Here is a 72,089-nt window from a genome sequence, read left to right on the forward strand (position 1 = left end):
TGCAAATTTATTTATTTATTTATTTACTTTTTCCTTCAGTGGGAGGTTGAAAAGTGTTGCTTGCTTTACTGGATTATAGCATTCTCCCCATACTCCCATCATCTCCTCTCCACTCTATTTGCCCCAGTCTTAAGGGCTGTCATCAAGGACTGCCTTATATGTTACTGGAGTTCACTGTTGTCTCACACTAATCTTAGATATCAACTAAGGCCATCAAATCAACCATGTGCAGCTGTGCAGTAAGTCTGGGAGGACTCCACTCCATTCTAAGTTTTTCATCCTTTTTAATTTTTATCTTTTGGTCTTGTTTTGTTCATGACATATTTATGATCAGCAGGGTTGTGATGAAGTCTTTATGTACACACATGCAAAAATCGAGGCTATACTTTTTTTTTTTTTTAATGATATTTCATTCCAACAAGCTCTTTCTATCTAGCCTTGGCTCTGCTTAATTAGATATTTAAATGATTGGAGCAATGCTGTTTCTTTAACTTCTAACTGCGACAAACACATACGAAACATACTGTTGGCGGCATTTAATCAACAGCAGTCAATTTATCATTTTCACAGTTTTAGTGAGTGGTTATGAATCACTAAAATCACAGGTATTGTAGATGCAGCGTTGTGGCACTATCATTAACAAATATACAGTGCACAGAGGGATGACTTGGTAATTGAGTGGGACTAATAAGAATACATCATTTAGCTGTGTGTGACAAACTGTGCCTCAAAACACAAGCATGGAAAATTCACGTTTTGCTTAATAAATAAATTACACAGCCAATGTATTATACATAATTTGTGTCCTCATGGATTTGAATGATATATAATGCATGGTCCAAGTCATTTATTTATTAAGACTAACTATATATGTTGTAGGTGGGGAATTTCAAACTCTAGAGTAAGACCTGCATAGGTAACTGTTAGAACTACTGAGTTTGAGCAGCAAATGAGGCTGTGCATATGGGGAACTGCAAGAGTTTCTAATGTTATGAGCTCTAGTGTGTTTACAAACTTCACCTTCCACCATTAATTTGAGGGATAAGAGGAGTAAAGCTGAAGTCTTGCTGGAGAGGTTGGTTGCGTGTTGCTTATTCAGTGAAGGAAAACAAAACATTGCCCTAATAAAAAGAAAATACTGATTGAGGCAAGGAGCATTGCTGCAGTGGGGTAATAATCAACAATTCTCTGTAATGTTTTGGAAGAAGCAGTTTTATACTTGTGGACTTCTAAGCCTGTTGGCCAATACAAAAATGTTAGCAAATAAAACATTTTGCTTTTCTTGAGCATCTTGGAGCAACAATAAAGGAATATTTGACCTACAAATGCTTTCAGAATCATTTTCAATAGGTGCACTAATGTTTTTTGGCTAAAATGCTCTGTTGCTGATCTATAGGATTTTGTTTCAAGACTTCCAGATTTCTCTTTTTTTTTTTTTTTTTTTTTTTTTTTTTCTGGTGCCTGTCAACTCTAAAGTATCTGCTTTCTTCTACCTGTCTGACTGAAACATAGTATCTTGTAGGACCTTTTTTTCTAAGTTTAAACATATTCTAAAAGGTAATCTGTTAAAGAATGTTTTTATTTTTAAAATTAATGTTGTGAATTTCCAATTAAAGGAAAAAATAAGCAGTAAATAAATAGCTCTGACTCACTTGTATTGAATGACTATTATTTCAGGTTCATGTTGTAATGTATACAGAGAGTCAACAATTTCCACCTTGAGTTTCCTCTGAAACATTATATATAGACTGATTAAATCTGCATGTAAACAGGTTTCTACATGGAGACTAGAACCTTTTTTATTTTTATTTATTTATTTATTTATTTTTTCCTGACATTGGTGGAAAAGGTTGCCATGCTAAAAAGAGTATGCTGTATGAAACCATTGAAAGTAACCTAGGCTAATCTGTCAGAGGGGAAGTACAAGACCTGGGAATACCGTCAAGACTGACTTCTCAGTGGTTAATTAAAAATAAATAAATAAAAAAATATTTATTCTCCTAACCTACACCAAATCTGTGATTTTGTTGCATTTTTTAATATTTGTAACCAATTTGAAACCTTGCCATGACTTAAAGCTGCAGAAGCTTGATCCAGATCAGAATTTCCTTGGCACTGCAGAGTTGTCTGAGTTTCCTGTTTGCCCTTTAGAAAACAAACAAACAAGCAAAAACAACCAAGCAGATGTAATTATTTCTTTGCATCCAGTTTTGGCATAAAATTTAGCTTCCCAAGAGGATATCATCTTTGAATTTGCTTTGTGTGTCAAGACTGAGATTCACTCAATAGACAACCTTGAGCTATTGCAGATTTGCAGGCAGCTAATAGGTAATAGTTGGTTGTTTCAGGTAAATTTTCTTTTTCTGGGATTTTTTTTTTTTTTTATGCCTTAAATTTAAAGTGAACTGAAAAAAAGGAAAAAGTTGGATAGAGAAGAAACAAAACCTTACAGAACCAACTTGCCTCACTGGGCACAGTTTCCCTTCAAAACAATGTATGCCAACTTTTGATTTATTCCTGGTAGGAAAACTTCCACAGAGTGTTTAACATTGCCTTGGATGGTTCTTAGTCAGCTGTTACTGAAAGACAAAACTGGTGGCATAATGCTTCACAAAATTAGCACTGGTAGCTGTCAGCTCTCTGTTAAATGTCATCCTTAAATATCCTAGGTTCAGTGCAGGTATTTTCTCGTTTTTTAAAAACAATATTCTTGGTCAATAACTGTGATTACTTTAGCTGAAGCTTTTCACAGCTGAGGGGATCACAGAGACATGATAGCTTCCTACCATATGGTTGTGCACATGAGGGGAAGTACCCTAATATCTACCACTATTTTCCCTTCATTTCAGAAGTGAAACCAATGAGAAGTTTAAGCATGTTGATCTATTGTTGAATATGAGTAAATGGATAATATGAATTTCCCAACTTCCTAGAGAATAAGAGCACGTGGCCTTTGGGAATTTCACAGCCTGGTTGTGTCTTGTATCAGCCCACAGGTGTCATTGACTTGGTTTCTTAAAGAAGGTTGTGCTTTATTTTAAAGTGAGCTTTTAATCTTTCCTATCTGTGGGGTCAAGATGAGTTGGTTGTGTAAGTGATTTAATTTAAATTCAAATTGAAGCATGAGTATATTTGTCAATAATTCATTACAGACTTTAGCCACTAACTATTCCCTGATTTGTTTTGTCAGTGCTTTTGCATCTTACATTTGGCCCTACTGCACTCTCTTCTTTCTTCCTCTACTTGAAAGCCACTATAGCTGAAACTTCTAGAGAAATGTTACCAAATAGCAATTATTTTACAATATTTCATTAGAGGTGCAAGAGCCAAAGTTTTAAATTTTTATAGCTCCAAAACATATCAGTGGGAATATCAGACACACTGACACTTTAGTGAAATCAGACTAGTGTTCACATGCAGTGGGGCTGGATGGTAGGTTATGAAAACCTTGCATGCCTTGGCACTGAATATGTTCCATGGGCAAATGACTGCAATGGTCTGTGGAAGTAGTGAGAGACAATGTACCGTGGTTATAAACTTACTTCATCTTCCTTCTTGGTAATTTTTGGACAGCTTTCAGCAGCAGAGTAGGCTGCATCTGTCTGCTTCCTCCCAACTCTACTCAAAGAAATCAGTGAGACTCAGAGTAAGACATGGAATTAATTGCAATGCATCGTCCCCTCTTTTAATGCTTGTAACAAGCCAATGAGCACTGAAAGGACCCTTGGTATAACAATGTGTAAAAAAAAAAAAAACTGATTAAGGCTGCTGGGTAATAAAATGTCCTTGGTATAATTTGAGTCATTTCTCTTTGTGGTTCTATTATTAACCCTACAAGAGCCAGTGCCTGCATTTTGGTGCACTGTCTTGTTAGTCTAGCTTTTCTGATCCCTTAGAATTAAACCTATTCTAACAGGACTGCAAGATAAAAATGCAGGCACAGGGATGGCTAGGCCCCTGCGGTCACTGAGATAAATTAAATAATTTAAATTGACCTAGGGGCCTGTGTGTAGAATAATCCTCCACTTAGATGACCCAGTGATTCTTAACTCATTTCTAAGTCTGTATCCAGTCAATGTGAAAGTGTTAATGTTCCTGTATTACAGTACACTGATTACACTTATCTTTTTCATACCCAATAACCAGAGACAATGATTATATTATTCATAAGATATTTTTACCTGGAGTAATAAAGCATGCAGCTTTAGTTATTATTTCCTAATCCTTTTTTTTTTTTTTTTTAACTGTACCTTTTTCTCCAGCCCCAGGGATAACCCTACAATTTATATTAAAAAACATTCTTCCCTTGCACACCTTTTTTTTTTTTTTTTTTTTTTTTTTTTTTTTTAATCTCTGTCTATGCTAAACTGGTATAATTGTATCAGCAATGGCATGTTTATGTGAACATTCTTGTACCTTTTGGGGAATACTATCCCTGCAGGGCTGGCTAAAATGTCTTCTCTTTTTAAATTGAAAAATAAAATTGGAGAGGGTTAATGTGGGAGAAAGAGCTTAAATCAGCACATCTTCTCTTACCTTAATCAGGTAATACACAAGATAAAAATAGTCTGACATGTCCACAAACAGTTACTGTGCTGCCCCACCATATGCTGCCCTAGTGTTCCAGATGGACTGAGAATCTGTGAAAGTCATGTTTCATGAGCATTCCCTTCAGGCTCCTGGGAACCTCCAGGACACAGCTGGAGATGTGTATGCACACACCAGTGCGGCAGTGTGGGGGTGCCTGTGTGTATGTCTGTGTGAGAGAAAGAGCATAGATGCTTGGTACACAACCAGACCAGTTTTAAATAACTCTTGATAGAACTAAAGGAAGGAGAGAAGGGGGGAGGAATAAATCCTGTGTTTGACTTCATGTGGCAGACCACAAAAATGTCCATGTGGGATTTCTAGAACTGACTTGCCCTCAGATTCCTGAAGTTGGGAGATTGTCTTCTTTACTTCATTTGTAGGGATGACTCTACATAGTATACTATGGAAATACAGAACAAATGTGCGGGCAAGTGATGCATAGGGCTAATTACTTCCCCAAATAATCAGACAGGAAAATTATTGTTTTCCTGCATCTTTGCTCTCTAGAGCTACTTACAGTAAAAGTACTTCTGGTCCAAAAGCCGAAGGCAAACAGAAAACTCTATATGATCATCAGCAAAACTGGGGGTTACATTTAAACAAGAACATCCTAGGGTTTCTCTCTCCTGGGACTTTCTGTTGTGCTCTACAGTGCTAATTAGAAGATTTTTCTCTGGCCCCAGATATTGGAATACAAGTTCTATTTAACATATTTACTAAGAGTTGTTTGCTCTGCTAAAATCTGCACGTGACTTTGTGTTTGCTATAACACAGCTGACCGCTGATCTGTGCATTCCTGGGTGTACGTGGAAAAGAGCTTGTGCCAGTTCTTTGTGCACCCCTACTTCTTTAGATGCTGTAGCAGCTCCCTGTGCTCATTCTGCAGGTGGCCCAAGGAGGTCTGCTCTTTACACAATAGGACCTTTTTTTTTTTTTTTTTTTTTTTTTTTTTCCCCACACGTGAGTGCTTGGACCCTGTTTTTGCCTTGCAGCAGGAGGGCAGAAAGTTGGGGGAAGGTGTGCTTCTCCATCCACATTCCTCTCGCAGATATGCTGCATGGTGAGGCAAGTGAAACCCCAGTCTTATCCTAGATGGTTGCACGCATAGACATGCCAGTGAGGAATACTCAGTTGCTACAGTACTTAAGGGTGTTTTAAAGTATAGGGCTACCTCCTCCTTTCATCATAGGTTTGAAGTTATAGGCAGAGAGCTGTCTGTAGAAGTCCATAGGCATGGTAAGAAGATGTCCACCTCTTTCACTGTAGTTAAGAGTATAGTTGTTTCCTATGATATGCTCTTGTGCTGTGTCATTTTCAGGAAACTAGTGAACCCCTTTGATGGCCGTGACATTAAATTAAGCTTGAGCTAATTGAAATTTCATGGGCAAGAATAAGCCTTTTGTTGAAAATTTCCCAGCTAACTATATTCTTAACCAGTACCATAATATAGAAAAACATGCAGTTGTTGAGTGACTTGGTGCCAGCCCTTACCACTCTATGTATAGTCTGGCCTTTTCAAATGACAGTGTTTTTACAGCTGATGTTAACCCAAAGGCAAAATACAACATAAGTTCTCTGTATTATGCAGATAATCAGTGATGTTTGCAAGGTTATGTTCAACATGGGTGGCCTAATTGACCATCACAATTTTCTGTAAAAACTGCAGAACAAAACTGTGAAAAACAGCCCTGGAAGATATTCTTCTGAAAGAAATGCATTGCATCTCCAAATTACAAAACAGAACAAGTTTATTAAAACACATCTTTTGTAACAACCACCTGCAGCTTCTATTGTGCAGAGGTGCTCACAAGGCTCTTATTTGTGAATGGAAGGTGACTCCCTGGCTTTTGTAGGTAAAAATGCTTCTGTGCGCAAAGAATTTATATATTATTACTTGGCAGTGAACCCACACCTCCAAATTTGCACTAGAGGTAACTGAGTTTAATTGGGTTACAAGTGGTGGTGACAGAGCTGTGCGTGTCTTGTGGCCTCTCCTCCTCTGTGAGGATGGTGCTGGCACCAGTGGTGGCCACTGGATGGTTTCTCACCCTCCTCAGGGGAAAAACAGCCCAAAGAGAGAAGAAGAAAGCATCCTAAATGAGCTCTTGTTCAGAGCTAGGAGAGGGAAAAGAGAAAAAACTCAGTGAAGGACACAGAGGCCGATGAGACAAGTGCTGCATGTTGATATTTATTTTGGCTACCATGGCCCTGAGGCACTGCCAGCTCTGCCTGTCCCTGTCTGGTCCCTGGGTCTCCCACATGGCCCAGGCTGCCATGTCAGTCCTGGGGCCCCAGCAAGGCCCCAGCAGGGCTGGCCTCCAGCTACCCACAGCCCTGCCCTGTCTGATGGGCGCTGCCCAGCCAGGCCTAGCTGCGGGTCCACCTCTGGGCTTGGCCTTGGCCTCTCTTCTTCCCCAGGGAGGTGCCCAGTCCCCGGGACTGAGGCTGCTCTGGTGTCCCCAGCTGTTCTAATCCTGGTGGGGTAGTGGGACGGGGACAGGCTGACAGGCACTTCTCTGGTGGACCCTCTGGGGAGCTCCTGCTGCCCCGACACACCTGAGATAATTTATCTTTAATTCTGTACAAAATCAACACATGCTCTCATGCGGACATTAGGAGTTGACATAGGAGCTGAAAGGTGATATCCTGGCCATTTGTTTTCTGTAACCTGATCATATAAACAGGGATCTTGTTTTAAAATTAAAAACAAACACACAAACAAACAAACAAAAAAAGCAAAAAGGAACAAACAAAAAAAAAATCAATGCAACTTTCCATTTGTTCTCATCAGAGAAGAAAAGGCCTTGGCCTCATCTACAGCAAGCTTCACCCCCCTGTAAGGCACTGTAGCCTTCGCCTTCCTCCCCTGCTTCCAGGGGTATAAATTAATATCTCATCATTGACCATAATATGCCCTGTAACTGTGTTTATTATTACTGCATATTTTAGACAGGTGGTAAATATTGGCACTTTTTATTATGCTGATAAACAATGTCGGACTGCCAGGTAAAATGTGTTGTCAGGAGTGATTTCTCACCTCCCTGTAGCCGCCTGTGGATTTCTCCCTGGGCTCACATAGTCAAAACCTGGCACACAGAGGCCTCTTGCCAGGCTCCTCCTGCACATCCTTCCTCACACCAGGCTCCATGGCAGGAGGGGGGGAGAAGGAGGCTTCCCCCAATCCTTTTGCATGGACATTTTCGACCAAGCTAAAGCAGCAGTAATGCATTACACCAAGAGTGATGAATACAAATACACTCCTCTTTCCTGCCTCCAGTCCTTGCTACCCTCATGAACTCCCCTTCTCCATAGTATCCTTTTCATTTACTCTACAACTAAGAAACGCTTTTAGCTTTTCTAAGAGTTAGAAAGCAGTGACTCTTAAAGACTGTTGTGTTAAGAGGGGAAGGTTTTCTTGTTATTTAATCCTGTTCCTCCCCTGTAAATGTGGTATTTTAATAAATGGGGGTGCATCTGTTTCTGAATCTGTGCCTTCAGGAGACCTAGAGTGGAAGCCTGGGGAGGAGTGGCAAGGATACATTGATATATTTGGCTATTTAGCGAAAATTCTTAGGCATACACACTCCTTACATGATGCTGCCTGACATGTATCAAGTTCACACGTAGTATTCACACATACGTGATATTGCCTCATGTGTATACAATCCTTCCTCGAGTGTATTTTAATCCCTCTTCTTACAGAGTTGCATATATTTACTGTCTTTGCTGCTCAGACACCTTGTAGCATGCCACAGAAGGTGTGTGCAGCTGTGCAGTATGTCTGTGGTGAGTACTGCAGGGAGGTACCTGAGTGAAGTTCAGGCAAAGGGGAACAAATTCACCTTGATTGTGCTGGTGACACTAACATGGTTATATTGCTTCCAGTTCAGAAATTAGCTTGCATATGTTTCCAAAGCATGCATCGTATATAAAAGTGTACAGTGTCCTATCTGGCAAGAACAGCAGCCATTTTTCCTGTGCAACCTACATGTTCAACTAAGAGACAAATGTAAAGAATTTTATGCAGCTTATTTATAGGCCCAGTTTTATCACACCTGCAAATCGTAGGCACTAAGTGAAAAACTGATATTAAAAGAATATTGGTTTACAACTTTACAGGAACACTTAGAAGTTAGTAAATACCAGAGCTTGTGCTCATGAATCTTCTTTCATTCGATCACTTTGTGCATATGCAGTAATTCATTACTGAAGCATGACATTTTTTTCCTTCCTTTACAGGTTGAATATGACCTCTTTAATGAAACAGGCTGGGATGTCATGAATGAGTTTAAAGGTCACAGGAAAGAAATGTTGATATGTGATAACTGACTTCTGTTTGGACTTAACAAGACTGATTTTGGTTTTCATCGGGGGAAAACAGTATTTTATTTCTTCTGGAAGGGCAAATAAAACTTTTCTTCACGTTCATTAGGAAATGGTTGACCAACTTGGAATTAATTAATAAAATGTTATAGATGGAGTCCAATGTTAATTTTATCTGCTGCAAGTATTTGCATTACATTTTAGATTTCATTAATCATATATATACCATCTATAGTCACTGTTCAGGTGGCTAAAGCAGGAAATTTGTGAAAGACAGCAAGAAACAAAATCTAAGGTCTCAGAGTTCCTTTCCTTTCCTTATAGGCTTCTGCTGTGAAGTTTGAAGGGTGTCATGTAACCAGTCTCTCTTTCATTATCATATGGAACACTTAATTCCAAGGTTGCTTTATGTTGTTTGATTTTTTAAAATTATTTTTTATTTTTATTTTTATTTTTATTTTTATTTTTTTTCAGAGGACTTTGTTTTGCATTCTTTTTGAAACACTTTTATTTCAGCAACTACTGTTTTGGTAGCTATAAAGTTTAAAAGAACCAATACTTTGGAAAAAAAATAAATATGTAGCGTATGAAGTATAATACTGAGCAAGGGAAAATGCAGCACCGTGGTTCATATGGGCTCCTGTCCTAGGTGTATGTCCTTTGGTAATGCTGTACAAGTCATGCTGAATGAAGTGAGGCAAAAAAAAAAAGAGCATGACAACAGGTTTAGGGTGGGTAATAGATGTATGTATGTATGTATGTATGTATGTATTACATAGTCTGTTTAGTGGAGATTTCCTGGGCCTGCAAACCTTTGTTCCAGAAGTAAAGCTACCTACTCAATTGATCACAAATATGGTGAGATGCTTATGCCATGTGATGTGCTAATTAGAAACCTAGAAATTAAATCCAGTCTTAACTCTTAGATCTTACCATTATTGGGGGAATTCTGCATTGTGATCCATCTGGACATGCTGCCTGCTTTGGGGAGAAGGAGGGACTGCTCTGTGCTGCCACTACATCACTTCATAGCACATGTCCATCGGTATTATGGAAACGTTCTGGTGAGGGATGCAGTACCCTGAATGTGGAATTCTCTGATAACTGGGTGGCTAAAAGCTAGATCTGGATTTTGATGCCAGCGGCCATCTCTATTTAAAATGCAAGATAAATTAATCTCTCCCCCCAACACTATCAGAATCCCACAGATGGTGTTATTATAAATAAGTTCAGTTTATCTAAAAGTATTAGCATTTAACTCTAGGAGGAATGTATGGTTCAGATCCTTATAGATGCTAGGGGTTCCTTTTGCCTCCAGCAGGATGAATATACAAAATAACACAAACAACAACAAGAAAAACAAACACCCCCTCCAAAAAAAAATCCCACCTTGCTTTGTTGGCATTTACAATGTCTTCTAGTCCATTATTTATGAATATTTAGCTGAGCAACTGAAGTTATTAAAGAAAAAAGGTGTCTTTCATAAGACTACAAATAAAATTCACAAGTCGTTTAGGCTAAAGCCTCCATGCTCATTAGAATAGATTGGTAATTTAACTGGATGTAGAGAATGAGCTTGTTGCAGAGGAACATGGGGGTTAAGAAATCATTTTAAGAATGAGGAGTTGGTAGGTGGTTTGGGCGAAGGTGGTGTTGGTAATGAAAAAACCTCCTGAAAGAAACCAAGCTCCAATCAATTTTTAGACAATTCTGTAAAGAAAATGAGGTAATCCAATCAAGGAATGCAAACAGAGCCATTTGGTTAGATGACCAATTACACTGGGGCAACAGTGACTCATTAATATTTGTGCCATATGTTTATGAAGAATCCAAGGGGTACATTAAGCAAACTTGGAGCAACTGGGACTTAACAGGTAACTCATGGAGAGAAAAAAAGGCCTAGCAAAATGATTAACTTTATTCACTGGGAATGGTATGCTTTCCTTTCCAAACAAAGTCATACTCAATGTCCTTGTTCTGTTATATTAATGGTGGGCTTTGTCTCAGTGTCTACATTTTGCTCTGAATCATTTTGGATAACTCAGGTTGATGAGCTTTCTGTTTTCCCTTGAAACGTAATGTGTTTCCTAAATGAAAGGAAATGTAAAGCTCTTTATATTTAAGCAGTCATTAATTAACTTGCAACAACGTAGTTGCACCAAGGGACTGAGTGTGTTAAATAGACATCAAAGTCAATGACAACTTTGACTAACTTTTCTGTTTTTTGTCACTAAAACACTTAACCGTATTTAATTGAACTGGCTACCTGAAGTAATAATGATATAGTATCATATATTAAGACCAGTCAAGTTTCTAGTTGGTCATATTGCTTTCATAGTCCACTTCATATTTAATGCCCTGTAATGCACTTCCACTCCAGGTCTCAAACCAATTCTGAGAAGCATCGTGTTCTAGAAAAGTCCTGTGTTGAGCATAACGTTAGGGATAGGAAAACTAGTTTCATTGTCCCTTGTAGTTTGCTTCCCCTTTGCAGCAGAAACTACTGAGCTGAAGAAACTGAAGCTCAAACAGTTCTTCCTGTCAAGGTATTTGGCATGGTCACAGAGTTTGCTGTTCAGAGGGACAGAGGGTCAAAGATGGTTCATGGGTGTAGAGAGCCTTTTAACAAGGGAAAATTCCCTGATATGGATAATCCAAATTCAGACGTTGACGATGAAAGTAGAAATCAGAAAAGCAATACTGTTTCAGGTATTTATGCTTTTGTTAGCTGCCATTATAACTTTGGGAGGGGGAAAAGCTGTGTGACTAAATGTCTCTTTAGATATTTGTGTCTGACATTAATACGTAGAGCTCTTCTCTGGTGCTAGAGATACCTTTAGATTTCTTTTGTAGATTCTTGGCTATTTCTGTTATTGACTGTATGCAAAATCAGCTGTCTTGATAGTGTAAAGGCACTTTGGGCTCTTCCTGTGCCTAAACCCAATTGGACTAACATGCAGTATCTGCAACTAGGATTTAATATGGTAGTCATGTTTTGAAAGCAATAAACTGCTCAGAAAACATAATATGTAGGTAATTATACCTAACTCTTATGGCTTAATTAATACAGGCTGTTTAGAGCAGCCAACTGGGATGTGGGAGAGTCAACCCCCACTCTTGCAAAGGAATGATTTGAGCTTGGATTTGTTTCTTGGACATCCATGCTCTAAGGAGAGTTACATGGCTGCATATCCCAAGGGGAAAGAAATGCCAAGCTTCAATACTGTTTGAAAAGCAGGTTTAATGCCACTTCTTTTGCTTATGGGCAAAAATCCCTCAAGCTTTCTTAGTTTTTTTGGCTGACAATGCTGGGTTCTTTGAATTCCATCTGTAGGCAACTACTGACACCTGACCTGTAGCTGGCATTTGCATTAGGTGCCAAGATATCTGAAAGCCAGAGTACTGAGTCTCACCCCTCTTATGAATCTATCTCAGGGTTTTTTTTTTTTTTTTTTTTTTTTTTTTTGCCTAGAATTAGTAAATGCCACAGAAGCCTTCATTGGGCTTAATGTTTTTTTGGATTACTTCTCTTTTTCCTTTACTACAGACTCTCTCTGTTCTAAAACTATTTCACAGTCTAACAGACTTTACTCCTAGGAAAACGTTTCAGGGAATCAGTCTACATTTTTGTTTCTTCTTGAAGTGAAATAATACATCACCATACCTAGGGTTTTGTATCCTCATCCCAGCCTCATTACTGTAAATTTTTTCCTACCCTAAAGAATAATGCCTTAGTGTTGACACACTTCAATCCGCCAGATGTCAGCTGTTAAGACCTTCTGTGAAGTGAGATCATGCTCTTCCAGGCCTGTTGTGTGAGTCAGCTGAAAGGACTCTGCAGTGCTGGTGGGGAGGGGAGGAGGGCCTTATTTTCATCCTGCGACAAAGTTGTTTTCTTCCTAATTAAGACAGTGGAAAATTTTACTTTGTCTTCATTGTTGCAAAGTAGAGGACACAAAAAGAGAAAGTTGATTAGAACCTTCTACATACAGCCTGCCAAATAAGCAAAAGGTAATTTTTTTCTTTTAAATGTATCTTAATTTTCTTCATGTTCCTGTAAAACAGTGGAAGCTGAAGTAAAAAGATGAGCCACTGACAAACAATGGGATTTTATCATTGTTCATAAAGAACAATATATTGATTGATTATTTTTGGTTTATATAAAGGCAGTCAACTGAAACTTCAGACACAACAGCAATCATTGTAAAATACAGAGACTTTAATAGTTCAGCATCTGAAAAAGTACTCCAGCAGAAAGTTCCATAGTGCCTCAGTCTGCCTCCATAGCCTCCTCAGGAAAAGCCAAGAACAACAGCAAGGTTTTGCAGCACGACTTGAAGGTCAATAAATCTTGGCTCTGCTCAGCTAAGGAGGGAAATAAAAATTCTGGAACCAGGAACCCCTCAATTAGAGAGTCCTGTGGCTGTGCTTCCTCCCAGGTAATTCAGGGGTCTATCATTCAAGACAATTCAACTGAACAGATGCCTGGGTGGCTAAAGCTGCCCAGATCCAAATCTTTTAGGATTGGCTGACTGGGGCTGAACGAGGAGGCAGCAGTCATTGCAGAGGCATATGTTGTACGCACTAGCAGCACCAGTTCTCAGTATGGAGCTGTGCTGGGTTAGGGGCTGATTGTGATCAGCAGAGCAAATCTGAAACAGAAAGTTTTTTGGTCAGCAAAATATAGGGGTTCACAGGGTTTCTGAACAGCAAAATGGGAAATGCTGTTAAGAAGGCCTTCTCTCAGACCACCAAACAGTCTGAAGATAGTTCTCTAAAATTCAAGCAGGCTACTGCAGTCAGGTAGACTGTGTGCTCCCTGCATCACTCTTGTGTACAACCCAAATCATCTTTCTTCCACAGCACTCCCATTTACACAGCACATAGAAGTGGAGATGGCAGAAAACTCTGTAGGACGGGGCAAGATGAGACTTCTCAGGGTCGGAGAACAGTCATCAGTTGCTAGTGATTTACTGGCACTGTTGGAGCAGAGGTAGGCAAAACTGCATGAGTAATTCTATTTGCTGCCCTCGAGGCCTTGAGAGTTGTCCACTTCAGAGCTCCAGGTTGGTGGCAAAGTCTGTTTTACTGTGTTTACAGCAAACTCTCTCTATTTTTTTTATTTTTTTTTGCACACGCCGTATTTCCCCCACAAAACCAACATATTAACTCAGATGGGATCAGTTTTTGTCTGGACTATTGGGGAAGAGTGCACATTTAGAACAGCTGCAGATGAACGAAATGCTAGCTGGAAATGGTCAGGCAACAGTCCAAACTAACATTAGAACAACAGAGAGGGTGAAGCAAAGTGATTTTTTTTTTTTTTCTTCTTCTTGCTGAATCAATAGCTCTGCCCAGGTTAACTTCAAGGTGTTGCTTACTTCATTGCTGTGCATCACATAATTAATTTTTTCTGCATTTGGAGATCCAATTTGCACAGCAGGCTTCCCACTGAGGCTTCACCTAGGTTTTAGTTTAATTTAGCTAGAGAGTTGGTGTTTTTTTGTGTGTGCTTGCTTCCCCTCCCTGTGTTTCTAAATCTAACTCCTCATCGACAAAACAAGGAAGCATTGCGGTTAAAAGCCTAATGGAGAAGCTGGCTCTGATACGCAGTATTCTCACCCCCCGAGAAATCTTGGAAATGGTGCATGTCTACGGTAACTAATGCAACCTCTGCAATGATAAATTTATTCCTTCATTTGCGAGCAAAACTGATGCACATTGCTGGGTCTTGATGACCTCTGCATTTTTTTTCTGACAGTTTCCCCCCCCTGTTTGCATAACATTGTGCAAGTTTGGAAACAACTTAAGGCTTTTCAGGACTAAAGGATTCAAGTAGTCACATCTCCAGCTTTTCTGTACTTTGAGTATTATTTGACTCAAACAAACAAGAAAAAGAAATCTATTATACACTGCTCTGTATGGAAATGATTTGAGATAGTCAGCAGTCTTGCTTCAAACTCTTTCCTTAAAAAGGTAAGTAACTACTGCTCCACTCAGCGTCAGATTTCCAGCAAAAAAGGCTGGATTACAAAGCCAAGGCATTGGAAAATAAGGTAGATAGATGTAGGCGATACATTAACTGGAAAAACTTTGTTAGCTATCATGCCCCACGCTGTTGTGTATTATTATTTGTTGCAAAATAGCATAGCTTGAATGTTATTACTGCACATTAAAGAATGTTTCTCTTACAATTATGGAACAAAAAGAAGTGCTTACACCTTACCTACCAAATATTCACTTTATGCACACAAGGATTTTTTTTTTTATTTAACCTTCTTCATTTAAAACAAAAACAAAACCAAACAAAAAACCTGCAAACAGGCCACATTGTTTTTTAGCTTCCTGGTACCTTGTAATTTCAACGTGCCAATGAAAAAGGAAAAAAGAAACCTGCGTAATAAAGTCTACTTTTAATTAAAATACCTTATGCTATTTTGAGTAAGAACACTGAAATTGAGCAAAGGGTCAAAATATTTTTCATCTTAAGTAGAGATTCAGTGATTGAGGAACTGAAAAGAGTTCTGTCATTTTTAAGAGCATTTAGGACACCCCTGAAAGAGTATGGGGAGGGAGTTCCTTGGGTCAGCGGACCTACCTTCATTCTGTTGTAGGCAATTGCATCAATAATAAATTCAACCAGTCTCACATGAAAACTGGCCTTGATTTTGCTCCACTACTCCTGTTACAAATTTTTTTTCAAGCTTATTCTTCTTTTTTAACAGCAAGAGAGCAATTAATGGCAGATTCTGCAAATTGAATGACTTCCATCTTTGGCACAGAGAATATTGCATAAGGAGCATGAGTTATTAATGATAATATGTGGCTGTTATCTAAGACATCTTCACCAGTGGATCTTCATGTTCTTTAAAAATGAAGTAACTGTCAGGGTCTCCATTTTGTGTATGGGGAGTAAGAGCTTTGAGGAGTGAGGTGATGTACTCAAGGTCATCTCAGCCAACTAACAGCAGAGCTGGGATTAGAGGCAAGTCTGCGCAGTTCCAGGCCACTACGTTATCCAGTAGATGACACTGACTTCCCCTCAGGTTAGAAAGGGATCCCTCAGTTGGCGATAAAACAGCAATAACTACTGCAGCCAGGATTTTTGAAAGAACCTTGGGTCTTAAAATGCATGTCTCATAGATGCAGCAGTGCACGGGTGTCATGAGCTCACTCCAGAAATCCCAAAATATTCTATCGTGTTTAATTTTTTCTGAAAGCTGCTAACTGGAACAATGCTTTCTCCCAGCCCCATTTGTATTAAATGTATATACATAGAAGATGATGCTCTGCCCCCTTTTTGAGGCCATTCAATTAAGCTTATAATTAGAGACTTGCTGTTGCAGCAGAGAAACAGATAGTTACAATACCTCCTCAGCTGAGCTACGCTAAACTAAGAGCAGCAGACACAGTCAGAGATGATTCCTTCTGGAAACTGTTTACTGCCTGAACAGAGGAGTCCAAAGGTGGCAGTGAGGCACAGAAAAATGATATGACTTGTGTCATCTGTAATGGACTTGGAACAGACCCGAGCAGTTTCTGCTCCGTGACTCGGCTGCAAACCTTCCTCGGGGAGGATGTTTCTGTGTGGTTTTACACTTGCAGTTTTAGAAGCATTTAAGACCAGATATTTAAACTGTCTTTTGTGCTTGTAGTTTGAAGATAAATGCAATTCTGGCTTGATTTTGTCTCCTTAGGTCTCTGCAGGTGCAGGCTGGGGCATTTGGATCTTCAAATAAGCACTTTAAATAAGCACTTTCACTTCAGATAGAAGGGTTGGATGCCAAAACTACTCTGGCAACATCTTCACACCAGGGGCTGGGCTCTTGTCCATGACCAAGCAGCTCATTGTTGGAAAGTGCAATTGTCCCAGGTGAGCGGACAACAACTGCACGGGGAAGGTGGGAGCTGCCCGGCTGCTGCTGTGGGGTGCCCAGTGTCTGAGCCCACTGGGGTCTCCAGCAGGTCCCTCCCTGCTTATATGACATCAGTTAACTCCTGCCATGGCAATCTTAATTACTGGTGACAGAAAGCAATCAGAAAAAGGGAATTACGTTCTCAGCTGAAAGCCAAACTCCCTTCCCAAGGTCTCCTCTTCTGAGGTCAGTATTGCTCTGCTTTGACCTATTTCCTATAAGAACATCCGTGCTTTTGCTGGAAGAGCAGATTGCAGGGTGGACAACACAGTCAATGTCTGGCTTTCATCTCATTCACTTAGTTGCCTTTTTTTTTTTAAAAAAAAAAAATCTTGTTTATAATTTTTAACTGTAATGGTCACCTCACTGATGTGGAAAGACTAGTTTGATGCTAGCCATGCTGCGTAGTTTGAAACTAGCAAGGACCCATAGTTTCTACATAACACAGTTTCACCGCCCTCACTGCTGTGGCTTCCAGCAACAGTGGCTTCCAGCAGTATTCTGTTTATTCACACGTTTTTGATCTGTCATGTGTCATAGTGATATCACAGCCACTGAACTGCAGATAGCCATGTACCTTGGATATCAGGGTGAATACAGAAACAAAGACACACTTGTACACACAGATGCACACACACTCACCTACAGAGGCACACACATATTTCTGTTTAAAATAAACAGAAGTCACTTGTCTATGGCTTTGAAACTTCTGCATAAGCAGGTATACCAGCCGACTCCTAGCTTGTTTCTTTCTTAAAGTAATGTCAGAGCACAAAAGGAAAGATATTGTAAGAGTACTATTGTTCTGCACCAGAGTTTAAAAACAGACATTGTATTGAGAAAAGTTCTAGAAGAGCTTCCAGATCTTTATGCTCTTGTGTTTAAAGATGCATACCATTAAAGAAAACTAAAGTTTTTTGCATTTAAATTTAAACCTTATTTTTAAAATGTTTGCATCTAAACATTCCCTTTCAATGTCTTTATTTTGTGATGTTTCAAAATCCTGAGACTGGACTGAAATCTTCCATCACGTTCTCATTTGTAATTAAAATATTGCCCTACATATGGTGATGTACTTGTAGCTTTGGTCTGTTTCCAAATTTTAATTGCCTCTCAGATTACCAAATCTCAGTTGTTCTGTATAATTCAATGTATAGCATTCAGTAAATGGTAAGATATGGTTAAAATTAAGAAGAAACTTACCTTGAATTACAATTAAGCCATTTTTCTATTCAAAAAGTGTCCATGACCAGACAATGATGCGCTCAAGTCTATTGATTATTTCAGGGAACTCTAGCATTATATCTGTAGTACTTTGAAGTCTGATGTCCATTATCATTTCTACCACCAACGTTCATCCAGTTGTGCAGAGAGCTAAAAGGAAAGGACAACTAAGGGGACTGGAGCCAATCATCTTCAAACACAAAGTCATATTTTTAGATTTTCAATATTCAACTACAGGTTTTACAAATACATCAATAATCTAGTGAGTGACAGAAATACTATAATTAATATGCAATATCTAAAATTAAAAATAAATTTGGCTTATCTATGTGACAGTGAATTACTCCTAATGTCATTTTCCAAGAAATATGTGAAAGGAGAATTTATAGTAGAAAGTCCACACTGTTTTGTAAGGAAAACAGATGTTCATTAATAAACAGGCTGACCACGGAGCACTGGAACTACCATCTGGATGGGATGTTGTACAATTTTTTTCCTTTTTAACAATTTATTCAGGAAAGTTCTGGTAAGGATCAGTTTTTTTTTTTTTTAAATTATTATTTTATATTAATAGCATGGCTGGATATATGTTAATCCTCGTTTCTTTCCTCCATATAATTTTTCTCTTTGTAACTAAACAACACAATAAAAACAGTGAGTCATATAGTATTCCAGAAAATTCTGGAAAAAAAAAAATCATCTGTAGTGGTACCTCTTATTTCTCACTGCAAAGCTGGAGATGGTGTATGATGTTCTCTACATGTTTTATGCCTCAGCCATTGTACATGGAGAATGCTGTGTGCATGCTTGTGCTCTTTATGGCTGGATTGCAGCAGCATCTAGAAATACAAAGCAAAAACAGACCCTGTCTGTGCTCTGTTCTGCACCTGTGTGTAAGGAAAGGTTGTCCTTAACCCTGAAGAATTTGCCACCCAAAACTGCACTCCTGTATGTAGTGAATACGGTGATGTCTGTGGCTTACAGTCTAACTCTGTTACTAGTGACATGGAAGTGCTTTTTTGGTGGATGACATGTTAATTTGTGTTGTGTAGGATCTTTGCACATATGATGGCATGTACCGCTATCCTTATTTTAGAAATGTTAAAAAGAACCTTAAGATAAAGCAAAGAATTAAAAGCCGGATGTCCTTATTCCTATATGAGAGTATTGGTGCAGGATGATGCTTTCCATTTTTATCTCGGTGTATAATTTAAGACCTTCTGGGGGTCTTTTCTTGTGTTTGCCCACCTGTAAAATAGGTATAGAAAGGTTTACCTTTTGGCATGCAGTGAGTCCTCAGCTTGCTGTAGGGCTCTTTGAGATTCTGGGGTAAAAGTGTGGAATATTTTATCACACAGCACCAATGTTTCTACAATGTTTTTTGCAACTGATGTAAGGGAGTAACACTACACATGTTAGATCAAGCAAGGTGCTCTAGATGTCAGATAATTACAAGCACTTACTAAGTAATTAATGTGCTTGGACTTCACTTAATATTTGTATACCTTCCCTGGTCTGTTTTACTGCATGCTATCAAGACTCCTAAATACATTCCTGGAAACCAAAACAAGAAATGACTTGATATTCAGTGTGTTACCTATTCTGTAGTCACTACTAGCTGCCAACAATTCATCAGTATACCGCTTATTAATTTTCTGCAATGTACTGTTTATTGATATTGCTTTTATTGTGGTACCTCACCTCAGCCATGAAGGGAGGACATGCACCTTCATCTCAGGCTAATGGCATTGCTGCCAATGCTGCAGGGAGGCTGAAGAGCAATGTGACTAATAAAACACAACCAATAAAAATATGAAGGAAAAAATGTCCCTACTAGTAAGAAATGCATATTCCAAGTGCTTGCAGAGCGCCTGGAGCTGTTAATCATCACTCCATGGGCACCCCTAAACAACTCTAAACAACAGTTAGGAAAGGATCAGATGGCTGTTTAGGGGACTCGGAAGAGTGGTATTTGTTTGACTGGCAGGTAGCCATGCTTGTACAGTGCACTGTGAATAACAACATTTGCTGGAACAAGAAGATGAGGGTTTTTACTCATACATTGCCTTTAGGACTGTTTTCCTCTTTGTGTGAGGAGATGAAGGAGAATCTGGGTGTAAAGGGTGCTGGCTCATCGCAGACAGCAGTGGGGCCTGCCGAGTGGCACGCTGAAAAGGGCAAGCTGGAAACAACTGCTCTGAGCAGTTTACCTAGGCCAGCTTCTCCTGAGGGAAAAAGAAATATCTGCTTGTGCCACTGATTAATAGTTCTTTCCTTCCTGTTTCTTACCTACATTTGTCATGGAGGAAGCTAGTGAACATCCTTTCCCCTCTCCAAGTACATATGCAAACTTTCCTCTCATCCCACCCATTAATCACTTTTGTTACATGCCTTTCTCCTCCTCCCCTACCTCCTGCCATTCCTTCCCCTTGGCTGTTCCTGCTGAGGGACCATGGCACCAGGAGCTGCTGCATGCAAGGTGCCCTGTGGGTGCCCAGGGCATCTCGTCCTCTGCAGCTGGACATGCCACCATCTGCCTGCCGAGGAGGCTTAGGTCTGCTGGCGGGTCCAGCCTGGCTCCACAGCACTCTGGCACTGTGGGGCTGACTTGGCCAGCATCTATCGTTTTGCAGGAAGTAAAAAATTGCAGGTAACCATCATCAGTCATCCATTATCAGCCCCTCTCAGCCTGCCCCTGGGCAAAGCCTTCTCCTCTGCTTGTCTCCCTCTTGCTGACTGCTCCCTTATTTATTTATATATTTATTTTTGCCAGAGCTTTGCCATTCTTGGAAGGCAAAGCTAGCTGATGATGCTAGAGCACAGCTGGCCAAAACATAGTCCTCCTTAACAATCACAAAAAAACTTGGGTTTACTCCTGGTGATCTACTTGTTTTAGGTTACTTGGACAGGAAGCTGGGGAACAGCCTGTAACGCCTGAGTTTTAGCAAAAGGCGTGAACACATGTTGGTATGGGCTTCAGCGGGGACCAGTGATCTGAGCACATGCCTGAGATCCCTGGTGAGATCTCACAGCCTGAGCTGAAGTCTGTGCCAAGAGGTCTTCCATTACCCATGCCAGCTAGGAGCCTATCTGTGCTATAGCTGTGCTTTTGGTGGCATAAAACTATGGTGGGGGCACAAAATTGTTAGATTTTACCTAAGTTCAAATGAGCAGCAAGACTGGGGTGTTTTAAGTGCTTCTGAGGGAGAAGTGAATTTTTAAAAAGATCAGTGATTCCAGTTCACTTAAGCATCCAGAGGCTTGGAGACTCAGCCAAACTTCTGTGAATTACAAATACTGAGGGATTAGGCTTTCCTGAGACTCTTTTCCTAATACTTCCTGATTTGAGGGAGGTTTTTTGGCAGATATTTCTCAATGTTGCTTCACAGGTCCAAAACCATTGGGAGCTCTCATATAGGAAGACAAAGTAATTTTTAAATATTGTGTTTAGTAGCTCTGTTCCAAGTGGGAATAAATAATGTAATGTTTAAAATGACAGCAGGAAAGGCCTTTGCCTTAGGATTCTCACTGTTGTTAGTAAAGGCAAGGCTCTAGACCTAAGGCCTCAAAAATTTCTTGGTGCCCTTGTCTAGCTGATGAAGCTTCACCCACCTCTCCGGAACTGCAGCAGCTTTGTTGCCAGACCCTGGAAGCAGTAAAGGTACCCATCATGTGTTTCTGATACATACAGTCCCTGCCTCAGAGTGCCTGAATTTCTGCTGATGGATGCTCATAAAGCTAACTGGGTCCTGGTCATGAAGCTATCTGTTTGCAGCAGGAATCTCAAAGTAGTTTTCTCCAGACTGACTTGTCTTGAGGGTGACAGAGAAGGCAAACACCAGAGCTGCTTAGCATAATTGTCTGCCTGTAAGTTTGTGTGTGTGTATCTTTGAGAGCAGGGTAGCACAGTGCTCAGAGCCTGCATGTGGAGGCTCTTTACCACCTGCTTTCTGAGCAGTCAGTGCCATTGCTACCTATGCAGTCTGTTTTCCCCCTATATTTAGCACCAGGTAGCATAAGAGAGTCCTTGAACTCTGATGTGGCAGACAGAATGTGATCCTTGCAAACTGCATGGTGCTGGGAGCCATGTGGTAGTAGTTTCACCAGCAGACTACACAACCAGCAAGCTACACGAGCTACCACATCTAAAAGCAAGGATTAGCTGTTTTGGCACTTCTGCCCTGGACAAGAGGAGCTACTGAGATCTGTATAGTCAGAAACAATGGTGCTTCTTTATAGGGTGTCATTTCATTTAGGGATGCTAGGAGGTGAAGGAACCCCTACCCAGCTCAGCAGGGTCTTTTGCACTAGCACAAAGCAAAAAAAAAAAAGAAGGGAAGGGAAGGGAAATGTTAAGTCTTTTTGAGGATCTTGCTCTATGTACCTAATTTTCATGTATCTCATGGGAAAAAAAGTTTTTAAGAGAAGAATTTTCAAAACTGTCTCTGCTTACCTGCATTGTTATGCTCCTAATTTCCTTTGAAAAGTGGACCATTTCTAGATATGGATGTTTCCACAACTTTGTATCTTGAAATGCTGCTGTTTTGTAGTTTCCAGGGATTGTAGCTAACCTGAAAGTTGCTGTTTTGAGACACGTGAAATAGCCTTGTTGGAGCCCAGCTTCAGGCCAAAGCTTAACACTTAAGACAATGAAGTTCAAGCCTAGATTCCCTTTTTTCACCCAGAAAAGCCAGTAATGGTGATAACAAGAGAACAGACACATACTTGTCTCTGCAGCAATAATGATGGAACATGTGTATGGTTGACATAAAAAGAGAAGATCTCAAAAGTCAGTCTTTTGAAAAAAGTAAGATAGACCTTTTCCTCTGCATTTCAGGTGTAAAATGGAAAACGAGAAGTAAATGCCTTACCATGTCCCTCCCCTGCCAAATTAATTTTATCAAAGTGAAATAGTCCCTTTCAGCCACCATGTCTACCTTCACTAAAATATTCCCTTTCAAATGAATATAAATTTACTATTTTTGTAATGCAGTTTGCTTATACTGCTTTTAGAGAAGATATGTAAACATAATAGTTAGTGTCATATCAGTACAATGGTTCTTTTCTGACTTTTTCTTGAAAAGACCTTTTCTATTATGAAATTAGTGCAGGAAAAAAAAAATGGTTACTCAATGTATCTGCTGAATTTACCTCGATTTGTGCATTTAAATCTGGGATTTGTATTTTCTGTTTAAATATTCTGATATAAACAGAAGCCTTACAGTCTCAATAGTCTGACTGATTTCCTGTTTTACATGGTGTGGATTTTATTTGATTTAGCATTCACTCCTACAAGAGAAAATAAAAGTGAGAAACCCTAGAAGCCTAAGATGAAGGGTGCTTTGAGAAAGAATATTCTCCAAATTGTTTTCTTTCTATGAGCATTCACTCTTTAGATTCACTACAAATTTCCAGCAAGTAAATCAGCTGCATGTTTATCTGTGTGCACAAGTGCTGTGGATGTACAGCAATATGTGTCTGACTGTAGATTTTTGTTACAAATGGGAAAGTCAGACCATTGTTCCTAAGTTGCAAATGTAAATCCATTTATGGCTTTGTAATTTTGCAATTTTGCATGTTATTAATGTGAGATTGGTTTGCAGTTTTGTAGCTTATGTGGCCTTAACCCTCAAATCAAAGCCTAGAGATTTATGAACCCAGGTGAATCAAAGCTTCAGGAAAAGCTCTCACAAAACAGAGATTTGCACAAAATTCTTAACTTCTGCCAAATTATTCAAGCAGAGAGCAGAGAAAATCTTTTATATAACGTTTGAGAAGTGAGAAAAAAGGGAATAGGAATACAAGCATAACACTTGGTAATATGCTTCTTCACCTTCCTGTAAGAATGTTGATTGATGGATTCCTCTGCAGTCTCCTCCATTAGGCTAATTTAGAGAGTCACCTGCATGTTGCATGTGTAACTCGCTAAGCTTTTCCAATTACTCCCTTAAGAAAGAGGTGCTCTATGCTGTACTTTTTATTAAGCCCACTTCTTTGATATGTCTCAGTGCCACAAACATACCTTAAAATGAAATCTGAGAACATATTGGATGGTGGGGAATTTGGAGGTTTAAAATACTAGTATTGGTTTCTTTCTTTGTCTTTTTTTTTTTTTTTCCTTTTTTTTTTTTTTTCTCCCCTTAAAGTGGTTAGCCTTTATAGATTATAAAGCCAGAAGGGACCTCTATGATCATCAAATCTGACCTCCTGCTTAACACAGGCCATAGGCTTTGCTGAATTAATTCCTTTCTGAACTAGAGCATATCTTTTCGAAAGTCAACTTCTCACTTCCCAGCATATGAAAAGGTCTCCCATGACACCTATAGACCTTTCATAATGGACAGATTCTTCCCATGATACAGACAAATTGAGTTTTTCCTGGGAGGTACTGCCCCACTCTGAGCTGATAAAGGAAGACCCAGGAACTACAGGTATGCTGTGATTACTTCTTTTGCACTCTCTGATGTTCCAGGAGCTTGTGCATCTTCTGCTTTATGAGATATACTTGGCCTAGGGGAGCTAAGTGGAAGGATGAGGGAGAAGAGGAGGTGCATAATGGTATGGCCTCCAGCACTGTTATTTATGACAGTATCCTTCCAGCAATCTGTGCCTGCATAGGGTGAAGGCATGGTTTCAATTCTGCCCTTGAAACATGGATTAAGCAATGTTGCTAATACATATTTGTCCCTGCGGCTGTCAAACATTTCACTGATACTAGACTCTGTAGACAGCTTAATAGCTAGGTCTTCTGTCAATGTTACTGCAGCAGTGTCTCCTTTGCTTTAAGATGCTGTTCAGATTTATTCAAGCAATAGGTGTAACATGATGCTTGGTAAATAGCAGCACCTGACTGTATACTTGTATCATCGCTGCTTGCTGACATCCCAAGTGACCAGATGAAATGGATAGACTATGGAAACCAAGTGCTGAGAAGATTCCAGTGAGTGAAAGTTGGAAAGATCATCCATCTCATCCCTATTTATGCCTCCTAACAGAGTTACATGCAGAATGTGTTATTATTCTAGAAGTCTCTGAACAATAACTACCATCTGGAGGAGTTGAAAATGTGTGTATCCAACAATATTGGACAAATGGTTTTATTACTGCTGTTAGTATGATGTTTTGCTGGCGTTGATGCAATCAAAGTGTTGCTGGCTTTCACATAACACTTTGTATTTCACATATGACCTCATTTAATTTCTCTGGATGCTACAGAATAAAATTATCTGTGCAAAGATATGCATTGAAAGCATTATGGTATGTGCCCACACATGACGGCAGCATTTTGCTACCTATTGAAAAGCAAGGTACAATTGATGGATGACATTTTTCCAAGCTGCAAAATTACAGTTCACCTGTATGGTGGGAGGTGATGAATATTTGGCTTCTCAATGCTATTGCCACTAACTGATGGAAGAGTAATGATTGGTATTGCCTCTACTTCACACTTGCTTCAGTTCTCAACTTCGGCTTCCCAGGCTATCAAGCTTTTTCATGATAATTCTCTGCTGGAGCTGATTTTTTCTTTTTTCTTTTCTTCATGACTGGTGATTGGAAAACTGTCATGATTTCCTCCAAATCTCATCCCACCAGATAAAAATATTTCTAAGCATTATTTTTATTCTCCAACATGTATTTCCTATGCCTAACATTTACAGATAACTAACTGTCCATGACTGGCAAGATACGATGCGTTTAACACATTTGAGTCCAGAGCAGATTCTGGGTTAGATGTTTGCATTGTGAATGAGCCCTTCCTTCTCTGGGAAACTCTGGGCTGCTGCTGTGTTTGAAGCAACAAACAACCCGGCCAGCTGCAGAAGCCTTGGCATCATGTAAGAATACCCAATCCCAAAAGAAATCCACCCATCTCAAGTGAAGCAAATGCATAGGTCTTTTGGATTTCCTTTCACATGGCCTGAATTTCTCTTTTCTTCCAATAGTGATTGCAGGGCTGAAATAAAATGTCTCTGGACCCTGTTAAACACCATTTTCTGTGCTGAATTAAAAGTGCCAGAATGTTTTAGAATTTAACTCCTGCAATACCCACTACAGAAATTGCAGTTACATTATACTGTTGATTCTTTCAAGTTCCTTCAGCATTAGTGGTCATGTGCACGATCACACCTTGAAAAACACTTCCCCTGTGTGACTTTACTGTGGTTTCATACATTCTTTTCTAGCCTCCAGGGACTTGAAGACCTTAGCTGTGACCTACATTTCAGCTAATTCTCCTACTGAGTCCCTGTTTGATTATTCTGCTTTACCAATAATACCATTACGTCCTTTTCCTGCCTTTCTGGACACCTCCACCAACTATCGATGCCTATTCAGCCCTCTCTAAAATTGCCTTTTTAAAATTTAAATTTTTTTTTTTAAATTTGCCTTAAGGCAAAGGGAAAAAAAATGCACTGTGATTAAGCTTATGTGTAATACGGAGAAATAACATTTTTTTCCCTCACAATTCTAAAATTACTATTTGAGAAGTAGGAGAAGATATTCCATACTTGGTATTCCTGTTTTCTATAAAGTGGAGTCTGAAGCACTTTCAAACAATATCAACACATCTTGCAGGCCAAAGAATACTTTCAGATTCTTTTGTTTTGTTTTGCTTTGATTTGCTTTGTTAAGAAGTGTCAAAAAGTTAGTGTCCATATTCTACAAACCTTTCTACTTTCCTACCTGGCTGTTTTGAACTGATGATTGAAATAAATAATCTGGGAAGAGCACAGGCTTATTGTATGTCAAGTAGTGACAAATGTAACTTTTAAAAATTTGATGAAATGAAATGACTTTATTTATCACTGAAAATTTGGTAATTGGCCAGATTGAGCCTGAATTTCGTCTTGGCCTGAGCTGTCCTGCCAAATAAAGAATAGAGAGAATAAATGTAGCTCATAGCTCCTGACTGGGTACTGCTCTCTGTTTTCTTCTATATCTAACATCTAAGCTGACACAGTTTTTTTTTTTTTTTTTTTTTTTTTAACATTTACTAGTCTCTCCTTACTGACCTTCATATTTTTGCCAGTTCCCTTGGGCATTAAACCTACCATATCCTGGTTTATTACCTAGTCAACCTCCCATTTTCTCCTCTGCTTGGAGTTTGGCAAGATTGGTTCAATGTTCAGGAAAAAAAACAAGCCATGGGATTGGCCCAACCAATCCCAAGGGCTGACTACTGAATTACAAGTAGCAAATACTGGGAGTGCTACTCACGGTGAGCAGTTTATGAGCAATTTGTAGGCTGAAATTGGTTTGCACAAAACATTTATTGGACAGCTTCAAATAGAAAACAAACTTGTAAAAGCTGCAGTTTGTTCATGAACTGCATTCATGAGTATGATAAATTATGTGGTACAAACTCTGCCCACCATTAACTTCTGCAAGGGAGACATAAGATGCTGCTGATACCACTGGAGAGAGCTTAGGACCCATCACCCCTATTACACAAGAATATTGTTTAAATGAAAGAACTCATGTGAAATGAAGCAAATGGTGGAATAAACATTGTGGATGCAATTGAAGATGTGTACCAACTTATATGAATTAGAAATGAATGTTAATGTTCCTTAGATCAAGAAATTACCATCTTGTACCTAGTCCCCTATAAGTTCGTAATTCTAAAAATATGATCTTTAAGTCGTTGAAATTGGAAACTGCAGCTGTACTATGTCATCCAGAATATCTAATCCTTCTTTCTTGCCCTCATTCTTCCCTTTCCCTGGACTGCCTCTGATACAAACCTAATGAAGAAGGAAGCGCAGTCCAATTGACGTGACATCTTTGTGACAGTCATGGTCTGTAGCTCTTTCACTTATGCAAATACAGTTGCTCAAGGCAGGTATTTTGATGTGTCAGCTGTGTGTAACATGAGTGCTTGTAGTTCAAATGACATTCTTCCTTTGCTGTGATAATTGTCCTGCACTCTCTAATGTCTGTGAAGCAGGTGGATCATGAGCTGCTGTTCCAGGTGAGCAGGATAAACAATGAATGGCATTTTTTTATCTGAGGGTTTGTTGGTATTGAGTCATTCAGTAGTCTTCTGGGTTGAATTTCATAATTATGAAATAAGGTGAGAAGGGAGTTTTGATCAGCTCCTTTAAAAATACAAATTAATTAAATGCTTTCTAAAATGGAGCTGCGACTCTCAGGAATGTCAAAAGCCATTCCTCTCTGCCTGTGAGGACAGCATTTTGTTCACAGATTGTAACTTAAACTTATTTTTATCTGAAGTACTATGTTGCAAAGGCTGGTAAGAGATTTATTGTGATGTATTAAACCATCTGTTCCCAAGGACTGCTTCACATTCCAGCACTAGCCAATGCTTGTGGTGCTGTGTTTTTTGATTCCCAAAGCTCCTTTGCCATATTAACTTGCTTGTAATTTTCTCTGACTTGAAAAGCAGATGTACTGGTCAAGTTTTGAGTAGACTACAGGGGAGCTCAGCTGAATAGATACTTGCAAATTTTTCCACTAATATTTTTCTTTTACTGTCCAGTTTCCTAATAAAAAGTGGAATCTTTAAAAAGTAAAATGCAAAGCAGCAGCTTTTCCAAGATGCACCAATGAATGGAGAAAAGGCTGTGCAAAATACTTACTTTGAGATAGCTAGCTTAAAGGTTTATTTCATGCTTTGTCCTCACCTGTTGCAGCCCATCACATATAGGATTGCTTTTGTATTCTGAGGCCTTTATTTGTGAAGGAATGACCTTCTGCCTGCACAGTATTATATCATTCTAATGCACAGTATCATATCCACACCTGCCTGAGGAGCTGAAGTCTCCTTTTTTGGGTAGGAGACCAGCAGTACTTGTGGAAATATGCAGTCAGGTAATGCTTACAAATCTCTAGGCATCACAGCCTGGATGGATGGTTGGTATAGCTCAGCAGACCTAGAGGCCTAGAACACATGCCTTCTTGTTGAGGAGCTGTGTGGAGGCAGAGACCTACGTTTTGGGGAGTTTCCTGTTTGCATGGATGCCATACAAAAACATGGCTCATGGCTCCAGAAGCATCTGTCAGAGACAGAAAACTGGTTTGTATGGGTGTGTTTTCTGTTTAGCAGGAGATCTGGGGACTGTAGAGGTTTCTAAGAGTAGCTCTACCACTAAGGGCTGGAAACACAATGGGCTTGCTTAGCCAGCAGAGGAAAAACTGACCAGAAGTGTCCCTCAGGGCACTTTCCTGACTCTGGGAAACGTCTCTTCTTCCAACCTGTCAAGGAGCATACAGGGATATGTACTTAGTAACTGCATCACGATAAAACACCATGGACTTTCTTTGCGCAAGGAGACAGTCTAGATACAAAGAGATTGGCATGTAGGTCTTATCTGAACATCTCATGATCTTCCAAGAACTTTTTGGGTTTACCTGATGGTATGTAATAAAGACAGCTTCAAAATGAGAAAAGAAGTAGAGGTTTCATGCTGCCTCAAAAATTAGGAAGGAAGGACTGTGCTACAGTGTGCTAGAAAAGCAATGAGGGGCAATATTGGAGAGAAACAAAGAAGACATGATTTTTGCAAGCCTATTGTCACCTTTACTGAGGCTGTGGGCTGCAGGAGGAGAGGGCTCTCTTCTACATTCTTACATTGCCGTGATCTGCTCAGACTAGGTGGGAACCCAGCTGCTCTGAGGGACTGGGAATATAAAACATATTTGTCACTGCTCCAAATACAGAACAACAGAACAACAAGTTTACACAAAGATACGCTGACATGCACCTATTATGCATTAGCTGCAATTTAATCATGTTTACAGCTGAAACACTGAAATTCTCTGGATAAGTCTTGCAACAAATATGAAAAATATGAGTGACCTTGTTGCTCCCAAATGCCTCTTGAGATGCACATTGAAAATGCAAGTAGCATGTAGTGCTGCTTACAGTGGGATAAACCAGCAGGATTTGGGGCACAATTCCTTTAGTGTCATACAGCTTTTTGAAACTTTCACAATGTCTACTTTTTGCTTTATATTTTTATTATTATTATTATTTTTAAGTTTCTGTTTTTGGTATCCAGGGTGAGAAATGTTGTAGAAGTGTAGAAATGGACCACTGAGCACATATAACCAAAATGGTATACCATAAAAGGAGGAACTGTTCCTAGAATCTGCCTGTTGTAAATCAGCAAAGGATGGGAAAAGGAAGTAACAGTTTTTTACAAGTGTCTATTTGGAAAAAATGATGATACAGTAGACATGATTTTAGTTGGGAGAGATTTTCTTTTTGTTCTGCTTGTATATTACCATGTCCAGCCTTGATTTTCATCCATAGTCATGACTGGAGTGCAGATGACCATATTTTTGACTTAAACAGCTGGTAGGCTATATGCAGTAAAGGAAAAAGAAAAAGCCAGGAACCACCTCCAAAAATCCTCCCAACAACCTGCTATTTAAAAGTAACATAACTTGTAAGCATACACTGGTCATACTGTTCCTTTTCCTCATCAGCACTTTTGTCCTTCACGGCCCTGCCTGTCTCTTTGTCCCCAGTTTTTTTATGAAGGTATCTGGAATGCTGCTTAGACAAGGGTAGAGCATGGCTACAGGCCAGGCTTTCAGGATTTCAGGAATCTGCATTTTAAACAAGATGTGAATTATAGTTCTGCAGGAGTAAAAATTTCAGGTACCTAACATGTCTCCTTGATATAAACAAAGCAATTATTTTTTAAGGCAAATTTCTTGCTTTGTGAGAGGATGGGCTGTATCACATTGAAAGGAGGACTCCAAGAGGATTCCCTTTCTATTTGAACACTATCTTTGATTTCATAGGAAGGAAACACTAATCAGGGCTGTCCTAGGAATGAGTGAGAGATCCTAAGAGCATCTCTAAGGATTCCCAGAGTACTTCCTGACAATTATATTGTCCACATAGCTAAATTAGCTCTGCTTGTGTGGCTTTAGAATGAATGTCCTCTGATATAGCTTTTGTTATTTTGCTATTGCCAAACTGAAGAAGTCAGAGAGCCTACAAAAATAATATATGTTTTGGGTATTACCATGACTACCAACTAAAAGATAGTAGAGAAAATAGATTGTTTAACTTCATTTCCCTAGTTGCATGCAAAACAAATATTATACAGGCAATTATTATAGAATTCTAGGAAAGTGGACTTCAAGCATACAATCAAAGCAAAATTGGAGCTATTCATAAGCAAATATTTAATGTAACTTGAGCTTTCTGAGTTTTTCATTTTGACTTGAGTGTTGCTTTGTTAATCTTGCTAGAAGCACAAAATTATTATTTAAGTGCCTGTCTAGGCGCTTGGTGAAATCAGGACTGATATTTTTCATTAGTGCAGGTTAAGTTTTCTACCTTCAGTAGTACAGGACGCAGCAGTGAATCAGGATTATGTTACACTGGTCCTAAGGTTAGTTTTTTAGTGTAAAGTATTTCATTAAAATGCTCTAGTTTAAAAGGTAACATTTCTGAGCAATAGAAGCCTGCACCATAAAGCCTTGGTACAATATCTGGAATATTGCATTTTGGGAGTGAACCAGAAGCTATGAGTGCTGACACAACAATTGAACACATGATCTTATATTTACTATATGCTATCTCGTTTTTAATAGAACTTATGCAGCAAAATAGTACAGACAAGGCTAGCTTTCTGAAAGGTAGTGTTTGAAGCCAGTCTCACAAGGTATTCAACTGGATTTTCACTATATGTTCTTTTTTCCCATTTTCTCCTTTAAAAATAAATAAATAAATAAATAAATAAGAAAGAAGAAAGGTGCTGTTTCTGGTTTCTTGAATTATTATTATTCAAAACATATGATATTGTAATTCTGGAGCGTGATTATATAATAGATGTTTCAGTAATCCTGTTTTACTTGCACAAAATCTGTAGTTACTCTACTCTCTTCTTTCTCTTCTTTCTCTTCTAAGTGCTGGATAAAGGCTGCTCCCATATGCCTTAGCCCTCCCAAAATAGAGCTCCCTCCAGAAGAATTTCTCATGCCTGGGGAAATTCCATCTTACAGTTGGTAAATCTATTCTGTGGTCAAACGAAATGGAAATGTATAACAAAAAAAAAAAAAAAAAAAAAAAAAAGGAAGGAAGGAAAAAAGCAAGACAGAACCACAATGAATATGAGGGTGAGGTCCTGAGAACTCTCTGTTAAATGAAGCAATTCACAAAACATTTATGGTTGCTTTTAGGAACCTAGAATTTGTCAGGTGTTATGAAGCAACAAGCAGCTGGCACTAGACAGAAAATGTCCTTAGACAAAACTACTGATGCTAGCCAAAAATCTGTGCAGGAGTTATTCCTAAAATTATTTCTTTTCCGTAGCAATTTGAATGTATATTTGTATTTTTATTTTATTTTATTTTATTTTATTTATTTATTTATTTATTTAATGCACTGGAGGAAATGAAGCTTTTGAATTTGTACCCAGAATGCTCCTTCCCTGAAGTATATACATGTTTTTCTAACTTGCAGATGTACAAAAACATTTGAGACTCCCAAAGCCATTGACAATGTTACTGTAAGAGGTTTTGTGTACCCTGTGAAGGTAGTTTACTTGAGCAGGACCTTCCCCAGAACATGTCATGGCCTACAGTAACATCCCTGGGAAATAATATCTACTGAGATTGTTGTAGATTAAGCTATATGTACACCTGTTTGGCCATATCTTGGGCATCACGGACCTCAATTTGTCTTTACAGAAGATTTTGTGGTGAAGTTTCCACACAAAGGAAAATCACCTTGTGCAAGAAGAATTTCAGCAGCAGTCATTTAACCTAAACTGCCATTCTGCTATCTACCTGGAAGGATGCAGGTGAAAGAAAGAAAATGTGACAGATGCAAGCTTTACATATCACTGCAGTGAAGAAAATCAGATCCTTTCTTCCACTTACATGAAAATATTGCCGATCAATCAAAATATGTCTCTCTGAAATAATCACATCCTTTGATTACAATCTCTTCTTTTGATACTTTTGTATTGAAAAACACAGGCTTACATCACTCAAAATCTGAAATGATTCATTTGGAAGATAGCCAAACAGTACATTTTTCTTCATTTCTGCAACTTTAGTCTTCATTTTTTGCTGAAACAAAATTTTGACAAAAAAACATGTAAGGTTCAGAGCAACTTAGTTTGGACATTTTTGAATTTGCCTTTAAAAAATGATTCTATCAGAAGTATTTGCAGCTAGTTGTAACAACAATAGCCTCCACATTTTTGACCATTCTGGCTCTATACTTATCTTCAGGGAAACAGATATTCTATTTTTGTATATGTGTGTGTGATTGTGTGAATTTATTAGTGTTGCTACTAATAATATTGACTATAATACTAACATATAGTAACATACTATATTAAGGTGGATGTACAGAAATTACTGTTGTAAAGCTATAATAGTACATGTGAGATCTTCCATCATTCAGGAAAAACAAACAACAACACACAAAAAAATAAAATTATAATACAAGGTTCCAGTGATTCTTCTAAGAGTGCTTCTACCCACATCAGGGCATCACAGAGTTATTTAAGATCACACAGAGTTATGTTATGCTTTCTACTGTGTCTGCATTTCTGTGATGGAAAACCATCCCAGCCTTCTTTGACAGCAATAGTTTGAAGCAATGCAGAAAATGGAGAAAAATAGATTTGAACTTGGTGACCTTGGGTGGATGCAAACACAGGAATATTTCATTAATGTGATTTAATATCCTAGTAAAAAAAATAAAAATAAAAATAAATAATAATTTGGGGAATATTCTTAGATTTACCTAAATTTGAGAAACACAAGGTTAATTTTTAGGAAACCTGAATAGAATTTTGAGATTGAAATAGGTTCATGAATACTTACAGTTCAAACTAAAAACATTCATATTTTACATCTGTTTAGAAAATACTTAAAAGAAGATTGTCTTAGTATTTTGAATAAGCAGAACTTGGAATGTACAAGCTGTAGCATGAAAGAAATATTCCTTTAAAATAAACTTCAGATTTATATGATAAAACTTCAAGAGTATGTTCACCCAGAAGATCACAAAGTATGCCTTTTACCTTTTTCAGTATAAAGCACATTACATTAGTTGGCTTTTTCTATATTTTTTTCAAAATTTTTTTTTGTTTTTTCCTTCTTGACTATTCTTAAAATGGAGGAAGAAAAGCACAAGCTGCATATTCATGTTGACAGTGATAAAACATTTCTTACCTTTCATGACACTGTATAATAGACAGGTAAAAGATGGATTTTTTGTTTTATGAAGTTCAATTTGTTCTGAAAAATGAAACAGTATACAATTACATCTGTATATTTTTCATATAAAGCAACTTTGAAATATCTTTTGTGATTTCTGGATATTTTCTTAAGTATATGAAACTTTCTGTATGAGTATTATTTGAGCCTCCATTATCTTTTCTACAAATATCTATTCTTGCATTAATCATATTTATTGTAGCTCTATATTGTATTTAAAGCTGAAAAGATAAGGCATTCTAGTAATTCCATTCTTATATTATTTTCAACAGATATTGTTAGTTTTGCTAAAGATTATTTTTTCTCTTTGAAATTTCTCTAAATTAAATTATATATATATATGCTTTAAAGAGATCGCAGAGTTATGTAGCTTTGGCTGAAGAGCTATGTATTTTGATTGGAAATAAGCACTGCCTTCATGAGAGTTGCAGTGCTGTTGTTCTTTTGTCTCCGTTCTCTTTTAGGGACAGTGTACAGATACAGTATTTCCAACTGGTGCACTGTAGCCAAAGACATACACTGCACAATGCTTCCTAGCATGTTGCCTTTGCATTGTCCTAAAGCGAAGGTTATAATGACTTTCTGAGGGTGAAAGCTGTCTGCAAGTGACCAACAGTAGAGAACAAAAACATACAATGTCTGATATATATATATATATATATATGTGACATCTTAGGAGTATTTCCACACCAGCATGTTCATAATTTTTGCAGAACATTTTTAGTATTTGAAAGAGTAACAAATTTTCCTGGAAAATGCTGACTTTTAAATGAGCTTTATTCAAGACTTAATCCAGAGGGCTGTTACCTTCAGAAAAAGTCTTTGTTTTGTAATGTTTTAGTAAAATATTTCAGCTATCTGGGTCAGGCTCTGCAGTCTACAGCTCAGTATTTTGATGTCTTGAGGTTCTAACTGAACTGACTTGACATAACATGCCTATCCTCCACATTCAGTCAGAAAACTAAAGGATTCCGGAAAAGCTTTCAGCATGGATGGCATCTTGATACAGGCTTTCCCACATTCGTTGTATTCCTCTCAGGGATTATTTTGTCCAGAAACTGAAATTGCACAAGAAAAGGTCTTTTTGTCCTGAAGACCGTTGATCCTTTAATAGCTGATTCATGCTTGGTGAAAGTAAAAGCGATCTGACCTAAAACATAAAAAACAAAACAAAACAAAACAAAACAAAAAAACAGATATAAGTACTGTTTTCCATTACTGTGGTATGTTGAAGGTCTGTCTTTCTAAGGATAGGAAAAGAGGAAAAATATGTAGGATTTCCATGGAAAATATGCTTCAGAAAAGCCAGTTAGAATCAGTGACAGCAAGCAAACAGCAGCACAGCAAGCAACAGAACTGTGGCACAACCTACAGTTATCTGAGTCATCCTCAGAAAGATGTTTGCATGATATACATGATTTATTTATTTTTTTATGTGAGCCCTCTTTATGACATTTGGAGACTTATGAATCAGATCTGATTAATAGCCTTGAATAAGCTGCCAGTTGAGACAAATCCAAAAAAAAAAAAAAAAAAAAAAGAAGCTTTAAGATTTTAATCTCAACCAGTTTGTGTAACACTATGCAGTACAGATGAAGAATTGATCATGAAGAAATGACCATGTCGTCAGGAAGGATTTTTACCCATACTTGTCCTTCAGCTTATTTTAGAACTGAGTCTTAGATAGTCACTAAATTGATCTGTCTGTTATGCTACTTTCTGTTCCATTTGCCTGATATTTCAAATTTTGTCTACTTCACTTGCAGCCTGTTTTGCTTTAATGACAATTTTAGCTGATTGATTTAGCCGTATGTTTCTTGGAGGCTTGTAATAGTCACATACCCCATATCCAAAATTGAGAGGTTTACAAAACTATTTTCAATTTCCATTTTGGTATAATGGGAATCAAGAGGATTTTATTTATTTATTTATTTATTTATTTATTACTTTCTTAATAAATAGATTTTTAAAATATGTTAAGAATGTTATGAAATCTCCGCACACCCTTCTGGAGATCTATCTTCTACACAGACAGAAATCACGCTGTGCTTGCTTCTTTTGTTTAATTTTTGGCTGTGGTTCCTATCCTAAGATTGCCTTCATGCACAAGTGTCATGGCTGGATTTTTTTTTTTTTTTTCCTAAGCAGCTGAATTTGCAAAGCTCATCCTCTTCCCGGGTGCATCTATTTTAAACATCCAAATGTAGTCAACTTGTGCCTGGCTTTTCAGCACTACTAAGCTCCGGAAACTTTCAGTTCAAATTATGGGTGCTGAGACAAACATCAGATGGCAGATCTCAACCCACTTCCAAGATTGTCTCTGGAATTTTGGCTTAGTTTGCATAACACCATTTGATGCTTCCCAGATTTCAGATGGAAATATTACAAACAACCTCTTCTTTGTATCCTGAATCTTTTCCCCATTAAGGTTGTCAGAAGAGGATATCAGATGCCTTCCTTGCCCAAAAGTTGTTCAAGAATACTAGACAAAGCTGTGCTGATGCCACCATGGTACCTATGCTTGTGTATCCTAAGACTAGGATGGGTGCTTTTAGTAGCAAATATGCAGATCACACTACTTTGTATCTCCTCTTTTATCAACAGGATGTGAAAGGATCAATATGAAGGTTCAGATTCTTGTATCTGGAGATACACTGGAGAGGCTGATCCCAACAAACTGGGGCTGGAAAACAAGTTCGTTACATTCCATGTTTATAAACATCCCCAAAATCTAAATCCTTTTGATCCTTCAGAATAGTGCTTTAATAGAAGACAAATGCAAATTCATGCATTCTGAATCATGAATACAAATTTGGAATTAGATTTTGCATGGATTCTGGTTTATTTTAAAGTGATATCACAGAATCACAGAATTTTCTAGGTTGGAAGAGACCTCAAGATCATCGAGTCCAACCTCTGACCTAACACTAACAGTCCCCACTAAACCATATCCCTAAGCTCTACATCTAAACGTCTTTTGAAGACTTCCAGGGATGGTGACTCCACCACCTCCCTGGGCAGCCCGTTCCAGTACCTAACAACCCTTTCAGTAAAGAAATTCTTCCTAACATCTAACCTAAAACTCCCCTGGCGTAACTTTAGCCCATTCCCCCTCGTCCTGTCATCAGGCACATGGGAGAACAGGCCAACCCCCACCTCGCTACAGCCTCCTTTAATGTACTTATACAGAGCAATAAGGTCACCCCTGAGCCTCCTCTTCTCTAGGCTGAACAAGCCCAGCTCCTTCAGCCGCTCCTCATAGGACTTGCTCTCCAGGCCCCTCACCAGCTTCGTCGCCCTTCTTTGGACCCGCTCAAGCACCTCGATGTCCTTCTTGTAGCGAGGGGCCCAAAACTGAACACAGTACTCGAGGTGTGGCCTCACCAGAGCCGAGTACAGGGGGACGATCACCTCCTTAGCCCTGCTGGTCACAGTGTTTCTGATACAAGCCAGGATGCCGTTGGCCTTCTTGGCCACCAGAGCACACTGCTGGCTCATATTCAGCCGACTGTCCACCATCACTCCCAGGTCCTTCTCTGCCTGGCAGCTCTCCAACCATTCCTCTCCCAGCCTGTAGTTCTGCTTGGGGTTATTGCGCCCCAGGTGCAGGACCCGGCACTTGGCCTTGTTGAACTTCATACAGTTGACCTCAGCCCATCAGTGCAGCCTATCCAGATCCTCCTGCAGAGCCTTCCTACCCTCGAGCAGATCGACACACGCACCTAGCTTGGTGTCATCTGCAAACTTACTGAGGGTGCACTCGATGCCGTCATCCAGATCATTGATGAAGATGTTAAAGAGGACCGGCCCCAGCACCGAGCCCTGGGGGACGCCACTAGTGACTGGCCTCCAACTGGACTTGGCTCCATTCACCACAACTCTTTGGGCCCGGCTATCCAGCCAGTTTCTAACCCAACGAAGCGTGCGCCAGTCCAAGCCAAGAGCAGCCAGTTTCTTGAGGAGAATGCTGTGGGAGACGGTGTCAAAAGCCTTGCTGAAGTCAAGGTAGACCACATCCACAGCCTTTCCCTCGTCCACCCAGCGCGTCACTTTGTCGTAGAAGGAGATCAGGTTCGTCAAGCAGGACCTGCCTTCCATAAACCCATGCTGGCTGGGCCTGATCGCCTGCTTGCCCTTCAAGTGCCGCATGATGACTCCCAAGAGGATCTGCTCCATGAGCTTCCCTGGTACTGAGGTCAAACTGACCGGCCTGTAGTTCCCCGGGTCTGCCCTCCGGCCCTTCTTGTAGATGGGCGTCACGTTTGCTAGCCGCCAGTCAGCTGGGACCTCCCCCGATAGCCAGGACTGCTGATAAATGATGGATAGGGGTTTGGCCAGCTCATCTGCCAGTTCTCTCAGTACCCTTGGGTGGATCCCATCCGGCCCCATCGATTTGTGGACATCCAAGTGCCGTAGCAGGTCACCAACCAGTTCTTCGTGGATGGTGAGGGCCACATCCTGCCCCCCGTCCCCTTCCACCAGTTCTGGGTACTGGGTATCCAGAGAGCAACCGGTTTTGCCGCTAAAGACTGAGGCAAAGAAGGCGTTGAGCACCTCCGCCTTTTCCTCATCTCTTGTAACTAAGTTTCCCCCTGCATCCAGTAAAGGATGGAGATTCTCCCTAGTCCTCCTTTTTGTGTTGATGTATTTATAAAAGCGTTTTTTATTATCTTTAACGGCAGTAGCCAGATTGAGCTCCAGACGAGCTTTGGCCTTCCTAATCTTGTCCCTGCACAGCCTCGCTACATCCTTATAGTCCTCCTTAGTGGCCTGCCCAATTTTCCAAAGATTATAAACCCTCTTTTTTCTCCTAAGCTCAAGCCACAATTCTCTGTTGAGCCAGGCTGGTCTTCTTCCCCGCTGGCTCATCTTTGGGCGCATGGGAATAGACCGCTCCTGCGCCATTAGGATTTGCCTCTTAAAGAGCGCCCAGCCTTTCTGGACCCCTCTGCCCTTCAGAACCGCCTCCCATGGGACTCCACCAACTAGTGTCCTGAGCAGCCCAAAGTCAGCCCTCCGAAAGTCCAATACAGTGGTTTTACTGGTTCCCTTCCTGGCCCCGCCAAGAATAGTGAACTCCACCATTTCGTGGTCACTCTGCCCAAGACTGTTCCCGACAATCACATCCTCCACCAGTCCTTCTCTGTTTGTGAAGAGAAGGTCTAGCAGGGCACCACCCCTGGTAGGTTCACTAATCAGCTGCGTCAGGAAGCTATCTTCCACTTTCTCCAGAAACCTCCTAGACTGCTTCCTCTGGGCTGTGTTGTGCTTCCAGGATATGTCAGGGAAGTTGAAGTCCCCCACGAGTACAAGCGCTGACGATTTCGCAACTTCTGTCAGCTGCCTGTAGAACTCCCCATCTGTCTCCTCATCCTGGTTCGGCGGTCTATAGCAGACCCCGACCAAGACACTAGCCTTGTTGTCCCTGCCGATCCTAACCCAAAGGGACTCGATCTTGTCATTCCTAGCCTCGAGTTCTACAACATCGAAAGACTCTCTAATATAGAGAGCCACACCGCCACCCCTTCTGTGCTGCCTGTCCCTTCTGAAGAGCCTATAGCCAGGCATCGCAGCACTCCAGTCATGAGACTGGTCCCACCACGTTTCCGTGATGGCAACCAAGTCGTAGCCTGCCCGCTGCACGATGGCTTCCAGCTCCTCCTGTTTGTTACCCATGCTGCGTGCATTGGTGTAGATGCACTTCAGCTGGGCCTTTACCTTATCCTCCGGCCTTGCTATTGTTCCCCCTGGCACAGCCCCAACAGTCCTTGCTTCAGCCCCATCCCCCTTCTCACCTAGTTTAAAGCCCTATCAATGAGCCCCGCCAGCTCCTGGCCCAGGATCCTTTTTCCCCTAAAGGATAGGGACCCGTCTACGGCCATCAGACCAGGTGCTGAGTAAACTGCCCCATGGTCGAAAAACCCAAGAGACAATATACAAAAACCCAAGAGACAATATACAAAAGAAAAATAAGTATCAAATCCCTTGAAGCCTGGAAAATAAATTTAATAACAAAATATGGTTACCTGGTAAAGTGTTGATATCCCTCATCTGAATATAACAATTTATTTTCTGTAGATTGTACCATCATGCATGTGCTCTAGAGAGCTAAAGCTGCCTTTTTTTTTTTTTTTTTTTTAGATAACACTTGTGTTTGAAGAAACAAGTTGGTGGCCACTTCCTGTGGTTCTTTTGTTTGTTGCACAGTGAGCAAGCCTGACTGAACAAGCCACTGCAAAGTTTCCACATGTAAATGTTTGTAATTATGCATTTGCAAATGATCAAACACAATTAAACCTTGAACTAAGAAGTCCTTCTCCACACTGCAGATTTAAAAAATCTTTTTCTGTATATCCACTATTAGATAGAAATGAATGTGAGGAAAACCTTGTCCTGTGCAAATTTGGCCTCTCCTGATGGTTCTCTTCACCCTGCCTATGTGAAATTACCCTTGGAAACAAAACAGAGAAATACAGTGTAGAAAATGATGTAGCTCTGAACCTTGGTGTAATTAACATCAGCACTTACCTGAGAGACTGTTCAGAATAGTTATTTGCTGTATTTTGTTTAGGTATTCCTGCTGCAGAAACATTTTTAAAATGAGGAATTTATTCCCACTGACGCTTATTTTCAATTATTTTAAAACAATACATTAAAAAGCTTTGTAATTGATAAAATACTAACTTCACTGAATTTTCACGTTTGATTACTGACCACTGCTAGGAAGCCAAGTTTCCTCCATTTGCCGTAAGTAGATGAAAGCATGACACCCGGGACTTTGGCTCTTTGTTCCAACAAATAATTCATATTCATTCTGAGATAAAATGTTCCCTTTAGTCCTTATCTAATTACTAAATAGATTCAGTAGCCTAAAATCTTCAATCAAATCTTAACCTTAAGTCTTCATATAATTTTTCCTTCAGTTAATGTCCTGCTCAAACAAGAACTATTTATTAGAATGATCCCTCTGGTTTAATCAGTTATATTTACATTAATAAAAGTAGGGTACAGGCCCTGTCCTATGCTAATTGAACATCTAGCATTCTCCTAGTGCTCTCATGGTTGCCTGTTAGTATTTGTAAACAGCATATCAGTACCTTGGTTACCACTGCATCTGCAGCTATATGTGCTGCCTTGGCATGGCAGAAATAAATTACAGACCTCCAGCATTTCTTTGCATTTAATTTGAGATTCCGTGGGAACTACTGTTGATTTGAAATTTGAATGTAGAACATCAATATATGAAAAATAACTTAAGGGTGTTCATAGGATGTGAGCAAATGGCCTCAAAATGCGTCAGGGGAGGTTTAGATTAGGTGTCAGGAAGAATTTCTTAATGGGAAGAGTGGTTAGGCATTGCACCAGGCTGCCCAGGGAAGTGATGGAGTCACAGTTCCTGGACGTATTTAAGAGATGTGTGGATATGGCACCTAGGGACATGGTATATTGGTGGACTTGTAGTGCTAGATGATGGTTGGATTTGGTCTTTAGGTCTCTTTCAACCTAAGTGAGTCTATGATTTCATGATTCTATGATCTCTCATATTCTATGGGCAGGACCTCTTGTCTCAAGTTTCTGAATTTACTTGCCTGTTTCTCAATGTGCAGTTGTAGTGGAAGTTATGTGGACAATTAATACATGAGATATGGTGAATTTTTTTACAAGATCTTTCAATAATTCCCATGATACAGTGCAATTGTTACTGTGTGGGTCATTTCAGTAACAAACAATGCATCACCATTTCTCTCTATTTGCAATAACTATTATACATAATAAAGCTGATGTCCTACGTTCCTTCCTTTATTAGCTTCCTAGAAAATATTCTCTAAATCCATTATATATATACATATATAAAAGTATCCATATATATGTATAAATATTTTTTCTCTTTTTCTCCATCTATTTCTTGTACAGAACCAAGAAACTTTTGTATAAGAAAGGATCATAAAAAGAGGGAGATCGACAGGAAAATTTTATTTTAATACAACAATCCATAAAGAAATTAAATATCTTGGGAGAAAGAAACATTTGATTTTAAACTAAATTCTAACAGAAGGTTTAAGGTTTGAAATAATAGGTTTTTACATTAAAGCTAAGCTCAGAACTGGTTGAAAACTAGGGCACATAAGGCTTCTTAGACCTCTTTCTGCCATCTATCTTCACTTCAACAAGTATGTGAAACATGAATTCTTTAGATATATAAACTCTCATGTCTAAACAGAATACAGGTAGAGGAGTCTCCAGGAATACGCCAGCTGCCAAATCCAATGCTTTCCATAATCAGGCATCAGTCTGGAGTACGGCATGATGTACAGCTGTAATGATCCTGGTGGGTGAGCTTCTTACAGCCACTAAAAGAGGGAAGACGTGTATGTTACTGTTACTTGATCCATCAACAACCTTCAACACCACCAGTCCCTTGGGTGCAGCTGATTCATTTACAGGACCTGACAGGCCTGGATGTGCAGCTCTGTGTGGGCTCTGCATGTTCCTCTTGGACAGATAACAGAAGACCCTCCCTCATGGGATATGTAGCTTTCAATCCTATCTTCTACCTTTGCAAACATATTTGTGGGATCTATCACCAAGAGCACTTGCACAGCTGCCTGTCTACTTTTACAGAGGCAGTCAGTGTTATTGCCCAGATGTCCCAGTGCTGGTGAGAAATACGTACATGGGTGAAAAGAAGCTGGATCCAATTCTTTGTGGAGAAGACACAGCGAGTTTCACAGGGAAAGGAAATGCTTCAAGGATCTCACCTTTTGTTGAAGGTTTACCCTACTGATCATCAGCATGATTCACAGATCCAAACTTCAGCTGGGAGTGCTGTCACTCAAAAGTACACAGGTGGCATGGCTGAGGAAAGTCTTCCTTTTTAAGGGGCTAGAAAGAAATGTATGCTCATTTGCCCGGAGTGATTGACTAACTTCAGTGATCTGCCTATTAGTTGTGTCAGGCTTACAGCATTTCAGTTCGTTTTGTCTTGGGATGCCTATGAACGAGATATGGGAAGTGGATTAATATGTTCTGGTCTTTTAGAAAAATGAGGCCAAAGAGAAAATGTCACACAAGTGTTACATATACAGTTTTGACTTTTCTTTTGATATTTCACTCTTCAAAACCAGCCTGGTGTCTGCAGCACTTGGAAGATAGTCCTGTGCCCACTGGGGGTAGGGGGAGGGGGGGAGGGTCTATGCTGCAGACAATGGACCTTGAGAGTATTTATCTTGGAAATGGATGTAGGTTCTTCTCCACAGAAAATCTTCACCACCAATGACCAAGCAAATCTTCAGTTTTCCCACTGTAGAAGTAGCAGTAATTTTTCCTATTGCAATTCTCACAAGCAAGAAACTGCATGAACAAATCAAACACCTCTTGAGAAAAGAAAAGGAGTGCTTTTTTTTTTCTTTTTTTTTCTTTTTTTCTTCTTCAGACCAAAATATTAATTTGAAACTTGATTCTGTGATGGTAATAATATGCTATAAAATCCAAGACAAGAATCATTAAAAACCACAATTAACAATGGTGCAGACCTCAAAAAAAGAGAAGATACAACAATAGTAATTTTGAATAATAGTTTTTAAATGACAAAAATCAATGCATACTAATATGTGCAGTAAAAAAATCTCAGCTGAATTAGCTGACAAAAAATGAACAAACTACAACACACCGTGGTTGCAGAAAAGCTTTCATATAAAGTAAACCAGTGAGAATACAAATGAGAAACTGCTGGCACATGTTCTGTGTAAAGAATAAGATGAAGTATCCCAAGCTGTGTCAATTATTAAAACTAAAGTCTCAAACTTTGACACATGATCTAGAAATCATAAATAACACTTTCAAAGAGCACTGTCAGACACTCTAATCTTCCAAGTTGCTTTAAACAGGAGATAAAGTTTGTAAACAAAAGCACTTTATTGAAACTTTCACTAGATCAAAGTGTAACCCTAGACTTAGTAAGAAATAATAAATACTGCTAAAGCCTAACACTGGAAAAAGTAACATGCTTAGATGAGCTGCCAGTAACCATTCATTGAGAAATTGTACATACACTTCTGAACTGTGATTGGAAGTGTTTAACTGAAAATTTGAATCAAAAAACATGCTATTACACAACTTGACAATCGCAATGAACTGTTTCCTATGAATCTGCTGCATTGGAAATCGGTTTTAAACCCTGGACTAGATTAATTTACTGTTGCTGAAATAATACACTTCTGCACCCAAAGTGCACATACAGGCGCTCAAATCTCTAGCAAGCCTTAAGTGAAGGTTTAAAGAGGAGCAGAGGCCTGCTGAAGCACTTCAGCTCATCACAAAGGATTTTCATTAGGAAACCTTGTCCACACAGATCAATCTGGATTATTTCCATTGTATTTCACTGAGGATGATTCAAAGTTGTATGTTTATTCACCATGAGAATTTGATAATGTAGGTTTGTCCATTCAGCTGGCTGGGAAACTCCTGATTCATTAAAATGGAAATATTTTTGACTGTTCTTAAATACACATACAAAACCAAACACCAACCAAAAAAAAAGGAACACCAAAACAAAACAAAACAACAAAAAAAATAAAACCCCACAACAACAACTACAACAATAGCAAAACTCTACAACAATAATAACAACAACAAAAACACACAAAAACCCCACACCCTTCATTTTAGAAAGACCTTCATAAAAATTGGATTAAAAATATTGTGTAATATCCTGGCCAGGTGTGTACATACTAGCAATTTAAACTCGCCCTTTTTAAAATGACACCAGGGAACTAGACAAGGCTGTCCATTATCCTCCTTTCTTTTAACAATTGTAATTGAACCTTTAGCCTTATTTTTCAGCAACCAAGAACTGCTTCAAGGAATGAAATTTGGAAACCCCATAAATATAGTTTCATTGTATGCAGATGATATACCTATTTTCTCCTGTAATCCCAATAATAATCTGCCTCTAATTTTACAATTGATTGGTTTTACGTCACCTCAGGCTTCTTTGCAGATACTGTGAGAAAACCAATTTTCTTGAAATGACCACACAGTTGCAGAGCCTACCTGACCTATCTGAATGATCAGGTGAGATGGAATTCTAGATACCTACAGATAATAGTTTGCGAAGTTAACACCCACATATAACTAAAAGGTGTACTCCCCTAAGTAGAGTGTGAAATTATTTTAGACTTGTCCTCTTTTTTCTTCAAACTTTTTTTTTTTTTTTTTTGAAACTATAAAACCAATGGATATGATAAACCTTAACCTTTTTCCTTTTTTTTTTTTTTTTAAATCTATTTCAATATCTTTCTTTCTTAGTACTGTATATGTTCTTGCTTTATTATTTTAATATTTTGCCAGTGTGTACAAATTAAATATTTAACATCTGTTTCTGAGCCTTGTAGTCACTCTTAGAAAAGGGTAGGTCAACTTGAAAACATTTTTAGTTATTTCTTGTTAAAATTGTAGTTCATTCTACTCCAGATGACTGTAGCTGCAGAAACGAGACACTATTCCCGTAGCAAATAGAATACATTATAACAAACAACAATGAAAAACCTGTATACTGAAATTACTGAGAGATATCTGAGACAAACCCCCTGCTTCTGGAAAGGATGGGAAAAATTCTATGCATTTTTCTTTTTTTTCTTCCATGAGCAATTCTCAGAGTAAATTCTTAGATCTTTGTCTATTTATTTGAACGAACTTGAAAGATTGGAACAGATACCCAACATTTGGCAATGCCTTTCAAAGTCCAAATATTACATATGTCAAGGTGTTCAGCAATTAGACCAGTCTGGCCTATTGTTTTGCTGTCAAACAACATTAAATGTGAAACTTTCAGCTGAACATCATACAAGCAGATTATGTAATGTTACTCTACAAAAAGATTATTACACAGATATATTGACAGTTTTTTTTTTGTTGTTTGTTTGTTTTTAATAAATTAACACCAAAATTAGGTTAATTTAACAAAAGCTTTAAATTTCAGAACTTTTAGAGCTTTATTTTTAGAAGAGATTTCCTCTGTTTGGAATAAGATTCAATAGTGACTCGTTCCAAACATATATTGATTTTCTTTAATGTTACACAGGTTATAATTAACTCTTCAAAGAATAGCTTCATTTCAGACAAATTTGTCATTTAGTTGTCATAAAATATGCATTTCATAAAACACCAGTGTGTGACAGAATGTCCTACATTAGCTATTTGAAAATGAGAGTAACAAAATAGAAAACGCGCACAGATAGCTTCTGCTCCCAATTTTTTCTTTTAATATCAGCTGGACTACCTGCTTTTTACTAATCGTACTCACACATAAAAGCAATACTACTTTCTTCCGCATGTGTCATGCAGAAACTGAGCAAAGTTTTCTAGCAGAGAAGCTACAAGCAACATCACATTAAAAAAGCTAGAAAGCTATATTGTTCATTTTAAGCTTTCACAGTTCCTATAATACAGGTGATTATTTCCAGACACAAGACATTATTTATATTAATCCTCAGTGCTTTATTCTATTTGTGCTATTTGGCAGCATGTATCTAGTGAAGACCAGACTGACTAGGTCATAATGATGCAAAATTAACCAAAGTCAAAATCAGCTATTGCACGTCCAACATGATACTGAAGACAGTTAAAGCCAGAATAATGCTTTTTCTATCAGTTCAGCATTTAATGTAAGCTCTCAACGGTCAGGCAGAGGGGCTCTTTATCTTGCATATAACTTTTTATTGACACAAAAATTATGATCAAGACAGATGACTTGAAGTACCATTAGCATAAACCATATTATATTGATAATGGTGAACAGTAGAACCCTGAAAACTATGGAAAATGGGACTTCCTTGGACAGTTACAGAACAATATGCACATTTTAATTGCATCTATTATCAAGAAAACTCAAATCACATTTAAACTGTCTGCACTTGCTCTTCCTCAATGAGTTAGAGGATGGTTGGGACCTAATTCCTGTGGTCAGTCAGGATGCATATATTGAAACAATTGTTCAGATACTCTTCAGTCTTCTAGGGAGATGAGTGTGGTTGCTACTGAACTATCTGGTCTTCCGTATGAAATAGGTTGATTTTATTTCCTCAGTACTCCAGGATCAAATGGACATATAGTTTCATCTGTCTCTCACCACTAAAGGAAATATGCATTTTGGCATTTTGGCTTTGTCTGTGTATCTTGTGCATAGACAGCAGACACCAGGGCTGTTACTATGTCTCTTCCATGAACAAATTTATTCTTATGTGTGTGTAAATGCAAAGAGAAAAAGTCTTGGTCTAGCCTAAGTGGTTAATGTATCAGTTTTTATCTTAGTAAAATTTTGGGCAAGTATCAAATTGAGAGTGCAGATAGAATAGTTAAGATTAGCTTCTCTGTTTAGTGGAAGAAATCCACAGACATGAATTCTGGTTTATTTATCATTTCATGACTTCATGTTGCTAAATTTTAGAGGCTGTTGTACTTTGAACAAGCTGCTTTTTTATTTATTTTTTTATTTTTTTATTTTTTTATTTTTTTATTTTTTTATTTTTTTATTTTTTTTCTCCTTGCAAGGAAATTTCCAGAATATAGAACATCACAGTAGTTGGATTCTACATGTCACGCATACATAGTTTGTTTGGTGAGTTATAAGCCCAAGTGTACTGAGCACACTTCCAGATGTAAATTAACATTTTTACCACTCTGGAGGTTTAGATGTCCAAGAAAAATCCCACAGCCTGTTTAATGCAAAATCACAATTAAAAACAAGAATAACTGTTTGAGATTTCACCAAGTGTGACATCTAGTCCACGTCCAAGTTGATGATGCAATAGTTAAACAGCCACTTGTGATTTATTATGTGTACAAAACTCATGAAGAACTCTGAGCAAAACTCTCATTGGTAAGTCCTGCTACCTTGATCTGTTTTGTTCATTATGTCTACCCCTGCCTCGATGGGTTAAATTAACTTGCTATATAATCATGACCATGCTGTAGTTTGGAATTAAGTTTGAGTGAGCTCTTTTCTACAGTTGAAATAATTTCACAGACTCCATTATCAAAATTTTCCTCTGCAAGGGTAGTATTTTATGTGTCTCTTGAGTGTCCTATAAACTCTCAGTATGAACAGTGTGTTAGTGGTGATATTGATGCGTGATAGCATGGATACAGCATGCACTGTTACAATGCTTTAAGACTGTAAACCATTTTTAGCACTGTTCTTTGCAAGGCTAAGTCTTGATAGTGTAATATAGCACTGCTAATTATATTGATCTAATTAATCTAATTAAATTGCAGCTAGATATGTTGTACATGCCATTTGTCTATATTAACATTATGTAAACCTATTCTGCTTGTCTGTGTATTTTATATACAATGACTCTTTAGCATTTGACCAGGAAAGTGATTGTATGCCTCCTGCATCTTGTGCTGGAGTGAGAGAGATGTAGTGATCAGGTATTTTATGAGATGAAGGAAGCCTGGCTCATTTTTAAACCTGTTTTTGTTTGAGAAGACAAAGTATTTTCTCTTCCCAGAGCTTAGAAAATGTCTTCTCTGTTTCCTTGCTTGTTTATACCACCTTGGAAAAAAACACACCTTCATTTTTCAGAATTTCTGTGCATCACCTTCCACATGTCAATAGACCAATGGGCCTGGAATTACTTCTGCTGGAACAAGGGAAGCATTATTGCTCTGCTTTGGTATTTCTCTGTCATGTGGAAGAGAATGTGTATGGGGAAAATTCATTCCTAAGGGAGCAGGGAGCTTCCTCCTGCTGCTTGCCACTGCTGCTAGCTCTGCCTTCCTCCAGCAGCTGCAGAGGAGATGGCTTAGTGGAAGGCCAGCACCTGATGAAACTACAAATCTTTGACTGTTGGCTATGGCCTCTTCTTGTGTAGCAAAGGCTCTTTTCATAGTTGTACTTATCCATTGTGGTTCTAGCAACAAAGGTAAGCAGATGGTATCTCTACCCTCCTCCTAACACAGGACAAACACTTGAATGTCATCCAAACTTACCCTTCTTCTGGGTTTTCTTTTATCATCAATTAAATCAAAGCAACTTTTCCTTTGGCATGCGCTGGCTTTCCAGACTTCACATAGTTTTTAACTTCTTGTCTTTAATTTGGAGACAATCCATCATTTTCTATCATCCCTATCTGGCATTGGGAAGACTTGCTTAGTTTGGTTACTATTCTGAGTTCACTGTGTCACTCTGCAGAGTCATGGAAGACTGTACCATGTTAAAGAAAGAATGTGACTACTTTTTTCCACGTCAGCCTCCTGCAGCAATTAGTGCTGTCAAGCTTAGTTTGCCAAATCAGCTAAATGCTAAAAATATACAGCACTGGGCAGGTTATGAGACTGAAGGATGATTGAATACCGATTCAACTGCCTTGAAGTTAGATGTATTTATTTATTTATTTAAGAAATAAACTAATAAGATCAAAATGCTTTATTTGTCTTTAAATGTGATGTAGGGTTTTTTAAAAAATCTGCAGTAGATACTTTAGGCCAGGCTTTTTTGCTGCTCATACAGAAAAGTGAATGGTCTCCTTCTTTTAGCAAGTGACCACTCTCTTGTTTACGAAATTGCCCTCACATTTCTAACATCAGGAAAATGGAGTGACAGAAGAAACCTCATTTTCCTTTGTATAGCATAAGAAGAGCTGAAACTCTGGGTTCATCAGCATACTCTTCCTAATGGCCTTAACAAGAGTAAAACATTTAAAACCAATTTTCAATTTCTATATCATCCTAATTAATATGGATATCTAGATATGGTTATAATTATCTTCCAGGTGAAACAGTTTTCCATTTCCAATGAATTAAATGTGGAAATGCACCAGTGCTTTGAACAGTAATCTAACAAGATTCTAGAAAGTTGCCTTATTTCATAGAATCATAGAATGGCCTGGATTGAAAAGGGCCTTAAAGATCATCTAGTGTCAACCCCCCTGCTCTGGGCAGGGTTAACAACCACTAGAGCAGGCTACCCAGAGCCGCATCCAGCCTGGCCTTGAATGCCTCCAGTGATGGGGCATCCACAATCTCTCTGGGCAGCCTGTTCCAGTGCCTCACCACCCTCTTAGTGATATACTTTCTCCTGACTTCTAACCTAAATCTCCTCTGTCTTAGTTTAAAAGCATTCCCCCATGTCCTATCACTATCAACACATGTAAACAGGTGTTCTTCCTCCTGTTTTTATGCTCCCTTCAAGTACTGGAAGTACTTGGAGTTTACCATACTTGGACAAGACAGAGCTAGTAGAATCCCTCCTTTGCCTTTTGTGTTATCTCCCTTTCTCTAATGGCAATGAGTGGGGCTCCACAAGTCAGAAAATTTAAAATTTTAAGTCTTTCATAGTTCGCATTTCCCCTTGGCTTCAAGGCCTTTTAGACTATATACAAGTCACATGCACAGCAAAGGAGGCAACCACAATCCTGCAGTTTATCTGTATGTGGTGTGTATATGTCGAACATATGATAGTGGGACTGGGGTTTGTTGTTTATGGCTTTTGCTCAGGCTGGCACATGACAGAAAGATCACAAACAGTGTAAAAGAGAATGACATGAAAGATGAAGAGATCCACAGATGACCTGTTGAAGTCAACAGAAATACCCTCAATGGCGTTGGTAGCCTCTCTCTAGAGGGATGGCATTAATATTTCTGAGGAATTGAAATCCTGGGGGTCTGCAACAGACAGAAACAACAACAAGCCTGAAGGGACTTTGGAGCAGAGCCAACAGAAGCTGCTGTCATTTCCATCCTGCTGTCCTTTCTTGAACTTGGCACAATCAGCTGATCTGCATGAATGTGATGTTTTTATGGCACTGGTTATAATTGGTAGTGATAGCAGCACAACTGAAAGAGACAGTGCATTGTATGAAAACAGGTTGAAGGGAGGATGGGATTCAGTTATAAGATCTTAAAACTCATTTAATCAAGGCATATTTTTTGCTAATCAGAATATTTTCTGTGAATCTTGGAAACTGAAGACTCTGATCACAAACCAGAGAGTATGAGAGGGTCTCATTCATAAGTGCTTTATCTTCTCAGGAACAAGTCGATAAGCCTTTATTGTTTAATTTTTCTTTCTTGGGAACTGGGCAGCTGACATTTTTTCAAAGTCCCTTAATTTGTAGGGGACTTTGTGGGAGTCACAAAACCCCATTAACCGTATTTTTCATCTGGCTTTAGGAGGAATATATTTTAAAATGGTAAAAGAAAAAGACTTTGAACAGCTTCTGATAACTCACACTTTAAGCATGGCTATAAAAAGAAAATGAAAAGGCAATTAAAAATGGAATATTTCTTTCTTCAGTCTCCCCCCCAGCTGTAATTTGTCACTATTTCTTGTAGTCAGGCAGAAGGATGAGGCTGCAGAAAACTATTTAACACTGAAAAGCTGGCTGCTATAAAGCACCATAACTTGGCATTAAAGTGGGGAACAAACTTTTGAAAATCTCTATCACCCTCCTCCCCCTTTCCAAAGTCCTGAATGAGATTTTTTTTTCTCCTCAAAATAGGGAAATAAAAGCCAACACTCATTAATGTCTCAGCAGCACCCGTTATATTCAGTGAGGGCAATAACAGGCCATGTTTCTTCAGATTTGGTTTACTATTAGCACCCAGAAATCCCTCATTCTTTTGTGAGAAACCTACACAGATGTATATCCCAGAGGGTCACCAAAAGCAGGCTTGATACACTTACAGTGTCCTCATTTATGTGGGCAAACTGATTTGTATAGTTCTACAAACTCAGTGAAGATGAAAGCTGTTCACTGTTCCTGTCCTCCATAACTCACTCGAGTGCCTATTTTTGCTCAGGTGAGTCTGCACAGCAATCAAAGCTTTGACAGTCTTTATGAATCTCTTTCTAGAAGAAGCATGTAGGTAAGTGGTCAGTGGATATTGCAGATCCATTTTTGTGCATAATCCACAGAGGGACCAAAGCAGCATCCTATGCTTGGATGACAGCAATACCCAGTTTCAGGCTTTGGTATGTCATCAAAAAAGCCAGTATAATGTGGTACTACTCAATAAAGCCTTTTTTTGACAGGTACAGTACTAGCCAAAGTGTTTGCAAATTTACTCAGAGTTTGCTTTCAACTTTGATTTCTATATTTTACAGGAATCCTACATAAAATAACAATCCTGCACTATGAAAATTTCTCATTTTCATCTCTAACTGCCATCTCAACCTTCATTTGGAATGACCTCCTACCCTCCTAGTTGATAAGCCATATAAAAAGTAGTCTAGTGGAAAATGAAAATCAAGGAGAGGAGAAGAGGACATTCTTGTCCCTACCTTACCCTTCCAGAAATTATCCTTTTGTGATGGGGAGACAGGCCCAGCCCAAGGAGGACTTACGTGTATGTTAGTACCCCTTGACCAGGCACAACGAAGGGGCTTGTTTCCACACCAGGGCAGTATAGCCAGAAAGTCACAGGTTTTCTTGACTGGCTTTTCCAGAAGTACTGTGAGTGTTGCCTGTATATTTTGGGTGAAATAAATATTGATATGCTGCTAAGAAAACACAAAATAGTAACATTATTTAAAAAGCTGTTGAAAGACACTGACACTCTCTTTTCTGTGTATACATGTAAAGTCATACTTATTTTTCACATGTTTATAAAACAGCCACCACTATATCATCTGAGCCCAAGTTTTGTGAAAAGTTCACAAGTCCATATTTCACATAAGCCGTATGCTAAGCTGAAGGCATATAATTTCCAAACCTTTTAAGCGATTGTGTTACCAACAATTCACATCTCTGCTCTCAAGATAAAGCCCCGGCCCATTCCATCTGATCAGCATCTTATTCTTCAGGCAGGTGTCTTGGTTTCTGAATTTTGTCCAGATGGCAGCTGATGTGGAATGAGAGACTGAGTGAATAAAACAAATGCTGTGAGAAGAGCCAGTGAGCTTTTGCTCCTTGTGTTACTGCGGGTGACAATAGATTTAATGCAGCCATTGTTCATGAACTGTGAGTTTATTAGAGCTAAATGGCTAGGATTATCTCATCAAATTTTAACAATCAGAGCAAATGATTGAAAATACCCCCTGAAATATATTGCATTTGTTTCTTGTTCATCAGCATTTTGCAGTTCATGTATTTAAGTGATATGCATGCATGCCTATCTATATTGATATTGATATCAATATAAATATAGATATCTATATATATCTGTTCATGTCCAGAGCTGGTTCAGCATTCATTCTTCCTAGCATACTTTTGATCAGTTGGAAAGCAACTGTAACACTTGTAGCCATGACACCAACTACAGTGAAAGTTTCAATATGTGTGTGTGTGGAAAAGGATTGGCCCCGTGGGCTGTCTCAGGGAGCTTGTAACAGATAATGAGACCTGTGGGGGTCAGCAATTACCTCCAAGCAATTCAGGCTCCCTGACTGAGCCACCTTTATCCATAACCCCGTTCCTCCCAGAGCAGCACACGAGCACAGGGCAGAGGCGAGCTGTGCTGTGGCAACCCCAGGGAGCACCCCCATCCACCCACCTGCAGGACAGGACCCTGCCCAGTGCAGTCTGTTAAATAATTATGAAATCGTGCCCTACTGTTAGTGCTAGGTTTGATCTGCCCACTGGCTGTATGGGCATCTGGGAAGAAATGCGGTATATACTGCCTCACATAGAGCTGAGCATGTTGCAGGAACTCCTTCGCTTGCTTCATCTCCATTTCTGTCACCTGCGTGTTTGCCTCCAAAAAATCCGTATCTTTGAGTTGTCTCTCAAAGAGGCTCTTATTATGACACTGGTGGGCAGAGCTCTTCACAATTTGTAAAATAACCTGCTGCCATGTCAGATTAGGTTATGTGCCATCAAATTATTTAAATCTTCACAGCTACATTTGTTCTACAGACATGCGCTCTCTCTCTTGAGACTAGCATTTCTGCACTTCCACGAATACTTTCCTTTCAGGTCATTCTATTTTTTTTGCTTATTATTATTATTATTATTATTTAGTGACAAAATCAGTTCTTGGAACTCTATATGAGATTTCAAAAAAGAGAGGTGGTTCTTCACGTACATTTTATGGTTTTTCTGTCCAATGACTCTAATGTCAAAATTGCTACAACCTTCCAAGAGAAACGCTAAATCATAATGTAGTAAGAAAGGCACCCTCGACAGGTCTGCGAATGACAGCTCTATAATTTCAGCATTATTTGAATACAATGTAGAAGTGCCTTATATGTTTAAGCAGCTTCATTTTACATCTGCTTTTTAGAATAATTGATTCATACTTGTCTGCACAGGCTTTCAATAGTTCTTCTTTTCTTTCTTAGTGTCTTTGTCTATCCTTTTTTTTTTTTTCTCTCCCCCTACTATTTTTTTTTTTTTTAGATTCCCTTGGATTTTTTTTCTATAATATTTATTTTACCATTGAGAAGATGAGAGGGTCAGGCTGAGCATACATGAACAGGAACTAGTATAGTGGAACTAGTCGTCTATACTTCTGTATTCATTAAAGACACAGTGCAGAATGACTTAAATTACGGGTGGATATTTTTCTGCCTACTTTCATACATATGTGAACATCTATTTTTTTTTTTATTTGTCACTCAAAAATTACCATTATTAATTCTGGGTACTGAGGCATATTCAGTCTGTTTTAATATTTCTAAATTATTTTGCAGTTGTTGTTCAAGTCTGTATGAGTTGCTTGGAGTCCTTAAAAAACCTCCCAGTGGTTACTGATGACAAATTTTCATCGAGAGAGTGGCTTCAAATTCTGATAAAACAAAAAAGTTTACAGTCCTACTTCTACCTTTTTTTTTTTTTTTTTTTTTTTGTATTGTTTCTGCACTGTTGAACTGACCGCTGAAATCCTACCCCATTTCCTCTGTGCCTTATATCTGCCCTTGCAGCCAGAGAAAAAGTAAAGGGAACAATATAGATGAGGAAAACTGAAGCATTTTGCAGTGCGACCACCCCAGCTAAAGCTGTGGGTTGTGTCAAAAATCTGTGAGACCTGGCAGATCTCCATGGAGGCAGCTTTGCTTCTTGTGATGCATCCAAGGAACCTGTGCAGTGCTGGTCTGATGCCAAGGTGCAATTGTACAGTTGCAGCAGTCCACCAGCAGCACTCACAGAAATCAAAGTGCTGTGCGATCAAGACTATGTGGAGTTGGAATGGGGTAGATTTCACCCCACATCCCTCCTGTGGTGAGCCAGGAGCTTTCTGAAAAGCACTGTTAAATGTAGTTTAATAAGGTGTTAGCCTAAAAGCTCTATCTTCTTTATAAGAAATATTGCAGTGATTTAGTGATACTGTTTCTTATTGGAGGTGCTATTAGAAACTAAAATAAAGACTCACCTCAACCTCAGTCTTTTCAATCAATAAATATAATTAAAATTAAATAAACAAAAATATGCTTTAAAAACAATTAATAGTTTCTGGCCAACCTTTGCACCACCTTTTCTGTCCCAGTGATGTTTGCTGTTATGAAGTGTTTCACGAAAACGCTGGGAAAGCCTCCCAAGGAGTGGGCACATGTGCATGTATAGGTTTCTCAAAATGAGAAATCATACGTGAAATTCCTCATGAGATTATCTGCAAGCAGATGTGTGAGAAGACAAAGTCAGTTTGCATTCCAGATACTGCAGAGTATCCAGTGTCGAAGTGTTAAGATCAGTCTAGGTACTGATTTCAGGTTTTGTTTTAGCTCTGGAGAGCTGAAGAGCTCTCTACATCATGTCATAGCATCATAGCATGTAAGGCTTATAGATAAATAGAACTGAAGGGAATAGGTAATAACCATAAAACAGTATTATGAAAATATAAACTATAATTAGTGATAATGGGTTTCTCTCTTAATTAAATACATTAAAATACGGATGCAGAGTTTTGATGCATGGGTGCTTTTGTCCAAGAGCATATGTGTGTTTATATACTGAACTAACATTGATGTATTACTGACATATTAAATATGCATCAAAGGATGAATTCTCTGCCCTGATGTTAAACGGGTCTGTTTTGTTCTGCATAGCTGTACAGCTATATGGAAGATAGTCCCTGTGTCCAAATTTCCTATTTAAAATGAAAATCACAGACAGCTTAACTGTATACATGCTTAGTGTAGCTTGGGGATGTCACTCGGATAGGCAAGGTTAAGTCATATCCACGGGTGCTCTGGTCATTCTGCTGGAGGACCTCAATGCTGGTGGAATGCTTCTGTTCCTTATTTGTCCAGGAAATTAAGCTTCCGTTAAAATTCAGATTCCACATTTTGATTCCAGTGCCAGCAGAATGGGGGGTTATGTGGAAGGAATAATCCCTCTCCTCTTTCTATTGTCTCTGGTACATTATAGGCTGAATAGGTCTCCAAGAGCTTGGTTTCTCTCATTTTCTAGTAGTAGAAGAAACTGCATTTCCTGACCTCTAGCACTCCAAGTTTCAGATGCATCATTAAATAATTTGAATCCTCTGAGTAGTTAGGTAATTATGAGTGGATTAGATTATGCTTAGTACCAGAGAGGGGGAAGTACTGAAACTCATATCTAAGTTAAATATTTTACCCTTTTAAGCGCCCATGTTTCACCTTTCCCCTTGGTGCTGGAGACCTGTCATGTCTGATGTGCACCACGAGTGTATCCACGTGGAGACCCAGTCTCAGTTGCCACTGTCACAGGTCAGAGAGCACCCAGCTGGCTGGGACCCTCCCCATCATGTAGTGGGGAGATGATGTCTTCTCATCAGTGGCCAAAAATAACTGGAGTCTATTGGCTTACTCTCATGTTCTGTGTTCCTACTGCTTTCGAGAAAATTCATATCTGTCAGTGTGAATTTGCCTTTTTTGACTTAAAGGCTTGTCCAGAGCAGGAGCAAAACAAGTTTCACTGAGCTTTTGAATCTGCCAGCAGTTCTGTTTTTATTTGGAGATAAACTTGACCCTGGCAGCAGAAGTACTAATCCCTTTCTTTCCCAAATTGTGCTTTCTGAACTCAGACCAAGAAGAGACATATTCCCTGCAGTCACTCTCGCTTAAAAAAAGTGCCAGCCACAGTGGTTTCCCTTAACAATCTTCTTCCCTCCATGTCCTCCCCCACTGCCAGCATCTCCCACCTGGAACATTTGGGTTGATATTTTCTCTGCCTAGTCTCAGGGCTACTGTGATATTAAAAAAGAAAAGTGTGAGTAAAATGAATTGTTCCTTATTGAGGTAGAATATATACAGGGAGAGAAGAAATTATGCCTCTTCCATGGAATTTTAATATAAGCATACAGTAAGTCAAAATGGCAGGCTCTATAAATGTCAGGGAGAATTTTATTGGCAGAAAGAGTTAAACATAAAGATATTCAGATACAATTGTCCTGCCAATGTCTGAGCCCAGGATTATTTTAGACACACGGGCAGTCTGACCATACCTGTGGGATCATGCACTGGTCTGTACATGATTTAATCTAAACTTTTAATAGATGGGATGCACTCCATGTAAAGAGATCTAGATATCTTTCTTTTTGAATACTTGGAATTTTAATATGGTACTTTTAAAATCAAAAGAAAGATTTCCATTGACTTAAATGGGTTCAAAAGTAGGTCCTAACATGAGATTACTTTTTTCATTAAGGACATTATATTGCATCATTGAACTCAATGTTTTTTTCCATTGACTTCATTAGATGCAAAATTGACCCCTTAAAACATGTGCTTTGATAAGGTACTTTGTCTTCTGTGACTGCAGTAAAAAAGGAGAAAAAAAAAATCATAACATCCTTATGCTTGCTCTTCCTTATTTCTGTGACATGTTGCCTCTGATATTTCTGCATTTTGAATCATAAGGGCTCTATTCTCACTGGGCTCTTGTCCCATGTTAATCTGATATTCATATAATTTTGCTAGAAAAGAGCATGTGAATGATCTCTCCCTTCTAATTTATTCAAGACTAACATTCTGCTACTGGCAAACTTGCCTCCATGGTTCCCCTGTCTGTACAGTATAACCAGATGTTTTGTAGTTTGGGTCCCTCTGCACTTCATAGTACAGACACTGCAAGTACCTCTTTCCTGCAGATTTCTCCAAGAACCCTCACAATGGGATACATGAAGAATTTGTAAAAACAGGTCATAAAACAAGTTTATGAAATTTAAAAATACAGCAAGTACTTCTTAAAAAGCAGGAGAAATATTGTAAAGATTTTTGTAGAGCAGATTAGACTGTCATCTGAGCACTATGTGCATAATAGTGCAGTTGCAGAGCCTTGTCAATAGTGAGATATTCATTTAAATGAACTTCTAAGTGAAGACATAAAATTGTGTAAATAATGTGGAATTGGCTTTGAATCAGTAGTACTTGCATGGCACCTATTGCATTTGTGTGTCTCTCAACATTCAAGGCATATTCCCAGAACCACTGTCAAGAAGGGAAATAATTTCTGACAAAGAAAACTGAAGAAAAAAATCTACAGATGTAAAACTCCAAACTTTGTGTTTTATTTTAGTGGTAGAACATGTTTAAGTTCAAAGTCAACTGAAGTTTTAGACTTGTTATTCTGCCTAGTGCATTATATATATCTCTAGAAGAAGTGGAGTCCAGTGATGTCTCAAGCTAAACAGTGTTGGGGCTGGGCCAGACTTTCCACCTGTGGAGTTTTTCAAAGTCTACATACTTTCAGCAAAGAGTTAAACAAACAAATAAACACAAAATTAGACAAGACAAAAAACAAACAAACTAACAACAACAACAACAAAAAAAAACTCACATTGACATGTAGGAATGTGTTTTTTGATAGTTTTTTGATAAAGGGTCTGATTTCTCCTATGCAAATGAGAACCAGTATGAAGGAAGGAACAACATTAACTCAAGGACAACAGGAGACTGATTCCTGCTCCAAATAATAATAATAAAAACTTGTAATTAAATAATGCAAAAAAAAAATGTATTTTATACTTATGAACACAGTAGAAATTTTCCTCTAAGTCTGAGAAAGTTTCAGTGGGAGGCTCTGAATTGTATCCTTGTCTGCTTAAAATGAAGATCAGGAACTGACCATCAATTTGTATACATCCTCTGAGCATAGAATTAATGATTCTATTAAAATGAGACATCCCCAAGAAATTCTATAGTAATTGAACTACTTCATAAATTAAGACAAGCAAACAAAGTTGTATAAATATAGAAACGGCTGATCAAGTTATTTGTAATAAAGTTTTTTCCATTAAAGCCTTCAATTCTAACTGGGTGATGAGTGAAATTTCTGAATAGCACAGAAAATTGTTTCTGAAGCATTGGGTGAATATTTTCAGGTGATGGTGTGACATGGAGGGCTACTCTGTTCTCTGCTGCTTTAACCTGGTTTGAATGGCCTACATCAATCCTTACATTTAATGACAGAAAACTCAGCTTAACCTTGCTGTAAAGTAAGTATTTATACATATCAATGAGAGAAATAAAACACCTTATTGATTTTACATCTGCTTTCACTGTGGTAATTAAAATGTACCTTTGCGGCTTGCAGAATAGTAGTCTGTTTGTATTAGATCAAAGAAAAGCTCTTCTGCAGACCTTATTTTGTATTCCTGTTATCTGTTGAATTTCTAAAATAAATGCAGAAGAATGAATCCAGACCTCATAATATGCTACCCTTTAACTCTAGTAAAAAGACACCTTCCAGTCAAAGGAACTAATTGTTTGTAATGGAATATTCTCATCATTCCTAGGTCAAATGTAGTGTTGACTACCCCTAAGTTCAATTTTCAATATAGTTAATGCCTTTACTTGCATATGTTCTTTGTCAGGAGTCTTCTTAGGAAACCTTTTTACTGTGGCAGTTCACTGGAGGGTCATCACTACAGTAGATCTCTTCTAGAGGGGTTAAAGAGAAAGGAAAATCCTTGAAAGAGGCACTGTAGACTTCCCAACCCTACCAGATTTGGTGGTAAGAGTATCAGTTTTAGATGTATGCTACTATTTAGATACTTTGGGTAGAATCTTATGGCTTTCTGGATACTTGACAAGGCATAATTTCTGCAGCAGCCCATCTCATCTGGAGCCCAGTATGTTTGCAGCTTTTAGTGTTGGTGAGTCTGGGGACTCCCACCACTAGTGTGGTAGCATCAGTGTGAGCATGGCCCCCACCTTGCTTCTGTTGCTTATTGTTTTTTTTTTTTTTTTTTTTTTTTTTTTTTTTATAACAGAAAGTGAGTTTTAAGTCAGTACTTGATAAATTAGTATTGAAGGATACTCTGGAGTTGTCCATTGCCATTATGTCCACTTCAAAAGCTCTCCACCTTTGATCCTGATGATGATCAGGCATAGTTCACTTTCAGAGAGTACACTGCTTCACCTTTCATCCACAGTTGAATATTTTGTGCAATATTAAAATAGCCTTCATGAACATTTTCTTTTTGTGTGCATTTGTGTACATGTGTTCGTTAGAGTCAAGCTTCTGGTAGCACAAATCATTTTGAAAAATGTGTCTACTTTCTGTGAAATTTTCCTGACTTTTCTCAGGTTCCTCAAATCTGAATGGTCACACGGTTCATATAATTTTCATTACTTAGATTGCAATTATTCTCTCATGCTGTATCTTCCGGGGTATGACATGATCAGATAAGCATCTTCATGTAGTTCATACACAGACCAGGCCATGTTTTGTCCTATGTTAAAACATCTAACATTTCAGGATAGATTTCTGCTGCATCAGAGATTTAACACATTTAACAGACTCCAGAGAAATAACTGATATAGTCTAAATCAGCACTAAAAGAAGAATTCCAGTTTGATTCTCAAGATCCAAAAATCTGAGGAAAATTCAGCTTTGTAGGAAATAGATTTATATGAGTACCCCTCTGCTTCTTTCTCCCACCCTGAGTGCAGGCTGATGGAGAGCTATTAAACAGTTTAGCCTGTGATTAATTTAGCTCCCTCTGTACCTTTGTGTCCTTCTTGTGCTTGATTAGTCCAAGGTTTGGGATTTGAAATAAAGCCAAGTTTTTAAATCTGAAGCCCTCTTAATTACTTCCTCTCACTCTTTTTTTTTATCATATGGTAAAAATCTGATTAAAGATACGTCTACATAGTAGCTCACTGTAGAGATATTAAGCTAGGTCTAAAAGATCTGGTTTGGTAGCGGAAGCAGTCTAGCCATAGCAACATAAGATAATTTATATAAACATACATTTACTACACAAAAGTGTGAGTAATTTAGAACATGTCATATATATATATATAGTTATGTATGTATATGTGTATATATATGTGTATGTATATGTGTGAAGACTACATGTGTATTTATGCATACACATCTAAAAACCTTGCTAGTACAATCTAGCAAGTAACACATTTCAAAAGTAGAAAGAGAAAGGAAAAACAGAAACACAATTGTGATTAATCATGCTCATTATCAAGTCAGACTTATGACCTGTGTAAATTCTAGGGCATATTTTTTTGAAGTGTGTGTGTGGTGGTGGATGGGAGGAGGGGTGCATATGTGTGGAAGGAGAGATGAAAAATACACTGCTTTCTCTGCCAATAAAATGACCCCCTTCATCCCCCACTCCCAACTCACCCCCAGCTTTCAACCTTCCCTCCAAAAGTTAGGTAGATGTCTAAAGCTGGCTAAAGCCTTATTATTTAGTTAACTCTAGGTGGTTTCCATTAGCCTTACAGTACATGCCACTGAGCAGACATACAGTAACTGAATTGTTTCAACTTATCCAAATAACATTGAAATAGACTTAATTGTTGAACTGCAGGAAAGACCGTGTGTCTCCAGAGACTATTAGTGTCATTTAAAAGGCTAAATGTATCATAAAACCTGTCTTTAACAGAATAAAATTGTACAGACCAACACAATTTTAGCTAATGTTTTCCACATTTCTTGTAAAAAAAAGTCGCTGGCTGTAAAGTAAAGTTCATAACATTTCTAGAAGTTATTTTGGTGTAGCACTTCTCAACAAGTTTGAACCTACTATTACTTGTACTACCGAGTAGCAACGTTGAGAGAAGTCACATTAAATTCTATTGGACTTAAAGAACATATTTATATTTCTTGTATGTGAAAAGAGGCTTTCATGAAACTGAAGATTTAAGAAGACTCTGATTCCAATAGATAAACATTTTCCTTTTATACTGCAAGAACGTTTAAATCCAGCTTTGATTAAAGAAGAATACTGTAGCATTTGAGAGGAAAAGTAAAACTGAAGAAGTACTTGCTGATACAGATTGTCAGTGTGATTTCCTCAGCAATCATCATTCCAGTATTTTGTGATACTTATTCTGGGATTTACCACTTGGCTTTTAATTCTAATGTTACGTATGTTCTTTTGTTGACTATGTTAAAATTTTTTATTTGGATGGAGACAATGATAAAGGTGGCTGAAAACAGAGAAAGAGGAAGGCAGAAGTGGATGGGGGAGGGAGAATGAGAGGCCAAGGAAGAGTGAAATAAAAAAGTGAATTGCTTTTATGCTATCAAAGAGACAAAGGGGTATTTCTTTGTTCGAAAAAAGTTCAAAGTATAATGGGAAAAAAATCAAGAAGAAAGACAAATAGTGAATCAAACCTCAATAGAAGAAGCAAATCTTTCTATTTATCTGTCTCATCTTTTCACTGGAGTTGTATATCAACTATCAAGGAAGCTATTTCAAATAACTTCTGCTAACTTTATTGTTATATTACAAGTTTAGTTGCTTTGTTATTTTACAAGTTTAGTTGCTATGGAAATGAATGATGTAATCTACTCTTTCCATCACAATCACCTACTTCTGAAAAAAATCTTTTTAACCTGAAGATATTTTTTTCCCTTAGCCCTTTCCAATCTGGTGGACAAAGTTATTGTAATTTTTTTTTTTTTTTTTTTTTTTCTGGAAAATCTCAGAATCAGGATGTAATTACCCGTGTAGGAACAGCAGTGCCTTTCCTGAAAAAGTTAAGAATTTCTTGCAACAGCAGTTTCTGTCAAGCTTTTCCCATTAGAGCTATGTGTGAATAGAAACAACTATAATTTCTTCATTGCTCTCTATTAAAATGAACTTGAATCATGTAACTCTTTTGAAAAAGAGACATTATGATGACAAAAAATATTGGTTAAGTCTAGCCAGGGTTTGATTTATTTGGTTTTAGTCTTGCGATAAGGAGAGGGTATGTGCTAATGAAGCAGTTCCCGTTTAGAGGGAAATTCATCCAGTAACAAGTCATTGTGCCACTAATTCTTTTTTCATCCCCATTTTGGGAATTTACGTAGTGTCTGGTCTCCTGGTGCTGACCCTCAGAGTGGCCCTGAATTCACCTGTAATGAAGGAAATCCCTGGATGCACAAACCTAGAGTATCTTTACCTTGAACTGAAAGGACTCTTACTATTTGTAGATTATTGATCAGACACCATTGCACAGAGCAGCCTGCAGATGTTTTACTTATACAGTGTGCAATTAAGTACAATGAAGAGACCTGTCCACACCTCTGATACAGCAAAGGTAATAGTTTGAGTCTAGTAATTTGAAATTTTAAAGCTGGGTAGTTGCATTAACATGTTGTTAGACAAGCAAAAGGTCAAATATGCATCCATGCAGCAATCCTACTTCTGATTTGTAAAGCTGTTCAATATCTGCTTTTCCAGTTTGCCTTTCAGACTTGAAATGAATATATTAATCCCAATTCATAAGAAAGTTTTATGGTTTTATGATTTGGTATGACCATAGGCAACATACACAGGGTTCTAGTTACTGTCCTGCTAGGCATTCAGGTGTCTTCAGGAAGTCCTTGCAGTCACACTGTGGCATATTGGACAACTGAATTTAAATCACAGGCAGCCTCTCCGTGATAGATCTGGCTTAGGAAGAACATATGGAAATGTGAAATAGAGCTGTACCTTTCCTAAAAATTACGTAATTGGTACTGGATTGAAGGTATATTGATCCCCCCCTCCCACCCCCTGCCCGCCCCACAAACACACACCCCAACCTATCTAGACTTTAAAAACACAGGTTTACAAAACTGGAAACATCACTGTTTCTCACATTCATCACAGTAATGGCAGCATTATTGAGAAGATCTGAGGTATGTGGAATGTTAAGCAACATGCTTTCTTTTTGATGTCTGGTCTAACCTCTTTGATGAAGACTGTAAATATTGCAAGCACTGACCACAGTTATCCAAAGAATGAGAGGGAAATGTTTTTTCCCCATATTTACAAAACATTTGTATAATAAAGCTCACTCTTCCATAAATGGGATCCTAGGCCCTGATAAGCATGAAATTATTTTTACTATTCAGATTCCGGCATTTCAATACAGACTTTCATGCAGAGTGCTTCTTGTGACATAGATAATTTATTTTTTTCCTGTCCCTTTTTATCTTTAATAAGAGTAAATATTCTGATGGAGGTGTGAAAATTAACCAAAAAACAAACAAACAAACAAACAAACAAACAAACAAACAAAAAGCTTTCCAGAAAACATAGTGAAGGAATATGAATTTTTTAAATGTTCATTGATTTTAAGGCAGTCACCTGTGAACCACAGATACGAATCTCATTGAAGTCAATGGTTATGGTCCTGAGTTAGTGGAACATGGAAATATATTTAAATGATGACATAGGAAGTGACAAAATACTGTTAATAAATCATTGTTTTTTGGATGTATATAGGTTATATAGAGAGAGGTCTCTTGAGTATAGCTAAGATTCTGAAGGCATTTAATACCTATGAGTGAAGTAAAACTCGCGGAGGACTTTACACATTATTTTTGTCATTTAGCAGCTGAAAAAGTTGTTTAGATTATTTGCCCAAGCTTATGGGGCAAGGAACAACAAAGAAGAGAATAGAACATTCACCTTATGGTTTAATTCCCACATTCTCCATAGATGACCTGATTTAGGACTTATTTTAATGTAGCCATGACAAATGTAATGTGCAAAACTAATGAAATTTAAATTAAAAAAGGACCGACTTAGATGACCCCTGACCTCTCATGTCTAAATGTAGTCTCATTCTAATATAAAGTGATAATTGTCCAATGTTGGTCTTACAACTTCATTCTTGATATGTTTGAAAAGATGCAACCAAAACTGCTAATTTCTGAATTCTGCAAAATCAGGATGTAAGTAGCTAAAAAGATGCTGTTGACAGACTGTAAAACCACCTTCCCACTATGCCCATTATGCAGTCTTTACTCATGTGAGGGGTCCCATTTAACCTTATGAGACCACTCAGCATAAGTCACACAAAAAGTTGCAGGGTTGGGCCCTGGTTAGGTTAAGTACTTCCACATTGTTCATTGAGCATGAAAATTCTGTGAGAATTACTGCAAGAAAATCAAATAACGAATTTCTACATTTTCAGCAAATGTCTTGAGCTAATCAGCCCAGAATCTAATTTGCTCTAATCAGCCCAAGGTGGATAGAATGTGAAACAGATGACCTTAGTGTTTAAGAACAGGTAATTCTGTTTATTTGTGGTGAATAATGACATTTTCCTACTGATGGGTATTCACCTTGCCCCTTAAAATTGCATCAGGTCAGTGGAGAGAATAACTGTTACAGCAGGTTTGAATTCCCCTGTGCTATATAATAGGTAACTTTTCTGTCACTGCCAATTTGAACCAGTCCCATATATGAAAAACAAAACTTAGGTTCCTAGTAAATATAACAATTTTTAATATCTCCAGCTGGAGAGAATGTTTCCACTAGTATATCAGAAGGCTGTAAGTGTGGTTCTGTAAAGCAGTCTCAGAAAGAGAATTTCAGAAAGGGGAAAACTTTTCCTTTCCTTACTTTTAGAATAATTAAAAGTACACATCCCAGAAACATGAACCATGCGTAAACATGTTAACTGAACCAAGGTAAGATAAAAATCAAATCAGTTCAAGGTTAACAATACAAGTCTGAAAACAAATTATTAGTAACTGATATCTGATGTGTGCAAGATCTACATGGGTTTCTCATTCTTTATTTCCAAAGTGCCTTAAACCAGAAAAGAAAAATCTTAACTTCATTACAAGTATCATTGACTAAGGTAAAACTTGAGTCAAGCACCTGAAATTTGGCAATTGAGAAGGAGTAGCTCCTGCTTGCCCTATCTCCTGCGAAAGCTGGAAACCAAACTGATGGAAACCTACTATTGCTTTATCACCTCCCTCCTCCACTCCAACTATTGTTTGTCTTTCAATGACCCTCAACTCTTAACCTCTGTCGTAGATATGTTTTGGACTTCTTTTGGCTGTTTACAGTCTGCTGGACTATTTTGCTGGGGAGGAGGGGGGAGAGATGGCGGGAAAACAGACATCAAAGCCAGAATTAAAGAGGAAGCCCTAGTGAGGCCTTGAAAGAAAGGGAGCAACTCTTCTGTAAAGGATAGATGTGGACCCATGAGCCTTGATGGCAAGCCCAGGAAGAGCTTATGACTGCTTGCTTAAAGGCATAGCCATACAGGCACAGCCTTGAATGGGTAGAAATCAGGCAAGACTCAACATTTTCTTCAGAGAAGAAAGCCCCGTGTTAAATTTTGCTTAAGCAGAGCTGAACAGTTTTTAGTGCAGAAAAGATGTTTATTTTTTCCCTGATACATATTTGCAAGAAGAAAAATGTAGCACCTTCTTCCCCTCAGATAAACAGAGCAATGCGTTTTTATTATCAAGGGTGACTGTTATAACTCGGGGAAAAAATGGCCCATTATTATTTCATTAACAATAGTAATAACTTTCTGGCACTCAGGAATGAGTGCTGCTAACTGGTGCCTGCCCTCCTCTGAGGGTTTCCGGCAATGTTTTTGTAAAACTCTTTTCCCGAGACTGAGCTGCAATTAAGATGGGCTTCAGTCATTTCTGCAGAGATGTCATTCCACATAGCACTGCAGGCTTCATGCTGCAACATGGAGATGTCGCTTCAGATAGCACTGTGGACTTGAAGTGGCAATCCAGAGATGTTACTTCTCTATTAGGAATTGCTGCCGGAGAATCTGTCCTTTTTGACGGAGCTGGCCCCATACTTTGCTAATACTCTCTTGATGTCCCTCTCACCGGGCTTGACTTCACAGGAACCATATGACAAGTTAAAACATGTCCTTGAGAAGTCACGTTAACTAATGCAACGATGACCGTGACTGCACAGTATGTCTAGGCAGGGACAAAGAGTTGTTTCAATCATGGAAAAACCTTACTCTAGTGAGAACTGACTCACAATCTGCAAAGTGGTTGTTGGACACAACTTATCTCTGTCTGCAATGACCGCAAGCCATGGTCATGGTTGTGTCAGTTAACATGACTTCTCAAGGTCATGTTCCATACTGCTGTAAATTCTGAAGGAAGATAAAGAGGCATCAGGAATTTATTTTCTTTCTAGATGCCTCTTTGGCTCAGTTAACCTTTAACAATGGTCTCTTCTTAAGTGGCTAAAACAATAAAGAACAGTGCCACAGAGCTAAGAACATGAATCATAAGTTTCAGGCCAGTCTACATAGTTGAACCTGCTTTTTACTTCAATATTCCCAGCAAAATAGAGGTCTGTGGATAAAAATGCCGATACATCTTGCCATATAAATTCTGAGTTTCAGGCATTCCAGCATTTGCTGTGGGTAGAATAAAATTTCTAACAAAAAAAAATTGTCCAATACGCTTTTCCCAGTCAAACTCCATATGTGATCCCACAAGTACAAATGACGTTTGGTAGTGCCCCCTTTTGTAATTGCTTTAAATTAAAAAGCAATTAGAAGCCCACTAATTTCAGACTAGACCCACTGGGTCAGGACTGAGATCACCGGTAGAGCAGTCACAGTGTATGCATTACACATCCCTCGTTCCACGAAGGCCAAGTTTATATTGGAGGTAGGTCAGTAATTCCTACTACTGTCAGTGGCAGCCTTTTAAGGAGGCCCAAGGACATACACAGTGTTCATTCATCGTTTGGCAGGTGTTGGTACCAGGGACAAATTTACCTCTCGTCATTTTGCTCCTTGTGACTAATAGGAATCTTGGACCTTCATGAGGTGATGTGCACTGCAAATCCCCACAGCAGGGTTTTTTTTGGGGGGAATAGAGGTCTCAAAAACTCACTGCTGTATGTGAGACAGATGGGAAAGCTACAGATGCTCTGCTATGCTTCTTCTTGCACCTTCACTAACCCCTCCCCAACACCCTCCTCACCATACCTGGATTTCTGCTGCTGATACCTCTCCCTTCTGTGTCACTGACTGCAGGGAGTTTGTTTAAGCAGGGAAGAAATGATAAGGAGACTACCGAGCACAGCTGATTGCCTGCTCTAGCTGAAAGGCACTGTGGATGGTCTGGTCCTCTCAGTCCAGGGGGTATGGTGGCCCTGGCCCCCAGCGCAGCTCCTGCAAAGCTCTCCTCAGCAAGCAACATCACTCACCCTAGAGGTGAAATTTCCTCACAAGAAAGCTCTTACAGGTTTTTTACAGCATCCGATTTTTCTTGGCATGGCTTCCATTTTTTATTTTTTGTCTTTTTCCCACAGAAGCTGTGAAAACTTTTCCTAACATGATCCTACTTTGCCTTCTGGATGAAGAGTATGACTGATGCCTTTTCTTCCCCAGTGCAGAAGTGTATCTGTGGAGTAGAGAGACTAGGTAACCAGCTGTCATGTCAGGTTTCCTAAACATACGTGCATGTCATTTCTCACTTGTTGATCTGTATCAAAGCAGAGAGCCTCTGCTGCTAGTTCCATTGCACATCAGGTCTAGAAAATCATTTCATTAAGGCTGAAAAAAAGTGTTTTACTTAAGTCAAAATCAGTCTATTCCTACATTTTTTTTTTTTTTACTTTTCCCTTAGACAGGCTGATAACACTTATCCTTCTCTTCTCTCTTTCCTTCTTTTCTACATCAAAGATACTAACCGCTGTGTTCTTTAATTTAACAGATTCTGCAGCACAAGGGAGAATAACTTCATTTTATGAATAGTGAATCCTTGTATAATGTCATCTTCACATAATCTCTATTTTGCTGCCCTGAATGAGATTTTATTTCAGTAAATGTGCAGACCACCACTACAGTGAGACTGTACTGACTAAAAGAAGTGGTGTTACAAGTGTAATTGTTGTTTTAAAGCACGCTATTGAAGTGTACTAATTATTCTGTTCTTCTATCTGTCTAATTAACAGCTCTTGGGTTGCTTATTTCTGCCACAAAGAATGGTTTTACCTCAGGTCACCACCACACCATCTGGCAGATGTGGGCATTGTAGCCAAAGCAGACACCTATGAATTATTGTCATAGTTATACTTAGGATACACATTGTAGTTACAGTCATGGTTAGGGTATAATTCACATTTACTTACCCTGAATACAAAGAGGAGCATACTACAATAGTGTAGCCAGCAACATATATATATGTGTATATTGGCATAGCCAAACACAGCATATAAACTTTTCACATAAATATGTGACCAATGTGTCTGCCAAAGAGTAAAAAACCCTGGTGTAGTTACAAGTAGTATGCGTGGAAAACATGTAAACAGCAACCCAAATAACAGAACTTGCAAGATAAAGAACAAAGACCATGATAAGCACAAGGAACACCAAATGGGCAGGATATCCTGCTGAGTACACAAGTATCCCAGAAGGATGGCTGGCAAAGCCAAAAACAAGATAAGCAGCATTGGGAGCAGATGGGATCCTTTTCTTGGAGAGGAGCAAGCTGCAAAAAACATCAGGCATCCGGAGGAACTTTTGCCATCAAAGGGCTCTCAAGCCTGACAGTTTTGACCTCCTCAACCATCAACTATCAAGTACTGGAACCACTGGTATGTCAGCTCCCTGGTATTGCACACTCACAGCCCATTTGGGATATAGTGGACTGATAGTTTTGTGTATGTAAAGGTATGTCGTGGCAATGTGTAAGAACTAACCATGGGCACAGGGTGACATTAATGACTGTCAGTTAGCTAAAGTTTTATTTGATTAAGTTGATTTATCAATCTTCTAAACACACCCCTCACAATGATTTCTAATTCTGATTGACAGTGATAATATGTAGTTATATATATATATATACACACACATCTAGCCAGATGCAACAAAACAAAGATTAAAAAAAAAAAAAAGCACAACAGTTACAAGAAGAACTAAACAAAACTAAAAGCATGTTATCATATTGAACAGCATTAGCAATTTGTACTTCACATAAGAGGGCAGAAAATGAGAATTTTTCACCCTCAGATGGGTTCCTTCTCACAGAGCTACAGGTTGGTCACTGCCAGCGTCTCTGATTGTACCTGGAAAGGGATGTGTAGATATATACTCTGCATTGCTGACCAATAAAATACAGTACCTTGTGGAATTACCAAGAGATACTTTCTTGTTCCTATGGCTTTCAAACACTCAAGGGAAATATGCCACTGCTACAGAGATGAGTGATGAAGCAGTTGGGTTCGGTTTATGTGAAGTTTTGATTTTCTTAATAACCTTTTTTTTTTTTTACTTTTTGAGAACATGGAAATGTGTGCAGAATAACTACAGATTGTACAGATTGTAACATATCTAGAAGCCTCTGAAGGATTTGTTTAAATTTTAAATGCTGCATCTGCATCTGCCCTGCAACAGTAGATATTAAACCCTGACGTATGTTTTGAATCCCTACAAATTATACATTTTCCCCTCTTCCTGCTGCTTTTCCTTTCATACTGCTACTATCAGCAAGTTTTTTCTTTGCGTACCAGGAGTAATACTGATTTTATCTGCAAAATTCACAAGTTACCTCATCATCAAGAAAAGCATTCCCTACAGTCATTAAAAGAATAGTAACAATAATTCATGTAACCTGGACATCATTTTGCTTTTTCTCTTTCTTATTTTATATCATTCTTTTGAACTGTTAGTCAAGATCCTCATGTGACATAAATTGATGTTACCCCACTGCAATCTTGACTAACACCTGTGCCAGAAAACTTCCTCCTCCAGATCTCCTTGGCTATGTTTGGAATTGTATTTAAAATGATTTTAATTTGTTAAAATAAAATTGTGTAAAATGTAAGTGAAAACATCAAAATCCTTGGATAACATGAATTTGTCCTGCAAAACTCATTTGAAGGGTGTTTGTATATATGTCAAAGTTTCAGGCTTACTATAGCAGTACCAGCCTTATTGTGTGGAGATATAGAAAAAATACTAAAATTTTCATGTCAAAGTTTTAATGATTGTTATCTTTTTTTTTTTTTTTTTTTTTTTTTTTTTTTTTTTTAATTTTGATAGATTATCTTATTGCAGAATCAATGGATTTAAAACTGAAAAATTCTATGCAGTTGTACTGTATCCTTAGGAACTGCAGTAACTCTGCAAGCAGGTACAAAACACGTTAAATTGTGTGAACACTTTAAGTCTTTGAGCAGGATGCTCAAGTCTTGAGTGGGATGCTTCTGTTTTGCTCTGTAACTGAACTTTGGGCTGTTCTGAATGTTTACAAAGTTCACAAATGTCCAGAGCACAAAAGTATGAAAGAGGGACAATTATCATTGCCACTTTTTCTTCTAATGCTCTGCCAAAAAACATGTATGAGGTGCATGCTGCTACCAGGTCATTCATCATAGGCATCATTCTCTCCTGACTGTGTGTAAGTTATAAGAAGCTGGACTTGTGGTCATAACATGCAAAACTGCTAGGGTTTGTGTGAACACCAAAAAATTAGTTTCTGGTCTGGAGTAAGTAGATTATGTCTGGTCTGGTAAACTAGACATGTTTAGGTATGTTCTTTGGCATAGAGGTGGATTGAGTATCTGTTAGTGACCTGTCTACTAATGAGCCTCTAAAACTGGGTTCCTACTTGTGAACTAAGCAACAACAGTTTTTGAAGACCAAACCATGGTTGGAAAAAGTTGAGGGAGACTTTGGGTCCTGGGGAGAGGCCAGGCAGAAACCAAATGTTCTAATGA

At 38.5% G+C, this 72,089-nt stretch overlaps 1 long non-coding RNA gene across 1 annotated transcript; it reads left to right on the forward strand.

Moving 5' to 3' along the window:
- Window positions 1-12,784: 12,784 nt before the first annotated feature.
- On the forward strand, window positions 12,785-41,329 carry LOC137851779 (uncharacterized). Its single transcript, XR_011093462.1, has 3 exons — window positions 12,785-12,924; window positions 13,777-13,906; window positions 40,410-41,329. It is a non-coding gene; the product is annotated as an uncharacterized lncRNA (long non-coding RNA).
- Window positions 41,330-72,089: the final 30,760 nt, after the last annotated feature.

This window comes from Anas acuta, chromosome 2 (genome assembly GCF_963932015.1).
Source record: "Anas acuta chromosome 2, bAnaAcu1.1, whole genome shotgun sequence".
NCBI lineage: Eukaryota > Metazoa > Chordata > Aves > Anseriformes > Anatidae > Anas > Anas acuta.